Source organism: Gadus morhua, chromosome 21 (assembly GCF_902167405.1).
Source record: "Gadus morhua chromosome 21, gadMor3.0, whole genome shotgun sequence".
Lineage (NCBI taxonomy): Eukaryota > Metazoa > Chordata > Actinopteri > Gadiformes > Gadidae > Gadus > Gadus morhua.
In genome coordinates this window covers 916,339-988,427 of record NC_044068.1, presented here as the reverse complement: position 1 = coordinate 988,427, position 72,089 = coordinate 916,339, and the positions used below count along the sequence as shown (strand labels likewise).

At 45.6% G+C, this 72,089-nt stretch overlaps 2 protein-coding genes across 2 annotated transcripts in view; both read right to left on the bottom strand.

Moving 5' to 3' along the window:
• Positions 1-12,195: 12,195 nt before the first annotated feature.
• Positions 12,196-53,934, bottom strand: LOC115534838 (mucin-2-like). Its single transcript, XM_030346118.1, has 42 exons — positions 53,808-53,934; positions 52,211-52,259; positions 51,302-51,439; positions 50,994-51,158; positions 47,396-47,548; positions 46,766-46,933; positions 46,276-46,467; positions 46,015-46,167; positions 45,168-45,335; positions 44,679-44,870; positions 44,418-44,570; positions 43,569-43,736; positions 43,122-43,250; positions 42,861-43,013; positions 41,989-42,156; positions 41,542-41,670; positions 41,281-41,433; positions 40,409-40,576; positions 39,961-40,089; positions 39,700-39,852; positions 38,824-38,991; positions 38,314-38,505; positions 38,053-38,205; positions 37,177-37,344; positions 36,688-36,858; positions 36,427-36,579; positions 32,726-32,902; positions 32,504-32,628; positions 30,967-31,006; positions 30,580-30,689; positions 30,448-30,506; positions 28,625-28,764; positions 24,675-24,890; positions 24,368-24,571; positions 23,525-23,677; positions 20,720-20,910; positions 20,186-20,350; positions 18,599-19,996; positions 15,055-15,096; positions 14,809-14,868; positions 13,011-13,077; positions 12,196-12,709 (listed from the first exon to the last, which is right to left on the bottom strand). Exons 1-42 carry the CDS (start codon positions 53,910-53,912, stop codon positions 12,636-12,638), a joined length of 7,212 nt encoding a protein of 2,403 aa, XP_030201978.1. The 5' UTR covers positions 53,913-53,934; the 3' UTR covers positions 12,196-12,635.
• Positions 53,935-66,941: 13,007 nt separating this feature from the next.
• Positions 66,942-72,089, bottom strand: part of LOC115534835 (mucin-2) — a 42,402-nt gene continuing 37,254 nt past the window's right edge. The window contains exons 38-43 of the mRNA XM_030346117.1: positions 70,409-70,576; positions 68,888-70,273; positions 68,266-68,307; positions 68,018-68,077; positions 67,639-67,705; positions 66,942-67,192 (exon numbers count right to left, since the gene is read on the bottom strand). Coding sequence (XP_030201977.1) covers positions 67,119-67,192; positions 67,639-67,705; positions 68,018-68,077; positions 68,266-68,307; positions 68,888-70,273; positions 70,409-70,576 — 1,797 coding nt within the window. The 3' untranslated portion in view covers positions 66,942-67,118. The remainder of the gene's footprint in view (positions 67,193-67,638; positions 67,706-68,017; positions 68,078-68,265; positions 68,308-68,887; positions 70,274-70,408; positions 70,577-72,089) is intronic.

Below are 72,089 nucleotides of genomic sequence, written 5' to 3'. Positions count from 1 at the left end.
ATTTATGCATTAGCACTTTGTATTGATTGTATTTATTGCATTGTCATTTTATTCTGTGTCCTTCAACTGCTGCTGGGCTGTTTTTGCAACAAACAAATTTCTCCTACGGGGGATTAATAAAGTTGTATCTTATCTTATCTTATTTAGAGTAGTTACACTCTTGTGGGAGATCATTAATGTATAAAAGAAAAAGCAAAGGCCCAAGGATACTTCCTTCTGGAACACCCATGTCACACCTTAAGGGCTGAGATGTTGCATGGTCAATTTTGACAACTTGTGATCTGTCTGTTAAATAAGAGGAAATCATATCTAAAACAGAGGGTGATAGGTTAAAAGAGGGAAGTTTGGATAATAAAATCAGGTGGTCTACTGTGTCAAATGCTTTACGAAAATCAATAAAAAATTGCTCCAGTGGTGTGTCTTCTATTTAAAGAGTTTCGAATTTCCTCAGTGAAGAGCAGTAAAGCTGACGTGGTGGACCGCTTTGCACGGAAACCATGTTGGCAGTTACTTAGCTCTCTTGTTGCTTTAAAGATAGAAGCTTAATTGATTGGATAAGGTGTTTTCAAGCAGCTTAGATATTGTTGGGAGTATGGCTATAGGTCTATAGTTAGAGGCCAGACAAGGGTTGTCAGCTTTGACATTTTTTTGAGAATGTGCTGTTTTCCAGTTGGAGGGGAAAATAGAGAGCCTAATACAAAGGTTGATTAAGTGGTGGAGAAGAGGTATAAGGCTGTTAGCATGAGTCTTCAAAAAAATAGTGTTTAAGCAGTGGCGGGCCGTCAGGGCCAGCAAAGCCTTCTCTGCTGGCCTAGACACTTTCAGAACAATACATTATTTTTATAAAATATATAATTTATACCTTTTAATATATATATTTTATCATTCATTGTATCTATTTTAATAAGTTTGTTCACATAAGTCTAAATTCGTATTTATTTGTTTTTTTCCTTCAGTTGCTTTGCCTCCAGCGCGATAATATATTTATTAGAGCCCTTATCCATTCAGATTATTTCCCTGCGCTGTCCGGGTAAAAATAATTTATCTGAGGCCTTGAGAATCCTGAGAGAATCCCCTCGCTGTTGACGCTAATGGGGACTATGTTGTTGATTGACATGTTCTTCAACCAATCAGATTTCGAGTATGCCGAGTTGGGTGTATCCATTTACACGTCTAGGCCATCTAGCTGGCCTTGTTGTTTGGCGCCATCAGGAGGAAAACAAAAGGAATCACAACTAGCTAGCAGCAAAATTATATATATGATTAGGTTAGATTTGATTTGATTAAATTCACTTTAATTACAATGGATGACAGAGGAGAAGGACTGGATATTGCGGCCGACTTGTTGAAAAAGTCTTTTTCGAGAAGGATTTTCTCAGAAAAGCTATAAATTGTGAAACAGGGACGACCAACACCGCAGCTAGCTGCTCTGACCCAGCCGGGCAAAGGATTTGTGCGGCACTTTCAATCCAGCAACTACGAGAGGTATAGTTGGCTGACAGCGTCAAGTGGTCATTGTAATCTGTATTGCTGGGAATGCTTGCTATTTGCAACGGATCGATGTGGTGTTAGGAGCCACGGTGGGTTTTCCAACCTGAGTTGTCTTACAAAGTCGGCATTGAGACACCAAAGTACGGCGGGCCACTTGCATGCAACAGTCTTGTTGAAGACGTTCGGAGACACCCGAGTAGATTTCAACTCAATGAGCAAGTAAGAAGGGAAACAGAGCTCCACAACGAAATCGCACTTTGGTTGATTTGTAAAGCCTATATTAATATTCTTTTGGTTTAAAAAAACAACCTGTGTTCGTTAAAGTAACATGGGATTGTTTTGGATTGGTTCTTGTTTGGTAGTATTGAATGTGGATGAATTTATTGCAAAAGTCCTCAAAATCAAGCACAGGTTCTAGGAAAGAAGCACGTACTTTACAGCGTTTTTACTAAATGACGGAAGATTTACTGCGGTCAAGCCAGCCGACTCATCAAGATCGGCGGTCAAGCCAGCCGACTCAGTTTTTTTTACCTGCAGTGGCGTTTCTACATTAGGGACCCACGAGATGGCGCTGTTGAGAAGAAGGCTCAATCCATTCCTACTTCGTGGCAAACTATATATATATTTTTTAGAGCTGTCAAGCGATTAAAATATTTAATCGTGATTAATCGCATTAATGTCATAGTTAACTCTAATTAATCGCGATTAATCGCAAATTATTTTTCTATGCTAAATATCCCTTGATTTTTTTGTCCCATAATTCTTCTCATTTTAATTCTCTTATCAACATGGTGAAGTGCATCGGCTTGCCTTGTGCAAATGATTTTTTATTGATAACAACATTGGCATATACACTGATCAAAACAGGACGATACAAAAAAAGAGCCTATAGTGCAATTAAACGACTGCTTTGAACAAATGTCATTTGAACATAGCAGTCAGGCTACTGCTTCTTTGTTTTGAGCCAAAGAGAAAAAAAATTTTTTTATTTTTTTTTATTTTTTTTTTATAAAGTAATTGCGTTAATCGCGCGATAATTTTTTTAATGCCATTAAATTTGGTTTGCGTTAACGCCGTTAATAACGCGTTTAACTGACAGCTCTAATATTTTTATGTGCAAAGTAGCGTACATATTTGTGTGAATAAACTTGACTCACAAGCATTATTGCCTTGTTTTGGAGTAATTTGATTCGTGTGTTCTACTGCCTGTGTGCTTGCTTGAATGAACGTTATGTCTATATTTCCGTTTCCTGTTTCCGGAGGGGCAAAGACCCACGCTGCCCCACCGTTACCATAGAAACACCAATGAGCGCGAACCACACCGGCCAAAGTTAACATTGAGGCTAGGGGCAATTTCAAATTTGCCCCTAGACGTTAACTGCGTAATCTACGTATTCTACGTAATGTAGACTGGGATAATGCGAAACCCGCGAGAACTCTACCCCGAGACTAAGCAAAAAAAACATACAGTGAGAGTGAGATCAGGAGTTACAGGGGACTTACAGAAGAGTTCGCTATCGGTAGATTTTACACAATTTTGAAAGAGTTTTTTAATTAATGAATAACGATGAATAACGTAGATTATTTGCTGAGGGTGCAATTCAGCACATTGCCGCAGGAAGAAAAATTAGAAATAAAACGTTTGGGACCACACAGACCAGACGACTTCACTCTGAACCAGCCTGGTGAGAAAACGAACCGAAATTTCAAGATGGAGTGGTTTGAAAGAAAGACATGGCTAACTGCGAGCACAACAAAAAGAGCACTGTTTTGCTTTCCATGCCTTCTTTTTGGAAATACCACTAACGCAGACTCAGTTTGGACCACTGATGGCTTTTAAGACCTGAAGCAAGTGAGGAGCCGGGCACATCAAAGCGCAGGAAAACAAATACGCCTGCCGTGATGAAGGAGGCCTGTGATACGTTGATTGCGCAAGTGGAGGACCGGTTCTCACAGAGTGACCATCTTATTGCCGCACAACTGGTGGACTGCACACTGTTCCCAAAGTTTGTTAAGTCATTCCCGGAGGCCCAACTCGCCTGTGCTATCAAGCTCTGGCCCACAGCTCTGATGAACGAGGGGAAGCTGCAAACTGAGCTGACTCTTTTTTACGGACACACTGAGCTGCACACAGGGAAATCTGCACTGTTGCTGTTCAAGGCCATTCACGACAACAACCTGCAAGAGGCCTTGTCTGAAACCTGCACTCTACTCAGCATCATCATCACAACCCCCATGACGTCTGCGGAGTCTGAGAGGAACTTTTCAACGCTGAAAAGGATAAAGACTTTCACTAGGAACACGATGGGACAGAAGAGACTGAACGCCCTCTCCATGCTTTCTATTGAAAACACCTTCATTAATGGACTGCTGGATTTTAACGACAAAGTAATCGAGAGGTTTGCTCAAGCAAAGAACCGTCGAGCCAACTTCCTTTTTAAGTGATCGGCATTGGTGAGTCAAAACCTTTTTTTTTCTTTTTTTTTTTGAGCTGAAGGAGATCGTCTTTTTTGTTTAAAAAATTATGGAAGTTATTGAAGCTATGTGTCTGTCTAATTGTTTTACTTTAATGCTATATTATGAGGCCATGACTCTTAGCAGGAAACCGGTGGATTGCTTACTCCGGGTAGGAAATGAGTCCTTAGCCCAAGTGAAGGAGTTCAAGTACCTCGGGGTCTTGTTCGCGAGTGAGGGTACTATGGAGCGTGAGATTGGCCGGAGAATCGGAGCAGCGGGGGCGGTATTGCGTTCGCTTTACCGCACCGTTGTAACGAAAAGAGAGCTGAGCCGCAAGGCAAAGCTCTCGATCTACCGGTCGATCTTCGTTCCTATCCTCACCTATGGTCATGAGGGCTGGGTGATGACCGAAAGGACGAGATCGCGGGTACAAGCGGCCGAGATGAGTTTTCTCAGAAGGGTGGCTGGCGTCTCCCTTAGGGATAGGGTGAGAAGCTCAGCCATCCGTGAGGAACTCGGATTAGAGCCGCTGCTCCTTTACTTAGAAAGGAGTCAGTTGAGGTGGTTCGGGCATCTGGTAAGGATTCAGGCACGTCCAGTGGGGAGGAGACCTCGGGGAAGACCCAGGACTAGGTGGAGAGATTATATCTCAACACTGGCCTGGGAACGCCTCGGGATCCCCCCGTCAGAGCTGGTCAATGTGGCCCGGGAAAGGGAAGTCTGGGGCCCCCTGCTTGAGCTGCTCCCCCCGCGACCCGACCCCGGATAAGCGGATGACGATGAGATTAGATGAGAGATGAGATATTATAGTGCGTACCATGTTGGCGCTCTGAGATTCTTTGGAACGAATAGTGCGTTTCAAATATAATGCAATATTATTATTATTATTATAGGCAACATCTTTGTGTCGTACTGAGCGCTAAAGCATGTGAAATGTATTTGAAATAGGATGTCTGCTCCCTGCTGGTACTCAAAATGCAGCCCATAGTATACCTGACTGGTCTATATACGTAGGCCTACTGTTATAATAATCAGCTACCTCTATTTTTGTGACGTAATATGACGTCATATAAATTTGCCCCACCAGAAATTTCAGGCTAAAATCGCCACTGCGTACCTGTATATACTAGCCATTACGGTAATGGCGTCTCAGAACTAGTTTCAAATAAAAGCATTCGTCGGGTACATCAAAGGAAGTGTACGGCCGTTGTGGTATTTACTTTCAAAATAAAAGCCCACCAAACATTCCAATACGAGACATATTACATATGATTTTGGATACGATTTAAAAGAAAATGCCCTGTTATTCCAGGCTCATTTCACTTCAGGGTTATAGTTCACGACCCCATGGGGTCAGGCAAGAAGTTTCAGAACATTCTGATGTGGAGTTTCAAAGTAAAAGCCAACCAAAGTTTCCAATATGAGACATATTACATATGATTTTGGATTCAATTGAAAAGAAAATGCCCTGTTATTTCAGGCTCATTTCACTTCAGGATTATAGTTCAAGACCCCATGGGTTCACGCAAAAAGTTTCAGAACATTCTGATGTGGAGTTTCAAAATAAAAGCCAACCAAAGTTTCCAATATGAGACATATTACATATGATTTCGGATTCAATTTAAAAGAAAATGCCCTGTTATTTCAGGCTCATTTCACTGCAGGGTTATAGTTCAAGACCCCATAGGGTTCGGAAACTTTGGTTGGCTTTTTTTGAAACTCCACATCAGAATGTTCTGAAACTTATTGGGTGACCCCCTGGGGTCTTGAACTATAACCCTGACGTGAATGAGCCTGAAATATCAGGGCATTTTCTTTGAAATTTAATCCAAAATCATATGTAATATGTCTCATATTGGAAATTTTGCTTGGCTTTTATTTTGAAACTCCACATCAGAATGTTCTGAAACCTTTTGCTTGACCCCATGGGGTCGTGAACTATAACCCTGAAGAGAAAAGAGCCTGAAATAACGGCATTTTCTTTTAAATTGAATCCAAAATCATATGTAATATGTCTCATATTGGAGATTTTGGTTGGCTTTTACTTTGAAACTCCACATCAGAATGTTCTGAAACTTCTTGCGTGACCTCATGGGGTCTTGAACTATAACCCTGAAGTGAAATGAGCCTGAAATAACAGGGCATTTTCTTTTAAATTGAATCCAAAATCACATGTAATATGTCTCATATTGGATATTTTGGTTGGCTTTTATTTTGAAACTCCTCATCAGAATGTTCTGAACCTTCTAGGGTGACCCTATGGGGTCGTGAACTATAACATCAGGGGTTTTTCTAGAAAAAATTGGTGCGGAGCTTTTGAAAATTTGAGGTAGAAATGGATCATTCTGAGGCTTGTGAAGGACCAGTATGTTGACTCGTATAGTAAGGGCAAATTACTCAAAATGGCTAAGTTACCATAGATGCAGAACATTACATACAGTAATGTATATAGAAAAAAAAACACGTACTTCGGGAACCTGCTGGAACACTTTCTTTATTATTTAAATTAGTATTTTAAAACACTGTAAACTAAGTCACCAAACGCTATATTTTCTTTCTTCTCAGACACTCTCAGATTCACTGAACTGATAAATTTGGTTCGGGAGAAGAGATAAAAGCCCGCCTACACTGTAAACTGATTGGTTGACTTACCGATCCAGGCCAATCAGGAGGCGCCTGAGGCTCACGTGCACACTGCCTCATGCACAGTTTCTAGATCCCTCTCTGTTGTGCTGCGCGCTCGCTACACAGATGCGAACGCGGTTAGGAGCACGTCTGTCTCCTGTGCGCGGTCTTGCTCGCTCGCTCTCCATTCCGGGAGATTTTAAGTAATTTAAAATTTTCGACAAGGAGGCGCTGGGTTGAAACAAGGAGGCGCAGCGCCCCTCTTTCCCGGTTTAGATTAACCCCAGATAACCATGAAGGGAAATGAGCCTGAAATAACAGGGCATTTTCTTTTAAATTGAATCCAAAATCATATGTAATATGTCTCATATTGGAAACTTTGGTTGGCTTTTATTTTGAAACTCCACATCAGAATGTTCTGAAACCTTTTGCTTGACCCCATGGGGTCGTGAACTATAACCCTGAAGAGAAATGAGCCTGAAATAACACGGTATTTTCTTTTAAATTGAATCCAAAGTCATATGTAATATGTCTCATATTGGAGATTTTGGTTGGCTTTTACTTTGAAAATCCACATCAGAATGTGAAATAACGGGGCATTTTCTTTTAAATTGAATCCAAAATCATATGTAATATGTCTCATATTGGAGATTTTGGTTGGCTTTTACTTTGAAAATCCACATCAGAATGTTCTGAAACTTCTTGGGTGACCCTATGGGGTCGTGAACTATAACCATGAAGTGAAATGATCCTGAAATAACAGGGCATTTTCTTTTAAATTGAATCCAAAATCATATTTAATATGTCTCATATTGGAATTCTTGGTTGGCTTTTATTTTGAAACTCCATATCAGAATGTTCTGGAACTTCTTGGGTGACCCTACGGGGTTGTGAACTATAACCCTGAAGTGAAATGAGCATGGAATAACAGGGCATTTTCTTTTAAATCGAATCCAAAATCATTTGTAATATGTCTCAGATTGGAATGTTTGGTTGGCTTTTATTTTGAAATTAAATACCACAACGGCCGTACACTTCCTTTGATAGTATTTGCTTTTTTTGACTGTCTTTTTGTATGTACCCGACGAATGCTTTTACTTTAAACTAGTTCTGAGACGCTATTACCGTAATGGCTAGTATATACAGGTACGGCAAAAAACTGGGTCGGCTGGCTTGACCGCCGATCTCGATGAGTCGGCTGGCATGACCGCAGTGAAGATTTTTGGCTGCATTCACGGACAGTCAGAAATTGGGGAATCTGATGAATATTACGGTATTTTCAATTTATGACTAGGGTAGGCTACGTGCGTTTTGTTGTGGTTGTTTCGGCTTAAAAAAACCCCCAAAACATTATTCTTAAAGCCCGTTCAGTTGTCAGGGTTATATTGGTGTTACATCAACATGGCAATAACCCTGACGTCATTATTAAGTCATTTGAAAAGCGGTTTACTTCAAGATGATTGCATTGAAGGCCTCATGGTAAATGTCACTGCCCGCCACTGTGTTTAAGCCATAACTATCACGACTGTGGGAGTTTTTTAGAGCGTTTACATTCTTTATCAGATAGTCTTGTGTGATTTCAAAGAAAGAAAACAAAGCACTTGTTGAGGATGGGGGAGATATGGAATGTGAGGTAGTGGGAAAGACAGATGCTTATTCTTGAACTGATATTATGAAGTATTTGTTGAAGGCATTTGCAATCTTTTCAGAGTCTGAGGTAAGACTGACATGTAGAGAAATCTGCAAATTTGGGCTTTTTTTTTTTCATTTTCTCCAGTGATGCGCTACATGCCCACTGCACCGTCAGTCAACGGACGTGGGAAGGCGTGGCTGACGGATGGGGGAGTAGTCTTTGCAGAGGCATCCGTCAGCCAATCAAATCGCTTCGCCGGGTTCTTCCCGCTTCTTCCTGCTTGTTGCGAGGCAAGATTACCCGCTTTCCCGCTTTCCAGTATCGTCAGAGCCCGAGTCGCGTCACAGTGCTTAAATTTGCATACGCGTTCTGATTGGATGACGGATCCGTCGCTGCCGAAAAAGTTGAACATTTTTCAACTTCTTGACGGACCCGAAGGCTCCAACGGAACGGACGGATCCACAATGCATTGCGCGTCCGTCCCCATTCAAAGTCAATGGGGATCAGTCAAGGGACGGAGGTAGTGGGCACGGGGCGTAAGAGTCTGCCCTAGAGACCTTGGGTTTGAAGCGGATTGGGTGATTTTCTGTTGGAAATATGTTGTCTTAGCAGGGCTGTACGCTTACTTTTTAAAATGGTAGCACTGGTGCTAGCAAGCGAAAAAAAAACAAAAAAAACAATTATTTTGGTAGCACCAGTGCTTAATTTGTCAAGTGGGAGCTCCCGGAGCGCTGACGACGAGTAGAAAAAAAGCGGCGGGGGGGGGGGGGGGGGGGGTTCAACATCGCAAGAAATTAGCCTACTAAAGCCTCGTGAATGGGGATATACGCAGAAAAAATAGTAAACATATGTTAGGTTGGAGAGACACACAGCCACACGTTATAAAGTTTACCGTTGTTTACTAATAGTTGAGGAATATGTCATGCACTCGCAGGTGCGTCATTGAGTCATTGTATTCTCAACACAACAAAATACACCAAGTCCTTGAAAATGGATCTCCGTCGCATCAAAAGATGAAAACAAATAGATAGGCTACCTCATAGATTATAGTAGGCCTAGTTAGAACAACAATCTGGCATGACAACTTGGCCACGTTAACAAATAGATACATATTATTAACCAGAACAATACCAGAATACCACAAAAAACATAATAATAATAAAGTTCACTACTTTCGCTAACTCCTCGCAGATTTATCACACATCACTCAACCGACTCGCGTCACTCCAAGTCCAACCTCTCTTGCTGCACATCTGAACAAAACACACACATGCACACAGTATTAGCCCCTCACACACACACACACACACACACACTCAAGATCCAGCTGGCGGAGCGCGCGTCAGAGCTTCCGGAACGCGCGTCAGAGCTTCCGGAGCGCGCTCCCCCTTGCTCCCCCTTGCTCCCCCTCAAATTAAGCACTGGGTAGCACGTATACTACAGTCAAAAAAATAAAAATACTATATGAACAGAATAGGACGTATATACAAAAGTAACACTATATGAACCAATTTAACAACAGTAAAGTGACAATGAACATATTAAATAGCAAAGTAACTATGTGATCAGCAGCCAGAAGTGGTGAACACATTCAACAAAATTAAGTAATTATTACAAATTTAACAAACACTTATTTATTAACCTCTGATGTCCTTTCCCCTACCTCGAGGCAATATTTACAAAACATAGACTTCTTGGATTGGTCGTAGACCAGCCAATTGAACGTTTTTAACCACTGGGGGTTAAACCTGTACGTTTTCCCGTTGGCCGAGACGGAGTCATGGGTGGAGTCGGCTTCGTCCGAAGGCGCCGGTCCCGTGCTTGTGGTCGCCGAGTCAATCTCTTCCATACGTGGATTCTTTTTACAAGTTTCCATCTTTATTTGATGAAGAAGAACTTCCGAATACGGGGAAATACCTTTTCATTTTTCTGTTTTGCTTAAAAAGTGAATTTCCCGCGACCGTTACAAAGCCTCTTCCTCAACGTGTGAATGTTCGGGAAATGTAGTTTTTTAGTAGTCGAGCGGAACTGGCGAGCCTATAACTGGAAATACATTTCCCAACATTCAACGCTCCCATCATGCTCCCACACACTCGCGCTTAGCAGTGCCATTGAAAGTCGTACAGAAAGACGTATTTTTTTTCGGCACGGGTCCTTCTCACCCTTTCGCACCAGTGCGAGTGGACTTGTATTTATCTTCGCACGCTAAATATTTCAATAGCAAATGCGATCAAAACTGTCGCACTGTACAGCCCTGCTTAGCCTTGCGTAGTTCAGTAGTGCATAGGGCTGTCAAAATTGCTCAAAAATGACATTCGAATGTTCGTTTGGAAAAAAATCACGAATTCGAACTATTCGAATATCTGGTTGCCTATTTTACGCAGTTGCCGTCAATATGTCAATAATGCGACAAAACCATGGTTCAAATTTGTGGGATATATATATATCATATAAACAGCCCAGTAACGTGGAGGCCTAATCATGAAAAGCCACAACTTTGTATCGCTTGCATTTCACCACCACACCTGCAAGCGCGCAAACTATAGTAATCTGAAGAAGACGCCCGCTTCTGAATGTTACAAAGTATGCTAGTGGTAACGTTCCTTGCTTTGCTTACCATTTATCGAGAAGGCCTATTAAAATCGATAAAGAAAAAAATGCATGTCGCCTACGTCTTCCACCATGCCAGCGAAAGGGCCAGCACTACGCACCGTTCGGATTCATGAAAAAAAAGCTGTCTCGGACTTTGCCGAGAACATTGCGTTATAGCAGCTTTCACCAGCCAGACTACTAGCTCCCTGAGCTCTACTTTGGATGCTTATTGAATGGCATAGCCGAGCTGGAATACCTATATCCAAGTACGGAAACCCCGAGGGGATAAAATACATTCGCTCTTCACAATACTAGTCTGTTACACTTGTACCGCGGGAGTGTTTTTTCACATTCGAATATTATGAGGGACATCGCGAACAGACAGAGGCTCATTCACAAAGCAGATAGAGGCGCTTGTACCGCGGGAGTGTTTTTTCACATTCGAATATTAATTTTCACGTTCGAATTCGCGTTTTTGGATACATTTCGAACGAATATTCGAACTTCGAATATTCGTTGACAGCCCTAGTAGTGCATTGATTTCTTATTTTTATGAAGTCGTTTTTGCTATCAGGTGTTCGATGTAATCTAAATTGTTTGAGAGATGAAGCCTTCTGTTTAAGGAGTTTGAGTATCTGAGTTTAACCATGGTAATTTAACCTGCCGAGGGCGTACCTTACCAACAGAGTTATATTTGTTTTGTATTATGTTACATTTAGTGTGAAATTGAGCCAGAATATCATCTGGATTTCCTAGTGATAGCTGATCACTCCAGTCAAATTAATTATAATGAATTAGGAGTGAAATTCAAAATGCAATAAAAAGCAGTCAGGGTAAAGGCAGACTGACCAATGTAGTGTATGCAAGGCAATGTGAATGTAAAAAATATCAATATCTGTGTGGGATTAAAACCCTGAAAGAGGACTGTTTTGCATAGCTTCTTTCTCGTGCTTCCTTTCTGAAGTTCAAAAGAGGAGAGTTTGGCAATGTGGTGCTGCCTTATCTTATGAAACACACACACAACCAATGATAACGCGTCTGAATGGTGGTTGTCGATGCCAAACTGTGTTCCCCAAGCAGAAATACATCCTCTGTTCCAATCTCCCCTCGGGCTCTATGCTGCTCCCTGGCTCCCCATCCACACTTCAAGATGGCGGCCGCATTTCTCGCGTCCCAGCAGCCAATGCTGCGTCCATGTATAGGATGTCTATGGGAGACATTAGATGCTCAAGATGAGCTGTGACTATTTTGTCTCTAGCAAACGCACCCTGCACGTTTTATTTTTGCAAATAGTTCATATTTTTTCATGAATAAAATGTCAAATTCATGTCTGTTGTTGTGATTTGTTTACTAACCCAAGTGCTGTTATACTAAAGTAGGCCTACTGTATAAGACAAACACTTATTTCAACTGGGGAGAAAAGGTTGAGTACAAATACTTGATATGCTGAGCTACTGTAATTAGCAAATGTTTTTATGCTGTACAGTAATATACAAATCATGCGTTTGAAAAAAGAGGGCAGGAGTCTAAACTAGTCAACGTATCACAGGGATATGTTTACACAAAGTTTGCTCGCCCACCACTCGCGCTAGGACCATGGGTCCTTCCCCCTACAAACGGACACAGGGGGGCGGTGCAGCGAGCGCAATGCACTGTGGGAGTTGGAGGATTTCTTACTTTTGAGCCGGAGAGACACTTTCTGCCTTTTCTCAGGCTAGGATGAACCGATTTCAATTTTATTTGCACATTTATGATACATATAATTATGTACTTCATATAACCTCCATATCTTCACCGGTGAAGTATCCCTTTAAGATTGAATAACAAACGTTCAAAATCAAATGTTGAGGTAGGATTCCGATGCGGTGTTGGAGCTGCTGGTGTTAGCCGCACTCATCACGTGGTACGCACCTGGGAGCGGAGAGAAAAACATGCTGCGTGTCAAGGTGAGCGGTGATATCGTCTGTCTGTCAGTCGTCAGTCCCTCCCTCCTTCCCTCTGTCGCTCTGTCTGTCTGTTCCTCTGTCTATCTGTTTGTTCATCCCTTTGTCTGTCAGTCTGTCCCTCCCTCTTTCTGTCCGTCTGTCCGTCCCTCTTTCTGTCTTGTCTGTCTGTCTCTCTGTCTGTCCGTCCCTCTTTCTGTCCATCTGTCTGTCTGCCTGTCTGTCTCTCTGTCCGTCCCTCTGTCTGTCTGCCTGTCTGTCTGCCTCACCGCGTCGTCCTCGTATCCTGTTGAGGAGCGCCCATCTGCCAGTCGACGATCCTCCTCCACTGGTAGTCTGGAGAACACATGGTTAAGTTAAGGGTCTGGTGTGGTTAAGGTAAGGGTGTGGTTAAGGTAAGGGTCTGATGTGGTTAAGGTAAGGGTCTGGTGTGGTTAAGGTAAGGGTCTAGTGTGGTTAAGGTAAGGGTTTGGGGTGGTTAAGGTAGGGGTTTGGTGTTGTTAAGGTATGGTTTGGTGTGGTTAAGGTAAGGGTCTTGTGTGGTTAAGGTAAGGGTCTGGGGCCTCATGTACTAAGACTTGCGTGGATTTCATACGGAAACTTGGCGTACGCCAAAACCCAGAAACTGTCTTGCGCACAAATAAATTCAGATGTATCAAAGTGTGCGAACGCATGGATCCAAGCACGTTTCTTTTGTACATCTCGATCAACGTGGAATTGAGCGCACATGCCGAGGTGCCAAACTCCTCCCTGTCCACGCCCTCATTTAAATATGCAATTTCATTTAAATAGGCCTCTGGACCTGAGATTCACCTCTTAATCCGATCACCTGGCACCATGAACAGAGGCAAAAAACGAAACTTCACGGAGTCTGAGCTCGAGATTTTGCTCCACGAGGTAGAAATGAGCAAGCATATGCTATTGGAACCCTGTCAACAGGGATAAATGCAAAACAAAAGAGAAGTGAGTGGGAGTGTGTTTGCGAGGCCGTCAATGCAGTGGGGTCTCAGCAGCGCACACACTCTGAAATTAAAAAAAAGTGGTCAGACCTCAAGGTGGAGGTGAAGCGGTAGGTTTCTGCCCACCGCCGAAGCGTGACCGCAACAGGTGGGGGGACGGGAGTGGGGGAACTCTCCCCCTTCGATTTGAGAGTGGCTTTGATCGGTGACACAGCTCTCACCGGAGTGGTGGGAGCCCATGAAGGGGACGCCGATCATCCCCAAGGTAAATATGCTGAAGTCATAAATGCTGTAATTATACTGGTCATACAATTGGCTGCTTGCAATACACATAAGTCTCACGCTAAGATGCCAGGATATTAAAGACTTTGACTCGTGTTTATTAACTTAAATTTTTTATTTTTGAATAGACAAGCAAGGAGAGGGCACGGATTCGGATTTGACCATTTGCGATGTCCTCTAACAACGCTAACGCAGCCATTTTTAAAACAATTTTCTTCATCCATTGCGCTTGCTTTTATAGCAACCCATATAATTGCAAGGTGTGTTAATTGTTCATTAGTGTGTCTCTGATGTGCAAATCACTCTGAGTCATTGTTTTCACCTTTTTTTCCCAGTTTCCCAGCGTCACCTCTAAGTGTCGCCAAAGGAACAATAGCTGTAGAAACGTGCGTACGACAGCTCTGGAGCTGGCGTGGGGACCGCACATTTTTACGGTCATTTCACGTTTTGTACATCTGAACGTGAGCGTGGAAAAGGAAGTACGCCACGTTTTTGTGCGTACGTAACCTTAGTACATGAGGCCCCTGGTGTGGTTAAGGTAAGGGTTTGGTGTGGTTAAGGTAAGGTTCTGGTGTGGTTAAGGTAAGGGTTTGGGGTGGGTGAGTGCAACATATGCTTAATAATATAAGCTCAAGTTAAACCGAGAACAGGTGGAGGTAGATGGAGAACAGGTTGAGGTAGGTAGATGGAGAACAGGTGGAGGTAGGTAGATGGAGAACAGGTGGAGGTAGGTAGATGGAGAACAGATGGAGGTAGATGGAGAACAGATGGAGGTAGATGGAGAACAGGTGGAGGTAGATGGAGGTAGATGGAGGTGATTACGAACCCGGGTCTGGTTGGAGGAGGAGCTGAGGGCTGGGATGGTTCTGGACAGAGCAGCTCGGATCTGAAGGAGCAACAAGCAGGTCACAAATCCTTATTTTGTATTTTAACGTTAAAACCACGACTGTATACTCCATTCTGTAAGGAAATACTTGATTTATTACAGGGGTCATCAATACATAGTAGTCTTTCAGATATTCAGAAATGTGAAAGTAAACAATTTGTTCCATTTTGCCCAAAGATAGCATACCTTGGGGTCCATGAGAGTCCCAAACACAAGAATGAAGAACCCCTGAAAAAAAAATTATAGGTGAAGAGAACACTTTATCCTCGCATATCAACATTACATAAAACGCATCTCAACTCTTGAGCTTTAAAATCTAGCCTGGGGCCCAGCGCCCCCCTGTGGTTCAGCGCTGCTAGTGGACCTAACGCTTTCTGAACCTTCAAGCCCAAGCTGGAGCGTGTGACGTCATCACGCTCTAGCGTCAACGGAAGACCAACTGAAAATATGCTAAGCGGGTAAGAAATTAAACTGTTGCCATTCAAGTTTGTTGGTTTGTTAAATGTTTAAGCGAAGTTTAAAGGCCATGATGCAGGGTTCATTTTCCAACAAATTTGTGCAATTTGCTTGTTGGTAATAAAGATTAAACTTTTAGCCATTGTATTTTATGTTGTTAGGTATCACAAAACGGAATGTAATGCGAAAAGGTAGGTACTATTTTAGCGATTTGCGATTGATTTTTCATTTCCCCAAGAATGCATGTCACGTTTGGGAGACACGGACCAAAGCCGCATTGAGACCCTTGAGAGTAGATACTAAAAAGAGAGTGTTCAGCAGATTATACAGATACATAGATATATATAGGTATATGCTACACGTGAACCTCCTTAAAGGGCGCAATTTGATTGGTTCGCTATCTCGGGATATTGGGCAATACCCCATGATTGAGATTTCAAACTTGGGATATTGTTTTCATAGCAAAATGTCCGCTAATAAAAATAAATAAACTGCCAAAAAAAACAAATAAATCCTGCCCCGGCAAAAAGTGTTATCTTGATTATTTTTGGAGTGTTCACGTAGTATATACTCAACAATTATTCACCTCAGGCTCCGTGAATAGTGGGGAATAGCCCACTATTAGATAGCCTAGTCAAGTCTTTATTAATACCAAACGACACAAATCTTCGGGAATTCATTTAGGGGATTCGGCTCACACAGGAGAGTTGGCCTTCAAGACCACACAGAACAAGGGAGACAACAAGTCTGACTGGAAATACACAAAATACATTGCATTAAAACTAGACACATGCATTGATAGATAGATAGATATATAGATAGATAGACAGAGATAGATAACTATGTTATAATCTTTTGAAAGCGGAGCCAGCCAGTCCTGTGCGCGTCTGCAAATTAGCCATGTGCGCCAAACAGAAGAAAGACGTAATGTTGAGAAGTCATACTAAAAACGGATAGCAAGCGGAAGCTAAACCAGAGTGTATCACTCACACACTTGTTTTGCATAAGATGAGTGTGTGTGACTGTGCGTGTGTCCTTTCCGGCTTCGGCATACTGCATGGTTATGAAGGCCTTGTGGTTAGGTGTGGTCTTAGTGAAGCAGCCTAGCCTTGGAGTTGGACAAGTTGGAGTGATTGTGTACGGGTGTGCGAGAGAGAGCACACCCGCCGTGGTGATGTTTGGCTTGTTGTGGGCTGTCTGTCAGCATCGCCGGGTTGGACGAATGTGCTTTGTGTATGTGTTCAATGTAAATCTTCTGATCGTGTTCGCGGTAGATTGATGGTTAAATAATGTCACACCACGATCGGTCATACTTGCAGGCACTCATTTGCAAGTGCACTGATTGTGTGTCCGATAGGCTATACCTGGCATTTATTCAGTTGATTGCTCTTCATGCGCCAGATTGGTGCCAATTATTATCGTGTTTGCATTGTAATGCACCACTTTGCCTCTCCTTGTTATAAATCAACGTGCATCCAAACAACTTTAGCAAAGGCAGACTCCTATGTCAGTGTTGCTTTACAATAGGCTACTATAGCATATTGGATTATCAAAGTTGTAAAGTGTGTGTGTGTCATCATGTAGGCTAAAGACTAATTGTCGGTGTAATCTCTGTACCTAACTACTAACAGGCATATATATTTGGACATGACTACACGTGAGTTCTCAGTGTTCGGTTTAATCCAGAACTGCCACACAGAACAATGCAATGCATTAATCGACTACTTGGCAAAGAACAATGCCCCTAGGCTATAACACTGTCCTCCTGAGGATTAAATCAGGGATTATCTGGGGGGGATTTCACAGGTGGGACTGGCAAGTTAGCCCATAGCTAGCATTATGCCGTCTACTTCTAGATCTTCTCACTAAGTTTACCGGTACTTATCTGAACGACATAATCGCTGTCGCTAGATATAAAGAAAGGTTGACTTTCACTCTGTGCTATTCACTGCTGTTCATTGACTAGCTCCAGCGCCCGTTGCTGCGTTGATAAATTATAGCAACTCTCCACTCATTCTCCTCTGACCATGCATTTAATTGGCTTTCTTCTCGGCAATTCCTCATTCGTCCTCTCACGTCTGACAGGTTCAAAATTATACCGCTGTGGGCCATCATATATGTTATTTGTGGTTCTTGCCACCTTAGACGCCATAGTTCTAGTACTAGGCTGAGGCTACCTTCCACCACGTCTCCCCAACGTGACGTCATCGCCGAATGGCAGGTGCGTTCACCCCAAAAGACACATTTGTCGCCCGTTTGCGTTGTCGCCCAAGTTTTGTCGCGCGACAAATCATAAACTGTAAATAAAAACAAAGTTTTGTCAGGCGAATTTGTTGCGCCACATCTTTTGCCTGCCAACGGTGCTTCATGCCAATTCATTCTCAGCCATGGCCGAGATAACCACTATTGCATGTCTTTGCCTGTTGTGGAAGAGGGAGAGACTTCGGGAACCCGACGCCGTCTATTCATAATATTGTAATGACCACGGAAGAGGCAGTGAATGAAGTATTGATTAGACAGCGATTTATTAGATACCTAATAAACCGTTGGAACACACAAGACCGAAAACCATAGCCACGCCGGTAAACAAACTCAGAGAAGCCCAATCCCTACGAGAGCTCCCCGCGCTACGGCCATCCGGAGGAGCACAGAAATCTTTGGCAGTGATATCATATATAAAATTATATTATATTGTATAATATTATATATAGAGCTCCGGGAGTCGCAAACGGCAACAATCACTTACTCCTCCATGCTGCGGTTCACCCCGGACTGCACTGCAGGGAATGGTTGGCTGGTTGAACGCTGATTGGCTGTTACGTTACGCCTGTCACTCAATGGCCACGTTGTTGAACGCTGGTTGGCTGTCATCACGCGAATGTCACGGGAAAGTTGAAATATTTCAACTCGAGTGAATTTGTCACGCTGCAAATCCTTGTCAGCGCGCTCGCCTGTGCAGGGCGAAAGTGTTGGGCGACAAATCAAAACTTGTCGCAGGTTTTCTCTAGCGAAAAATTCGCCCGAATCGCGTCTCTACGTTGACTTTGAATGGAGTCATGTCGCCCCTTCACATTTGGTGTAAACGCACCCGTTGCTGCCAAAAACGACCATAACTGGACACTATTTTGGAGACATTTTATGAATGAATTACATATTTTGAGTGCTTTATGTACCCATTAATCAAGACTTCCGGTTAACCCGCAACAAGTCGTTTAGTCGCTTTGGATAAAAGCGTCTGCCCTGAATGTAAATGTACGATATGACGTCCACATACCTGTAAGGAGTTGAATAGCGCAAAGGTGACATGGAGCCCCAAATTCCTCGGAGCCACCATCACCCCAACACCGAGAGCCCAGGTGAGCCCGAAGGTGGGGAACAAGATGGCCACGCTTCTTAAGATGACCAGCAGCGTGTTCTTCTCCTCGGAGTGGCTGCTCTCAACGCCGCGGCGCAGCATCTTCGTCAGCACCACGATCAGGATGACAAAGTTGATGAAGACGATGACCCCGGCGGGGATGATGAAGGCCAGCAGGGCGAAGGTGTCTTCCCACCTCAGCCAGCAGCCGTTGTTGTCCCGGATGTACCCCTGGGGAACCTGCGGCGCCGTGGCCGCCTCCGTCACCACGGCGATGACCAGGGGCGCGCCGTAGCCCAGCGAGAAGCCGATGGCCAGCATGGTGGCCTTGGACATGTGGGAGAAGACCATGACCATCCGGTAGAAGAGCAGCAACGCCGACACCAGCATCCAGAAGAAGAGCGCCAGGTAGAAGAGGTGGATGAAGAAGGTGGCCGCGCTGCAGGCCGCCAGGGGCACCATCTCCGTGGGGTCCGTCTCCGAGGTGATGGCGGCGCCGATGATGAACCAGATGTCGGCGATGAGCAGGGACACGGCGATGTTGACCAGCGACACGTGGCGCAGGTAGGAGGTGGTGTTCCCGGTCATGGCCTTCCAGGTGAGCGCCTCGATGATCAGACAGATGACCAGGCTCACGATGGAGATGGCCACGCCGATGTAGGTGATGATGTCCAGGGCCTCCGCGGCTCCCGGCGGGAGGCCCGTGGACATGAGAATGGAGAAGGAGGTCAGGTGGTCGCAGTTGCATTCCACCACGTCGTCCACGTCCGAGACGAAGGTGCATCCCTCGTCGTCCCAGCCGCCCTGAAAGTCGAGCAGCTGGAAGTTCCAGAAGACGCACTGCGGGTCCTCGGTGAGCGAGGTGTTCCGCTTGCGGTAGGACAGCGTCAGGTTGGGCCGCAGCGCCCTGGACCCGTTCAGCTGGATCAGCACCACCGCCGCGTTGATCAGGATCTCCGGCCCGGTGGCGTTGGCGTCCTGGCTGGCGTTGAAGCTGGCGTTGGTGCGGGGGGGCAGGACGTTGCTCAGGGTGGAGAAGGTGATGGTAGTGATGAAGGTGTCGGTGAGGTTGGTGTTCTGGAGATTGATGACCAGGCTGGAGTTGATGTTGGCCATGAAAGGGTCGCTTAACCGGGTTCTGTTCAGCAGGATGCTGGACGTGTTGACGGAGAAGTCGTCCCCGCTCAGGAACTGGGTGATGGTCTCCATGGAGCTCAGGAGCAAGGAGCTGGTGTTGAGGGATCGGTTGGCGTTCAGATCAGCCCACGATTCGACGGTGACGTCGCCAACGATCACATCCACCGTGTTCAGGATGCTCTGCAGAGAGAGGACGTGGGTTGAGCACATGGTTCCTCCTGTGTGCACCCGGAGGGCGTGTCAGTGTGTCAGTGTGTCACTGTGTCAGTGTGTCAGTTTGTCACTGTCTCAGTGTGTCAATGTCTCACTGTGTCAGTGTCTCTGTGTCAGTGTGTCAGTGTGTCACTGTGGGGGGGGGACCCCACTCACCTGCATGGTGTCCTCCTTGATGATCGTGCTCACGTTGCCCACGTTGGTCAGGATGTCAACGATGGCTGAAATGGTGACCGGGGAATCCGTTATTTGGGTTTGATTGTCGCTGACCAAGCCGCTGAGGTTTGCCACGAACGTTGGAACATCACCCTGAATCAAAATCTGAAAAGAGATAAAAGGAAATATCCACAACTTATTAAGATGAAGCATATTGTGTTATATTATTATTGTACAGTGGATAATCTTACCCCCTACCCCCCTCTCTCTTTCTTACGCACTTATTATATGGTGTACATCCTGGCACTTAATGTATGTTGTACATCCTTGCACTTGTGTAGCATCTTATCCTAGCTATCTTTGTTGTATGCAGGGAATGGGTTAGCCTAGCGATTGTTAGTGCTTGGCACTTGTTTTTATTAACTTCCTTACTGTACCGAGTCATACAGCAATATAATGTTTCTCTTTATTCTGACAAATATACTTACTGTAAGTGGCTTTGGATAAAAGCGTCTGCTAAATGCCCCTGTGTACCTCGGACTTGGTCAGGAAGTCGTTGATGTTGGTGAAGATGTAGGTGTTGATGCAGGTGTTGGTCTGGGTCAGCCACACCCCGCTGGCCTGGCACACAGCGAGGCGCTCCCCCTCCAAACCGGGCCCACACCCGGGACGGGACTCGTCCCCCACCCCGCCCTCGCCGTACCGCGTGTTGTTGCAGATGACTGCTACACACGACAAACAAACAAAAGGAGAGTGGACGGCATTTTTATGGGCTGCATTTATACTGCGCGTTCCTAACTAGTGGCCTCTCAAAGCGCTTTACAATTATGCCTAACATTCACCCATTGAATCACATTCAACAGCCAGCTCATCAGGAGCAGTTAGGTTGAGGCGTCTGGCTCGGGGACACCTCGACACTCGGCTAGGAGGAGCCAGGGATCGAACTAGCAACCTTCAGGTTACCAGCCGACTCGCTCTACCTTCTGAGTTTCATGCCACCCAAGAAGCATCCCTCGACTGGTTGTAGAGCTATAACTATAGAACTATACATGTGGCGATAGTAACACTAGTGTGACTTTGAGACATGATGCAGGCAGGATACTTACTATTATGATATCTATAATACTAAGAGCTATAACTTGAAAAGCTATGATTTATACATTTCTGTCAAATGAAATGCGCTCATTTCGGACCAATGAGGGCATCCCTGATGAGTTCGGGGTCAACCACATCGGTGCCCAAAACATCATCATAGCTCCACCACCAGCGGCGAGGCAGGGCTCCAGACTGCGACCAAATGGTCGCATTTTGTGACCAGAATTTGAGAGTGTGCGACCGAACTTTCCATCTGGTTGCGCATGTGCGACCAGTAAATTTGCCCCTTTTTTTTTTTACACGTTAAACACTTTTTTTTTTTTACACTCTTCCCTCTTTACAAATGTAACCTACAGCAGCTTTCAACACGAGTGTTACTATTCTAGACTTAGGGCCCTATTTTAACGGTCTGAAACGCAAGTGGGAAGCGCAAAGCGCAAGTAGCTTTGTGGGCGGTTCTACGGCGCTATCGCTATTTTACAGGCGGATAAATGACGCTTGCGCCGCGGCGCAAGTGTCAAAAGGGTTGGTCTGAAGCAGCCTAATTACCCGTAGGTGTGGTTTGGGCGTAACGTGCAACAAACCAATGAGAGTGCCAGCTCCCATCCCCTTTAAGAGCCATGAGCGCATTTGAATCGGACGAGTTGATATTTTGACAGCGTGTCTGCAGTCTCCGATGAGACAGATGCACATGAATTTCAAACTGCAAATGGCTTAGTTTATTGCCAAATAATATGGCCTAAATCACACATGGAATAAGGGGTTTTCTTCCACAACTTCAGAAATACTGAGTCCTCAAATAAATTTCGGCAAAGAAAACGTATGATAGGCTATAACATATGATATGCGGTAACTGTGGTTCTATTTAATGATATACGCAATACATCAACGTTGTTTCTTATCAGTATTGTATGCTATCCTAATATGCATGTGTCCCCGCGGTAATAGACATTGCCATTGATTGTATTATGCGTTACGTGTTTAGTTTGCCCAAGTGAAGGAGTTCAAGTACCTCGGGGTCTTGTTCGCGAGTGAGGGAACTATGGAGCGTGAGATTGGCCGGAGAATCGGAGCAGCGGGGGCGGTATTGCGTTCGCTTTACCGCACCGTTGTTACGAAAAGAGAGCTGAGCCGCAAGGCAAAGCTCTCGATCTACCGGTCGATCTTCGTTCCTATCCTCACCTATGGTCATGAGGGTTGGGTGATGACCGAAAGGACGAGATCGGTGGCTGGCGTCTCCCTTAGGGATAGGGTGAGAAGCTCAGCCATCCGTGAGGAACTCGGATTAGAGCCGCTGCTCCTTTACTTAAAAAGGAGTCAGCTGAGGTGGTTCGGGCATCTGGTAACGATGCCCACTGGGCGCCTTCCTTGGGAGGTGTTTCAGGCATGTCCAGTGGGGAGGAGACCTCGGGGAAGACCCAGGACTAGGTGGAGAGATTATCTCAACACTGGCTTGGGAACGCCTCGGGATCCCCCCGTCAGAGCTGGTCAATGTGGCCCGGGAAAGGGAAGTCTGGGGCCCCCTGCTTGAGCTGCTCCCCCCGCGACCCGACCCCGGATAAGCGGACGAAGATGAGATGATGATGAGAGTGTTTAGTTTGCGTGTGTTTAAACAGAGCACACACGCGCGCCCGCATTCATTCATTCTTTTTAACACTCACTCGCGGTAAAACAATGTTTTTCACGATCAAATAGGCCAACTCATCAATCCTAAAAGTTATGGGCATGTAGGCCTACACGATGTCTGTGTCAAGAAAATATGTGTTTGCTGTACGGTGTTTGCGGATGCATTGATTTAAAAGTACAACTTATTACCGCTGCATCAGCTGTTCTTTCCCAAATAATTTACCAAGAATGTGCGGCTAGGTAGATGAGAGAAGCAAAGTGTATGCGCGAGGTGCACAAGCAATCCGTATGCATCGCATGCGCATGTATGCTTGCGCCCTTAAAATAGCATCTGAACAGCGCGCCACTGACTTTAAACCAGGTATTTCCTGGTCAGTAGCGCAATGGTATTCAGAGACGGCAAAATACCGTTTGCGCCAGAACACGCCTCCTCCTTCCGCCGAACCGCCCCTTGGGGCGCATGATCAATCCCTAATTTACCGGCGAGTGGCGCTGGTGGGAAAAGAACGCTCTGCGCCAGTTGTAAACTAGCAACGACACATGCGCCAGTGACTAAGTCACTTGCGCCGGATGCAAGATAGGGCCCTTAGTCTCTCTAGGCCTCTCGACCCCTCTGACCTGCTGCTGTGATGATGTTGAGCCGGCTGCTGGCCTGGAAGCCGGGGATGCCTATGACGCGGCAGATGTTGGTAACCGTGGTGGGCGTGCAGTCGAACCTGTAGTCATATTGCACACAGTTGTTTCCCTGCTCCACGCTCTCCTGCACTGTTCCTGGTGGACAAAGGGCGGGAACATTCACATCCTGTGTGTTCCTATTTTTTTACTTTTTATGATACAAAACTTCATGTACATAAAAGCTTTTTCTGAAGCTAGGACGTTACCTGATGGTAGGACTGTAGTAAATAATACATTTCCTACTGAGAATGTGTTGTGAGTGCTGTAGTTCAAAGTGAGCCTGAGAAAATGTTTATGTAAAGCCGCATAGTTTAAGACGTAAAGAGTTCAAAAGTCAAGTCAACAAAGTAAACATGCACACCATTTTTAAAATTTAAAATGGTTAAACAAGTTAAACAAATAGCTGAAGTGATGAAGTTTGAAAACATTTGTGATAAAATGTAAATCATTTTATTTAAAAAAGTATACATATTTAAAATCTGTTTATATAAATATTTGAATATCAAATTGTGTTGATTTGTTAAGTGTTTGAATGAAGGTTAAAGGCTTCCATCATAAAAAATAATATTTCAAAAGTAGAATATCTTAAAGAGTTAGAAATATTTAAAACATCTGAATAGTAGCGCGCGATTCCAAACTAATATGAACATTTAAAAAGTGGAATGGTAGTCTCTAGGGTGGAAAAATTGTGGAAGGAGTAGGGCCCCAAATAGTTGAGCGCTGCTTGCAGCACTCACCACATTAACTGGGATGTCCTTGGAGCTGTGACTGTAGGGTGGTGCTTACCTGGTGTCACACCGACCCACTGGGGCCTGTAGGGCGGCTGGACACAGCATCTCCGCGGCGTATCTGTATTGCCGCCGCCCCTACAGACGGCGTTGCTCTCTCTGTTGACCAGGAGGACGGGAGCTGCCAGGAGGGTCGTCGTGGTGAAGCGCCCACGCTGGATGAACCTCAGAGCTCCGCTCACCAGCGTGCAGGTGAATGCACCTGAGACCAACCAATGACAAGAGGCACAGAGGCGGACGTGACCACTCAACACATGGGCCATGCTGACGGCGTGGAGGTGAGTGCTGGGGGCCCGGGGACTCACCCCTGTCCGAGGGGATCAGGTTGCTGATGGTCAGCCTGGAGCCTGTGGCGTTACTGATTATCTGGAAGCGGCCTCGGTTCTGGACGGGATTGGTGTCCAGAGTCCAGGAGACGCCGGTCACGACCCCGATGCCCGCCTGGGGAGGCGGGGGTCCACAGGTCAGTGTCCGGGCCTGGCCCGTGTACACCGGGCTGGGGAAGGTGATGGGGTCAGGGCCTGTCAGGGGAGGGCAGAGTGGAGGCGTTCACAAACATGAATATCACAGGATTATGTGCAGGGGCATCTATCATACGAGTACAAGTATCTATCGTACGAGTACAAGTATCTATCGTACGAGTACAAGTATCTATCGTACGAGTACAAGTATCTATCGTACGAGTACAAGTATCTATCGTACGAGTACAAGTATCTATCGTACGAGTACAATAATCTATCGTATCTATCGTACGAGTACAAGTATCTATCGTACGAGTACAAGTATCTATCGTACGAGTACAAGTATCTATCGTACGAGTACAAGTATCTATCGTACGAGTACAAGTATCTATCGTATCTATCGTACAAGTATCTATCGTACGAGTACAAGTATCTATCGTATCTATCGTACGAGTACAAGTATCTATCGTACGAGTACAAGTATCTATCGTACGAGTACAAGTATCTATCGTACGAGTACAAGTATCTATCGTACGAGTACAAGTATCTATCGTACGAGTACAAGTATCTATCGTACTAGTACAAGTATCTATCGTACGAGTATAAGTTTCTATCACACGAGTATAAGTTTCTATCACACGAGTATAAGTATCTATCACACGAGTTTAAGTATCTATCATACGAGTATAAGTATCATGAGTATCAGTATCATATGAGTATAAGTATCATGAGTATGAGTATACGTATCTATCATATAGTATTATCCTCATATGATACTTAAACTCATCTGATAGATACTTATACTCCTATGATAGATACTAATACTATAAACATCTATCATAGGTTTATAAATATCATACCAGTATAAGTATCATGAGTATAAGTATCAATCATATGAGTATAAGTGTCATATGAGTATAAATATCTTAGGAAAATAAATATAGGAGTATAAGGATCATATGAGTATAAGTATGTAATATATGGGTATCATTATCATTTGAGTATAAGTATCATATGAGTAATTATCATGAGTATAATTATCATATAAGTAACTATAATATGAGTATCAGTATCATATGAGTATAAGTATCATATGAGTATAAGTACCATATTAGTATAACTATCTATAATATAAGTATCATGAGTATAAGGGCCCTATCTTGCATCCGGCATAATCGACTTAATCACTGGCGCATGTGTCGTTGCTAGTTTGCAACTGGCGCAGAGCGTTCCTTTCCCTCCTGCGCCACGTGTCTGTAAATTAGGGACTGATCTTGCGCCCCAAGGGGCGGTTTGGCAAAAGGGGGAGGCGTGTTCTGGCGCAAACGTTCCCTGGTGCTATTTTACAGGTTCAGAAACCACTTGCGCCACAAACCAGGAAATACCTGGTTTAAAGTCAGTGGCGCGTTGTTCAGATGCTATTTTAAGGGCGCATGCATAATGTTGCTTGTGCACCTCGCGCATACACTCCTCTCATCTACCTAGCCACACATTCTTGGTAAATTATTTTGGAAAGTACAGCTGATACAGCGGTAATAAGTTGTACTTTTAAATCAATGCATCTGTAAACACGTACAGTAAACACATATTTTCTTGACACAGACATCGTGTACATGCCCATAACTTTTAGGATTGATGAGTATTTGATCGTGAGAAAACAAAAGAATGAATGAATGCGGGCGCGAGTGTGTGCGTCCATCTGTTTAAACACACGCAAACTAAACACGTAACGCATAATACAGTCCATAGCAATGTATATTAACGGCGGGACACATGCATATTGGGAACACAAGTCGACAACAATAATGCATACAATACTGATACACGATGTTTATAATGTATTGCGTATATATCATTAAATAGAACCACAGTTACAGCATATCATATATGTTATATCATATAAGTTTTCTTTGCCGAAATTTATTTGAGGACTCAGTATTTCTGAAGTTGTGGAATAAAACCTTATTCCATGCGTGAATTTGGCCTTATTATTTGGCCATAAAATGAGCCATTTGAAGTTTGAAATTCAAAACAAATTCAGGTCAGCTTAGCTCAGGAGGTAGAGCAGTTGTCTTATAACTGAAAGGTTGCTAGTTCGATCCCCAGCTCCTCCTAGCTAGAGTGTTGATGTGTCCCTGAGCAAGACACTTAACTGCTCCTGACGAGCTGGCGGTCCCCTTGCATGGTTGACTCTGCCGTCGGTCTGTCAATGTGTGTATTAACGGATGTAAGTCGCTTTGGATAAAAGCGACTATGCCCTAATTGTTATTGTAATGTGCATCTGTCTCATGGGAGACTGCAGACGCGCTGTCAAAATATCAACTCGTCAGATTCAAATGGGCTCATGGCTCTTATAGGGGATGGGAGCTGGCACTCTCATTGTTTTATTGCACGTTACGCCCAAAACACACCTACGGGTAATTAGTCTACTTCAGACCAACCCTTTTTAGATTTGCGCCGGGCGCAAAAGTCATTTTTCGCGCCGGTAAACTAGCGACATCGCCATAGAACCCCCCACAAAGCTACTTTCGCTTGGCGCTTCTCACTTGCGTTTCAGACTGTTAAAATAGGGCCCTTAGTATCATATGAGTATAAGTATCTATAATATGAGTATCAGTATCATATGAGTGTAAGTATCTATAATAAGAGTATAAGTATCTATAATAAGAGTATCAGTATCATATGAGTATAACTATATATAATATTAGTATCAGTATCATATGAGTATATGTATCTATAATATGAGTATCAGTATCATTTGAGTATAAGTATCTATAATATGAGTATCAGTATCAGATGAGTATCACTATCTATAATATGAGTATCAGTATCATATGAGTATCAGTATCTATCATATGAGTATAAGTATCATATGAGTATCAGTATCTATCATATGAGTATAAGTATCATATGAGTATAAGTATCTATAATATGAGTATCAGTACCATATGAGTATCATATGAGTATAAGTATCATATGAGTATTTATACTCATATGATACTTATACTCATGATACTGATAGTCATATTATAGATACTTATGCTCATATGATACTGATACTCATAAGATACTTATAAGTATCATATGAGTATCAGTATCTATAATATGAGTATAAGTATCATATGAGTATAAGTATCTATAATAAGAGTATCAGTATCATATGAGTATAAGTATCATATGAGTATAAGTATCTATAATCAGAGTATCAGTATCATATGAGTATCAGTATCTATAATCAGAGTATCAGTATCATATGAGTATGAGTATCTATAATCAGAGTATCAGTATCATATGAGTATGAGTATCTATAATCAGAGTATCAGTATCATATGAGTATCAGTATCTATAATCAGAGTATCAGTATCATATGAGTATCAGTATCTATAATCAGAGTATCAGTATCATATGAGTATCAGTATCTATAATCAGAGTATCAGTATCATATGAGTATCAGTATCTATAATCAGAGTATCAGTATCATATGAGTATGAGTATCTATAATCAGAGTATCAGTATCATATGAGTATCAGTATCTATAATCAGAGTATCAGTATCATATGAGTATCAGTATCTATAATCAGAGTATCAGTATCTATAATATGAGTATCAGTATCTATAATCAGAGTATCAGTATCATATGAGTATGAGTATCTATAATCAGAGTATCAGTATCATATGAGTATCAGTATCTATAATCAGAGTATCAGTATCATATGAGTATCAGTATCTATAATCAGAGTATCATATGAGTATCAGTATCATGAGTATGAGTCTCCATCCTCTCTTTGACTGACTGATGAAGGGTTCGGTGGTTAAGCCCAGCACCGCGGCGATGGGCTCAAAGCTCTGCGTCAGGTTGAGGTTGGCGGCCGTCAGCTCTCCATCAACCACCTCGGTCGTCCTGATAGTGAAGTCGACGACGACACTTCCCGCGCTGGCAAACAGAACAGTCCGTTAGCATCCAGCCCCATCATGTAGGATGTAATTTACGATCTGAATATATATATATATATATATATATATATATATATATATACAGTATATATATATATAAGTGCTGTCAGTTAAACACGTTATTAACGGCGCTAACGCAAACCAATTTTAACGGCGTTAATCTTTTTATCGCACGTTTTTTCTTTTATTTATTTTTTCTTCTTTGGCTCAAAACAAAGAAGCAGTAGCCTGACTGCTATGTTCAAGGCAGTATGTTTGTATGTTCATCGTTTAATTGCACTATAGGCTTTTTTTTTGTATCGTCCTGTTTTGATCAGTATAGGCAAGGCAAGGCAACTTTATTTATATAGCACTTTTCATACACAAGGCAGACTCAATGTGCTTCACATATAAACATTGTCATACAATAAAATAAAATAATAGATAAGTAAAAGAAAACATATGCAAGAAATTAGTAAAATAGAAAGTGCAATGTATTTAAGAGAAAATTAAATTGAAAGTTAAAAAGGCTTTTTAGTAAGTAAAATTGAAAGTGCAATGTATTTAAGATCAGATCAACAGTCTCTCTGGAACCCAAGTCGGGACTACAACCCGACCTGAAGGACAATATTCTAGGACTCTAACCCAGCTTCTAGGACTCTAGCCCAGACCAAAGGCCTTATTCAACAAAACTCAGGACTAACCCTTATACAAACTCAGGACTCTAACCCTTACAAACTCAGGACTCTAACCCTTATACAACCTTTCTCTCTGGTATCAGATCATGTATTTTTCTGGTAAAAATAGAAAATAAAGGGAAAGTTAAAAAGGCATTTTAGTAAAATAAAGGTAAAGTATTTAAGATTTATGCAGATTTTGTAACTGATTTGATGTGACTTTCGAAATGTAAATCAGAATCCATGATAACCCCTGGATTTCTGGCTTTGATTGAGGTTTTCAGGGACAGAGAGTGAAGGTGTTGGGTTACTTTAAGCCTTTCCGTTTTAGCACTAAATACCATTATCTCTGTTTTATCCTCATTTAGCTGAAGGAAATTTCGGCACATCCAGTCTTTCACTTGCTCAATGCACTGGCACAGCAGATCTATGGGCCGATAGTCATTTGGTGATAGCGATACATCGATTTGCGTGTCATCAGAATAGCAATGATGGTCAATATTATTATTATGCGTGATTTGCCCTAGTGGGAGCATGTAGATGTTGAATAAAGAGGGTCCTAAGATCGAACCTTGTGGGACTCCACACATCACGTTGGTTGATTCTGATACAAAGTCGCCAATGGAAACAAAGTAGTTCCTATTTTGTAGGTAGGATCTGAACCAATTTAAGACAGTGCCTGAAAGCCCCACCCAGTTTTCTAACCTGTCCAAAAGTATTGTATGGTCTACAATGTTGCCAATGTTGTTATCAATAAAATGACATTTGCACAAGGCAAGCCGATGCACTTCTCCATGTTGATAAGAGCATTAAAATGATAAAAATTAATGGGCAAAAGAAATCAAGGGATATTTAGCATAGAATTTTTTTTTAGTTAACTATGACATTAATGCGATTAATCGCAATTAAATATTTGAATCGCTTGACAGCACTTATGTATATATATATACTATAATACCTATGAAAATGGTATTGATATGGTTATGCATGATATAATAACATGGTACCTGAATCCTCGCACATTAATCGACCTGAATCCTGTGAGCGATTGATAGTTTGCCTCCAGCTGTGAGAGAAGCAGACTGTGAGTTCAGGTCTGTCACGTCTACAGAACAGAATGTGGCCGAACATAGACCCACCACTGGCTGTACTCTTTCTCTCAGGGCTATGAACTGGCTGCTCGTTGGATTACTCAGTTCCGGAGTGAAGGTCAGGTCTAGGGTCATTAACATGACCACCTCGATCTCATCTGAAAGGCACAAGAGAACACGCGTTATATCCTTCACATGATTGCAGTGATTGTCATCTATCACATCCTCCGTCCTCCATCATCATCTTTGACCTACTTTGGCTCATCTACAACATCTTTCTGTTGCTACCACAACCGTTTAACCAATGCCTCGTGTGTGAATCTGAGCTTGTGATACTTTAGTAATTAATAATGAAATGTTTCCTCCAGATTCTCACACTACAAAGCTAGTCGTGCATCCGGTTTGGATTTGAGTTAACCACCTTCTCAGTCTTACCTGGTGGAGGAGAGGTGGTGGTGGTGGGTGGAGGAGAGGTGGTGGAGGTGGGTGGAGGAGAGGGGGTGGAGGTGGGTGGAGGAGAGGAGATGGAGGTGGGTGGAGGAGAGGGGATGGAGGAGGGTGGAGGAGAGGTGGTGGAGGTGGGTGGAGGAGAGGTGGTGGAGGTGGGTGGAGGAGAGGGGGTGGAGGTGGGTGGAGGAGAGGGGGTGGAGGTGGGTGGAGGTGAGGTGGTGGAGGTGGTTGGTGGAGAGGTGGTGGAGGTGGGTGGAGGAGAGGTGGGTGGAGGAGAGGTGGTGGAGGTGGTTGGAGGAGAGAGGGTGGAGGTGGGTGGAGGAGAGGGGGTGGAGGTGGTTGGAGGAGAGGTGGTGGAGGTGGGTGGAGGAGAGGGGGTGGAGGTGGGTGGAGGAGAGGTGGTGGAGGCAGGAGGAGCGGTGGAGGAGGTGGGTGGAGGAGAGGTGGTGGAGGTGGTTGGGGGAGAGGTGGTGGAGGTGGGTGGAGGAGAGGGGGTGGAGGTGGGTGGAGGAGAGGTGGTGGAGGTGGGTGGAGGAGAGGTGGTGGAGGTGGTTGGAGGAGAGATGGTGGTCGTGGGTGGAGGAGAGGGGGTGGAGGTGGGTGGAGGAGAGGTGGTGGAGGTGGTTTGAGGAGAGGGGGTGGAGGTGGGTGGAGGAGAGGGGGTGGAGGTGGGTGGAGGAGAGGTGGTGGAGGTGGGTGGAGGAGAGGTGGTGGAGGTGGTTGGAGGAGAGGGGGTGGAGGTGGGTGGAGGAGAGGTGGTGGAGGTGGGTGGAGGAGAGGTAGTGGAGGTGGTTGGAGGAGAGGGGGTGGAGGTGGGTGGAGGAGAGGTGGTGGAGGTGTTTGGAGTGGAGGTGGGTGGAGGAGAGGGGGTGGAGGTGGGTGGAGGAGAGGGGGTGGAGGTGGGTGGAGGAGAGGGGGTGGAGGTGGGTGGAGGAGAGGGGGTGGTGGAGGCAGGAGGAGCGGTGGAGGAGGTGGGTGGAGGAGAGGTGGGTGGAGGAGAGGGGGTGGTGGAGGCAGGAGGAGCGGTGGAGGAGGTGGGTGGAGGAGAGGTGGTGGAGGTGGTTGGAGGAGAGATGGTGGTCGTGGGTGGAGGAGAGGGGGTGGAGGTGGTGGGAGGAGAGGGGGTGGAGGTGGGTGGAGGAGAGGGGGTGGAGGTGGGTGGAGGAGAGGGGGTGGAGGTGGGTGGAGGAGAGGTGGTGGAGGTGGTTGGAGGAGAGGGGGTGGAGGTGGGTGGAGGAGAGGGGGTGGAGGTTGCTGGAGGAGTGGTTGTGGGTGGTGGCAATGAGGTGGGTGGAGGAGAGGTTGCGGAGGTGGAGGATATGGGTGGAGGAGAGGGGTTGGAGGTGGGAGGAGAAGGGGTGGAGGTGGGTGGAGGAGAGGGGGTGGAGGTGGTTGGAGGAGAGGGGGTGGAGGTGGGTGGAGGAGAGGAGGTGGAGGAGATGGGTGGAGGAGAGGGGTTGGAGGTGGGTGGAGGAGAGGGGGTGGAGGTGGGTGGAGGAGAGGGGGTGGAGGAGGGTGGAGGAGAGGGGTTGGAGGTGGGTGGAGGAGAGGGGGTGGAGGAGGGTGGAGGGGAGGGGGTGGAGGTGGGTGGAGGAGAGGGGGTGGAGGTGGGTGGAGGAGAGGGGGGTAAAGGACAAAAAGTGCGATCTGTTTTGGAAAAAAGTGAAAATGATAAGTATTTGTTTTTAGTAAAGAATGCACTTTGAATTGTTGGGAGGGGAATTGTTGAGCTATTAGAACGTACTGAGTGGGATTGGTTGGGAGAGCTGGCAGTATTCTTCATCAGGAGGAAGGGCATTGATGCATCCACACGTCTCATCAGTGATGTTGTCACATGACCCATGCAGAAGACACTTGTCACATGGCCAGCGATACGGATCCTCACATGTGCATTGGAACCCAGCCCCGAATGGAGAGCAAACTGAGGACAGAAAAACACAAAGTTTTCAAATTCAAAGGGATACATTTTGTGATGGAAAACAATCAGTCTATCCAGGAATGTACAGTTATTCAAAACGAAAAATTAACCAAACTATGTCGTTCAGCTGGAGCTTCCATATATATCTATTCAAAGCAACCTTTTAGCCAATTTGACAGATTGTCTAACTTTCTCATGGATTTTTCCGAACATTTCACTTCTCCATGCTCAATTTCACGTCTATTTACATATTCACTTACATGTTTATGGAGTTTAGGAATAATAATAATAATAATAATATCTTTATTTTATATTGCGCTTTTCAGATACCCAAAGTCGCAGATTACAAAGTCATAGAGGGGGGGGGGGGGGGGTATTACAGACAGGGGGGACAACACAAGCATACACAGCACAGGCAGAAAAAAAAAAAACAGAGTTATTGAGATATAACAGGGGGTAGAAGTGTAGGCAGTTGGGTAATGGTGGCTAGGGATAGGGAAGATCATAGGCTTGGGTGAAGAGGTATGTTTTGAGGCGGGACTTGAATGTTGTGAGTGAGGGAGAGTGGCGAACAGATTGGGGGAGGGAATTCCAGAGTCGGGGTGCTGTGCGAGAGAATGCTCTGTCGCCAAAAGTTTTTAATCGGGATGTTGGTGTAGTCAGGGTGAGAGTGGAGGAGGAGCGGGTGGCTCGGGAGGGGCGGTGGGGGAGGAGGAGGTCAGACAGGTAGGGGGGGCTAGGTGGTGAAGAGCTTTGAAGGTGAGGAGGAGTATTTTGAAGTTGATGCGCTGCTTGATGGGGAGCCAGTGGAGAGAGTGGAGAACGGGAGTGATGTGTTCACGGGACCAGGTGTGGGTGAGGAGGCGGGCAGCAGAGTTTTGGACCATTTGGAGTCTATGGAGGGAATGGGAGGAGATGCCAGTAAGGAGGGAGTTGCAGTAGTCGAGGCGAGAGGAGATGAAGGCATGGATGAGGGATTCAGCAGCAGGGGGGGGGAGGCAGTGTCTGATTTTGGCGATGCGGCGGAGGTGGAAATATGAGGTCTTGACGATGTGGCTGACATGGGGAGTGAAGGTAAGGGTGGGGTCCATGATGACACCGAGATTGCGTACCAGGGTGGAGGGGGTGATGGTTGAGGAGTCGATGGGGAGTGAAATGGGACCAGTTTTATTGAGAGTGGATTTGGTGCCAATGAGGAGGAGCTCAGTTTTGTCACTGTTCAGTTTGAGGAAGTTGTGAGTTAGCCAAGTTTTTATTGTGGAGATGCAAGTTTTGATGTGGGTGAGAGGAGGATTTTGGGGGGATTTGGTGGTGACGTATATCTGGGTGTCATCGGCGTAGCAGTGGAAGTCCAGGGTGAGTTGGCGGAGGATGTGACAAAGGGGGAAGAGGTAGCAGATGAAGAGGAGGGGGCCGAGGACTGATCCCTGGGGGACCCCCTGCGTAACTGGGGAGAGGGTGGATGAGTGACCGGAGAGGGAGATGAACTGTTGCCTGTTTGTGAGGTATGATGTGAGCCAGTCAAGTGCAGAGCCCTCAACACCCAGTTGGTGCAGCCTTTGTAGGAGGATGGAATGGTTTATAGTGTCAAAGGCTGCGCTGAGGTCTAGTAGTAACAGGATGTTGAGGGCACCGGAGTCTGCAGAGGTGAGGAGATCATTGAGTACTTTGACCAGGGCTGTTTCGGTGCTGTGAAGTGGACGGAAACCAGATTGGAGGGGTTCGTAGAGGTTGTTTGACTGGAGGTGGGTGTGGAGTTGGGCGGCGACAATGCGTTCGAGTGTTTTGGAGAGGAACGGCAGGTTGGAGATGGGGCGGTAATTGGAGAGGTTGGCGGGGTCGAGGGTGGGTTTTTTGAGGATGGGGGTGATGGAGGCCAGTTTGTAAATGGAAGGAACATGGCCAAGGGATAGAGACTGATTGAAGAGGGTGGTGAGATGGGGGATGAGAGCAGGGAGGAAGGCCTTGGTTAGGGTCGTTGGGAGGGGGTCAAGAGAGCAGGTGGTGGTTTTAGAGGCAGTGATGATGTCTAAGATGTGAGAGGAGTCAACAGGGGAAAAGGCGGTGAGGGGAGGGTGGGTGGTCAGAGAGAGGGGGGGGGTCAGGGGTGGGGGAGGTGATAGAGTTGATGGCGACGGCAGTCAGGGAGCTGTTGATTTTGGAGATTTTGTCATTGAAGGCAAGAAGGAAAGAGTTGCAGAGGTCAGGGGAGGAGGTTGGTGTGGTGTCCAGTGGCTGGAGCAGCTTGTTGACGGTGGCGAACAGGGTGCGGGGGTTCCGGTGAGAGCTGTTGATGAGGGTGGAAAGGTGGGCAGATTTGGCGGCTTGGGAAGCATCACGGTAGGAGGAGATGTGTTGCTTGTAGGCTTCGGCGTGGACAGTGAGGCGGGTTTTTTTGAGGAGTCGTTCCAGTTGGCGGCCCGTCTGCTTCATGGTGCGGAGTTCAGGGGTGTACCAGGGGGCAGGGTTGGTGTATGAGACAGAGGAAGTTTTCCAGGGGGCAAGAGAATCGAGGGAGTCGGAGAGGGTGGTGTTTAGCATGGCAGCATAGTAGGGGTGCAACGGATCAAAAAACTCACGGATCGGATCGTTCCTCGGATCAGAGTCACGGATCGGATCATTTTTCGGATCAGCAAAAAAAATAAAAAAATAGCGTTTGTGATTGCTGTAGCCCGGTCTGATTGTGGAGGAAGGGGCTGCTTAAATGCCGCGGTGATGAGCGGTTGTTGAGCCGCTTTCGGTTTCACTCCTGTCAGTGAAACACCGGGGTGATGTCGCTGTAAATGCGTGGCCATGCTCTATGTGTTTTTCTTTATGTTAGCAATCGCTATGTCAGCTACGTGTTACGTCTGTGTGGTAACCTAGGCGACAGGTTTGTGTGGCAGCGCGAGTATATGGAAACAGACGTAGCACTGGAGGCAGCAGTTATCGCGTTACAGTAGTCACCGAAGTCTAGCCTACTTTTATTTTCCATGCCCACTGTTCTTCATGTTGTACGCTGAGGACAATAAATCACAACGAGCCATAGGACTGTTTGCTTATTGAAAAGGGAACTGTTGCAGACTTTTACCCAGAGCGTGTTAGCTCTGTCCCTGGAACTAGCAGGAATAATTACGGCTGTGTGTGGACTGAACATGCGCACAATTTTTTTTTTCATAAATCAATCCGCGGATCATGCGTGTGCCGAACCGAAATAGATGATCCGAACGGATCACGGATCAATGATGATCCGTTGCACCCCTACAGCATAGTCATCGGGGGAAGAGGGGGCGGAGTCAGGGGGGAAAGCAGAGGATATGAGCTGGGAGAGCGTGAGGGGGTTGACTGACTTGATGTTGCGGTAGGTAATGGTGCGTTTTATGGGGTTGTGGGGCGAGGGTAGGGGGGCGGAGAAAAGGATGCAGAGATGATCAGAGAGTGAGAAGGGGAGGGGGTGGGGGTTGGAATATGGCACTTACTTGCAAAGCAACAAGCAAATACATGATACTTGAAACCTGTGATGCGATAACACAGAACTTTGTGTTCACCTGTGGTGATGTTGACCTCCGAGATCAGTATGTTGCTGTCGATGGGGAAGGGGTAGCTGATGTTATCCAGGATGCTCCTCAGTTCCTCTATCACTGTAACATTTGTGGTTTGCAACTCGATAGTAGTCAGGTACACATAGACCAGTGGAGGACCTGCAGTGAGAACAGGTGCATCATGGGAAAGTATCCATTTCAAATACATTAGGTTAGAACGGGTGTACTTGATGTTTGCCAGGAAGCCAACTCTTTTCGAAGCCCTACTTGTTGATGGAGTTTGAGAAGTGGTGGATGGATTTGGAGTAGTGGTTGATGGAGGTGGAGAAGTAGTGGATGGAGGTGGAGAAGTGGTTGATGGAGGTGGAGAAGTGGTTGATGGAGGTGGAGAAGTGGTGGACGGAGGTGCAGAAGTTGTGATAGGACAAGTTGTATTGACTGTTTGGAGACAAAAGTCAAGTTCATAGTTTGAATAAACGTTTAACACAAAGCTATTCACCTCATAACCTGCTGACATTAAGAAGCAAATCACCATAACACATTATAAAGTTCTTCTAAAATAATGACTTCTAAAAATGGGAGGGAGTCCTTAGAGTTAGCGATTTAACCATGTCTATTGTTTGATCAATCCCAGTATGGGTCAATACTCTTACATTAAGTACTCAGGAGAATTGAGGCCTTGTTGAGTGTCACAGCTTCAGATTCTTGGCTGTGTCTATAGCTTTATGTCAACTGTGACCAGATATGAGAACGTACTGAGTTGGGAGAGCTGGCAGTATTCTTCATCAGGGGGAAGGGCATTGATGCATCCACACGTCTCATCAGTGATGTTGTCACATGACCCATGCAGAAGACACTTGTCACAAGGCCAGCGATACGGATCCTCACATGTGCATTGGAACCCAGCCCCGAATGGAGAGCAAACTGAGGACAGAAAAACACAAACAATGTCCCGGAAAACTTGGTCCAAATGATACACTTTGTGGATGACAGTTAACATTTGTGATAGAAAGGTGGGATCAGTCTTTCCAAGAATTTGTCATTTTGCATTCTTACAATTCAAAGGGATTTGACCAATCTATGTGGATTAGTGGTACCTTCTAAATATGTTCACTCAATGCCACATTTGAGCAGATTTGACCAATTGTTGAACTTTCCCGCCAGTTTGACTAACCATCACACTTCTACAAAATTAAGGTGATCTATGTTTACCTTCTCCTTTACTTGTTTATGGGGTTTAGGAATATTGCACTTATATTTCAAGTGATACACTTTTTAAAATTTGTTTCATTCTTACTGGAAGTCTTGTCTATAGCTTGAATGACATTTTATCCATTATTCCATCTCAAAGGTTCATGCATATGTTCCTGATTCCCACAACCTTAGGGCTAGAAACATTTAAAAAAATATCCACAAATTGGGCAGCATTTTCTTCAGAAGAGCTGCCTTAAAATCTTGAAGTTTTGGTCACATCAGTCACAAAACTTCACAGCAAAATCCAGCAGAAACTGTTCAATGCAGTCATAACAAATCGTCAAACATTATAGACAAGCAAATACAGGATACATCAAACCTGTGACCCAGTCTTCTGCAAAGAGCAATAAAACAACATTGGCAGAACTTTGTGTGCACCTGCGGTGATGTTGACTTCGGAGATCAGTATGTTGCTGTCGATGGGGAAGGGGTAGCTGATGTTATCCAGGATGCTCCTTAGTTCCTCTATCACTGTAACATTTGTGGTTTGCAACTCGATAGTAGTCAGGTACTCATAGACCACTGGAGGACCTGCAGTGAGAACAGGTGCATCGTGGGAAAGGATCCATTTCAAATACATTAGGTTAGTACGGGTGTATTTGATGTTTGCCAGGAAGCCAACTCTTTTCAAAGCCCTACTTGTTGATGGAGGTGGAGAAGTGGTTGATGGATTTGGAGAGGTGGTTGATGGAGGTGGAGAAGTGGTTGATGGAGGTGGAGAAGTGGTTGATGGAGGTGGAGAAGTTGTAGTTGGAGGTGGAGAAGTGGTAGATGGAGGTGTAGAAGTGGTGAACGGAGGTGCAGAAGTCGTGACGGGACAATTTGTATTGACTGTATGGAGACAAAAGTCAAGTTCATAGTTTACGTAAACATTTATCACAAAGTTATTCACCTCATAACTTGCTGACATTAGGAGGCAAATCATCACAACACATTATAAAGTGCTTCTTAAATAATGACTTCCATAAATGGGAGGGAGTCTTTAAAGTTAATGATTTAACCATGTCTATTGTTTGATCAATCCCAGTATGGGTCAATACTCTTACATTAAGTACTCTGGAGAATTGAAGCCTTGTAGAGTGTCACAGCTTCAGATTCTTGGCTGTATCCACAGCTTTATGTATACTCTGACCAGATATGAGAACGTACTGAGTTGGGAGAGCTGGCAGTATTCTTCATCAGGGGGAAGGGCATTGATGCATCCACACGTCTCATCAGTGATGTTGTCACATGACCCATGCAGAAGACACTTGTCACATGGCCAGCGATACGGATCCTCACATGTGCATTGAAACCCAGCCCCGAATGGAGAGCAAACTGAGGACAGATAAACACAAACAATGTTCCGGAAAACTTTGTCCAAATGATACACTTTGTGGATGACGGTTAACATTTGTGATAGAAAGGCAGGATCAGTCTTTCCAAGAATTTGTCATTTTGCATTCTTACAATTCAGAGGGAATTGACCAATCTATGTGGATTAGTGGTACCTTCTAAATATTTTCACTCAATGCAACATTTGAGCAGATTTGACCAATTGTTGAACTTTCCCGCCAGTTTGACTAATCCTCACACTTCTACAAAATTAAGGTGATCTATGTTTACCTTCTCCTTTACTTGTTTATGGGGTTTAGGAATATTGCGCTTATATTTCAAATGATACACTTTTTAAAATGTGTTTCATTCTAACTGGAAGTCTTGTCTATAGCTTGAATGACATTTTATCCATTATTCCATCTCAAAGGTTCATGCATATGTTCCTGGTTCCCACAACCTTAGGGCTAGAAACATTTAAAAAAACATCCACAAATTGGGCAGCATTTTCTTCAGAAGAGCTGCCTTAAAATCGTGCAATTTTGGTCACATCAGTCACAAAACTTCACATCAAAATCCAGCAGAAAATGTTCAATGCAGTCATAACAAATCGTCAAACATTATAGACAAGCAAATACAGGATACTTCAAACCTGTGACCCAGTCACCTGCAAAGAGCAATAAAACAACATCGGCAGAACTTTGTGTTCACCTGTGGTGATGTTGACCTCAGAGATCAGTATGTTGTTGTCGATGGGGAAGGGGTAGCTGATGTTATCCAGGATGCTCCTCAGTTCCTCTATCACTGTAACATTTGTGGTTTGCAACTCGATAGTAGTCAGGTACTCATAGACCACTGGAGGACCTGCAGTGAGAACAGGTGCATCATGGGAAAGTATCCATTTCAAATACATTAGGTTAGAACGTGTGTATTTGATGTTTGCCAGGAAGCCAACTCTTTTCAAAGCCCTACTTGTTGATGGAGGTGGAGAAGTGGTTGATGGAGGTGGAGAAGTTGTAGATGGAGGTGGAGAAGTGGTAGATGGAGGTGTAGAAGTGGTGAACGGAGGTGCGGAAGTCGTGACGGGACAATTTGTATTGACTGTATGGAGACAAAAGTCAAGTTCATAGTTTACATAAACGTTTAACACAAAGCTATTCACCTCATCACTTGCTGACATTAGGAAGCAAATCATCACAACACATTATAAAGTGCTTCTTAAATAATGACTTCCATAAATGGGAGGGAGTCTTTAAAGTTAGTGATTTAACCATGTCTATTGTTTGATCAATCCCAGTATGGGTCAATACTCTTACATTAAGTACTCTGGAGAATTGAAGCCTTTGTAAAGTGTCACAGCTTCAGATTCTTGGCTGTATCCACAGCTTTATGTATACTCTGACCAGATATGAGAACGTACTGAGTTGGGAGAGCTGGCAGTATTCTTCATCAGGGGGAAGGGCATTGATGCATCCACACGTCTCATCAGTGATGTTGTCACATGACCCATGCAGAAGACACTTGTCACATGGCCAGCGATACGGATCCTCACATTTGAATTGGAACCCAGCCCCGAATGGAGAGCAAACTGAGGACAGAAAAACACAAACAATGTTCCGGAAAACTTGGTCCAAATGATGCACTTTGGATGACGGTTAACATTTGTGATAGAAAGGTGGGATCAGTCTTTCCAAGAATTTGTCATTTTGCATTCTTACAATTCAGAGGGAATTGACCAATCTATGTGGATTAGTGGTACCTTCTAAATATGTTCACTCAATGCAACATTTGAGCAAATTTTACCAATTGTTGAACTTTCCCGCCAGTTTGATGAATCCTCGCACTTCTACCTAATTAAGGTGATGGATGTTTTCCTTCTCCTTTACTTGTTTATGGGCTTTAGGAATATTGCACTTATATTTCAAGTGATACACTTTTTAAAATTTGTTTCATTCTTACTGGAAGACTTGTCTGTAGCTTGATTGACATTTTATCCATTATTCCATCTCAAAGGTTTATGCATATGTTCCTGATTCCCAAAACCTTAGGGCTAAAAACATAAAAAAATATCCACAAATTGGGCAGCATCTTCTTCAGAAGAGCTGCCTTTACATCGTGCATTTTTGGTCACAACAGTCACAAAAGATCTCAGCAAAATCCAGCAGAAACGGTTCAATGCAGTCATAACACATCATCAAACATGATGGACAAGCGAATACAGGATACTTCAAACCTTTGACCCAGTCATCTGCAAAGAGCGATAACACAACATTGGCAGAACTTTGTGTTCACCTGTGGTGATGTTGACCTCAGAGATCAGTATGTTGCTGTCGATGGGGAAGGGGTAGATGATCTTATCCAGGATGCTCCTCAGGTCCTCTATCACTGTAACATTTGTGGTTTGCAGCTCGATAGTAATCAGGTACTCGTAGTTCACTGGAGGACCTGCAGTGAGAACAGATGCATCATGGAGAAGTATCCATTTCAAATACATTATGTTAGAACAGGTGTATTTGATGTTTGCCAGGAAGCCAACTCTTTTCAAAGCCCTACTTGTTGATGGAGGTTGAGAAGTGGCGGATGGATTTGGAGAAGTGGTTGATGGAGGTGGAGAAGTTGTAGATGGAGGTGTAGAAGTGGTGAACGGAGGAGCAGAAGTCGTGATAGGACAAGTTGTATTGACTGTTTGGAGACAAAAGTCAAGTTCATAGTTTACTTAAACGTTTAACACAAAGTTATTCACCTCATAACTTGCTGACATTAGGAAGCAAATCATCACAACACATTATAAAGTGCTTCTTAAATAATGACTTCCATAAATGGGAGGGAGTCTTTAAAGTTAGTGATTTAACCATGTCTATTGTTTGATCAATCCCAGTATGGGTCAATACTCTTACATTAAGTACTCTGGAGAATTGAAGCCTTGTAAAGTGTCACAGCTTCAGATTCTTGGCTGTATCCACAGCTTTATGTATACTCTGACCAGATATGAGAACGTACTGAGTTGGGAGAGCTGGCAGTATTCTTCATCAGGGGGAAGGGCATTGATGCATCCACACGTCTCATCAGTGATGTTGTCACATGACCCATGCAGAAGACACTTGTCACATGGCCAGCGATACGGATCCTCACATTTGAATTGGAACCCAGCCCCGAATGGAGAGCAAACTGAGGACAGAAAAACACAAACAATGTTCCGGAAAACTTGGTCCAAATGATGCACTTTGGATGACGGTTAACATTTGTGATAGAAAGGTGGGATCAGTCTTTCCAAGAATTTGTCATTTTGCATTCTTACAATTCAGAGGGAATTGACCAATCTATGTGGATTAGTGGTACCTTCTAAATATGTTCACTCAATGCAACATTTGAGCAAATTTTACCAATTGTTGAACTTTCCCGCCAGTTTGATGAATCCTCGCACTTCTACCTAATTAAGGTGATGGATGTTTTCCTTCTCCTTTACTTGTTTATGGGCTTTAGGAATATTGCACTTATATTTCAAGTGATACACTTTTTAAAATTTGTTTCATTCTTACTGGAAGACTTGTCTGTAGCTTGATTGACATTTTATCCATTATTCCATCTCAAAGGTTTATGCATATGTTCCTGATTCCCAAAACCTTAGGGCTAAAAACATAAAAAAATATCCACAAATTGGGCAGCATCTTCTTCAGAAGAGCTGCCTTTACATCGTGCATTTTTGGTCACAACAGTCACAAAAGATCTCAGCAAAATCCAGCAGAAACGGTTCAATGCAGTCATAACACATCATCAAACATGATGGACAAGCGAATACAGGATACTTCAAACCTGTGACCCAGTCATCTGCAAAGAGCGATAACACAACATTGGCAGAACTTTGTGTTCACCTGTGGTGATGTTGACCTCAGAGATCAGTATGTTGCTGTCGATGGGGAAGGGGTAGATGATCTTATCCAGGATGCTCCTCAGGTCCTCTATCACTGTAACATTTGTGGTTTGCAGCTCGATAGTAATCAGGTACTCGTAGACCACTGGAGGACCTGCAGTGAGAACAGATGCATCATGGAAAAGTATCCATTTCAAATACATTATGTTAGAACAGGTGTATTTGATGTTTGCCAGGAAGCCAACTCTTTTCAAAGCCCTACTTGTTGATGGAGGTTGAGAAGTAGCGGATGGATTTGGAGAAGTGGTTGATGGAGGTGGAGAAGTTGTAGATGGAGGTGTAGAAGTGGTGAACGGAGGAGCAGAAGTCGTGATAGGACAAGTTGTATTGACTGTTTGGAGACAAAAGTCAAGTTCATAGTTTACTTAAACGTTTAACACAAAGTTATTCACCTCATAACTTGCTGACATTAGGAAGCAAATCATCACAACACATTATAAAGTGCTTCTTAAATAATGACTTCCATAACTGGGATGGAGTCTTTAAAGTTAGTGATTTAACCATGTCTATTGTTTGATCAATCCCAGTATGGGTCAATACTCTTACATTAAGTACTCAGGAGAATTGAGGCCTTGTAGAGTGTCACAGCTTCAGATTCTTGGCTGTATCCACAGTTTTATGTCAACTGTGACCAGACATGAGAACGTACTGAGTTGGGAGAGCTGGCAGTATTCTTCATCAGGGGGAAGGGCATTGATGCATCCACACGTCTCATCAGTGATGTTGTCACATGACCCATGCAGAAGACACTTGTCACATGGCCAGCGATACGGATCCTCACATGTGCATTGGAACCCAGCCCCGAATGGAGAGCAAACTGAGGAAAGATAAACACAAACAATGTTCCGGAAAATTTGGTCCAAATTATACACTTTTGTGGATGACGGTTAACATTTGTGATGGAAAGGCGGGATCAGTCTTTCCAAGAATTTGTACATTTGAATTCTTTCAATTCAGAGAGAATTGACCAATTCACGTGGATCAGTGGTAGCTTCTAATTATGTCCATTCAATGCAACATTTGAGCAAATTTGAACAATTGTTGAACTTTCCCGCCAGTTTGACCAATCATCGCACTTCTACATATTTGAGGTGAAGTATATTTACCTTCTCCGTTGCTGGTTTATAGAGTTTAAGAATATGGCACTTATATTTCAATTGTTGCACTTTTTTAAATTATTTTCATTCTTACTGGAAAACTTGTCTATAGCTTGAATGCGATTTTATCCATCATTCCATCTCAAATGTTTATGCATATGTTCCTTATTCCCACAACTTTACAGCTAATAACATAAAAAAATAACGACAGATTGCGCAGCATCTTCTGCAGAAGAGCTGCCTTTAAATCGTGCATTTTTGGTCACAAGAGACTGTTAAATGCAGTCAAAACAAATTGTCAAACATGATAGCAAGCAAATACGGGTTACTTCAAACCTGGGACCCTGTCAGTGTCAACTGCAAAGAGCGATAACACAACATTGGCAGAACTTTGTGTTCACCTGTGGTGATTTTGACCTCAGAGATCAGTATGTTTTTGTCGATGGGGAAGGGGTAGCTGATGTTATTCAGGATGCTCCTCAGTTCCTCTATCCCTGTAACATTTCTGGTTTGCAACTCGATAGTAGTCAGGTACTCATAGACCACTGGAGGACCTGCAGTGAGAACAGGTGCATCATGGGAAAGTATCCATTTCAAATACATTAGGTTACAACGGGTTTATTTGATGTTTGCCAGGAAGCCAACTCTTTTCAAAGCCCTACTTGTTGATGGAGGTCGAGAAGTGGCGGATGGATTTGGAGTAGTGGTTGATGGAGGTGGAGAAGTGGTTGATTGAGGTGGAGAAGTGGTGGATGGAGGTGGAGAAGTTGTAGATGGAGGTGGAGAAGTGGTGGACGGAGGTGCCGAAGTTGTGGATGGAGGTGCAGAAGTCGTGATAGGACAAGTTGTATTGACTGTTTGGCGAAAAAAGTCAAGTTCATAGTTTGAATAAACATTTAACACAAATCTATTCAACTCATAACCTGCTGACGAAGCAAATCATAAAAAAAATAATTAATGACTTGTATAAATTGGAGGGAATCTTTAAATTTAGTGATTTAACCATGTCTATTGTTTGATCAATCCCAGTATGGGTCAATACTCTTACATTAAGGACTCAGGAGAATTGAGGCCTTGTATAGTGTCACAGCTTCAGATTCTTGGCTGTGTCCACAGCTTTATGTCAACTGTGACCAGACATGAGAACGTACTGAGTTGGGAGAGCTGGCAGTATTCTTCATCAGGGGGAAGGGCATTGATGCATCCACACGTCTCATCAGTGATGTTGTCACATGACCCATGCAGAAGACACTTGTCACATGGCCAGCGATATGGATCCTCACATGTGCATTGGAACCCAGCCCCGAATGGAGAGCAAACTGAGGACAGAAAAACACACAATGTTCCGGAAAATTTGGTCCAAATTATACACTTTTGTGGATGACGGTTAACATTTGTGATGGAAAGGCGGGATCAGTCTTTCCAAGAATTTGTACATTTGAATTCTTTCAATTCAGAGAGAATTGACCAATTCACGTGGATCAGTGGTAGCTTCTAATTATGTCCATTCAATGCAACATTTGAGCAAATTTGAACAATTGTTGAACTTTCCCGCCAGTTTGACCAATCATCGCACTTCTACATATTTGAGGTGAAGTATATTTACCTTCTCCGTTGCTGGTTTATAGAGTTTAAGAATATGGCACTTATATTTCAATTGTTGCACTTTTTTAAATTATTTTCATTCTTACTGGAAAACTTGTCTATAGCTTGAATGCGATTTTATCCATCATTCCATCTCAAATGTTTATGCATATGTTCCTTATTCCCACAACTTTACAGCTAATAACATAAAAAAATAACGACAGATTGCGCAGCATCTTCTGCAGAAGAGCTGCCTTTAAATCGTGCATTTTTGGTCACAAGAGACTGTTAAATGCAGTCAAAACAAATTGTCAAACATGATAGCAAGCAAATACGGGTTACTTCAATCCTGGGACCCTGTCAGTGTCAACTGCAAAGAGCGATAACACAACATTGGCAGAACTTTGTGTTCACCTGTGGTGATTTTGACCTCAGAGATCAGTATGTTTTTGTCGATGGGGAAGGGGTAGCTGATGTTATTCAGGATGCTCCTCAGTTCCTCTATCCCTGTAACATTTCTGGTTTGCAACTCGATAGTAGTCAGGTACTCATAGACCACTGGAGGACCTGCAGTGAGAACAGGTGCATCATGGGAAAGTATCCATTTCAAATACATTAGGTTACGACGGGTTTATTTGATGTTTGCCAGGAAGCCAACTCTTTTCAAAGTCCTACTTGTTGATGGAGGTCGAGAAGTGGCGGATGGATTTGGAGTAGTGGTTGATGGAGGTGGAGAAGTGGTTGATTGAGGTGGAGAAGTGGTGGATGGAGGTGGAGAAGTTGTAGATGGAGGTGGAGAAGTGGTGGACGGAGGTGCCGAAGTTGTGGATGGAGGTGCAGAAGTCGTGATAGGACAAGCTGTATTGACTGTTTGGCGAAAAAAGTCAAGTTCATAGTTTTGAATAAACATTTAACACAAATCTATTCAACTCATAACCTGCTGACGAAGCAAATCATAAAAAAAATAATTAATGACTTGTATAAATTGGAGGGAATCTTTAAATTTAGTGATTTAACCATGTCTATTGTTTGATCAATCCCAGTATGGGTCAATACTCTTACATTAAGGACTCAGGAGAATTGAGGCCTTGTATAGTGTCACAGCTTCAGATTCTTGGCTGTGTCCACAGCTTTATGTCAACTGTGACCAGACATGAGAACGTACTGAGTTGGGAGAGCTGGCAGTATTCTTCATCAGGGGGAAGGGCATTGATGCATCCACACGTCTCATCAGTGATGTTGTCACATGACCCATGCAGAAGACACTTGTCACATGGCCAGCGATATGGATCCTCACATGTGCATTGGAACCCAGCCCCGAATGGAGAGCAAACTGAGGACAGAAAAACACAATGTCTCCATTTATGTTGGGAAGCCGTTATGTAATTGTAACATCTGGCAATCAAACATCTTGCTTAAAATATTAACAGTTCCCTCTTAACTCAGTCACAAGACACAGAGTCACTAACTCAACCACTCAGTCTCAGTAACTCAACCACTCAGTCTCAGTAACTCAACCACTCAGTCTCAGTAACTCAACCTCTCAGTAACTCAACCACTCAGTCTCAGTAACTCAACCACTCAGTCTCAGTAACTCAACCACTCAGTCTCAGTAACTCAACCACTCAGTCTCAGTAACTCAACCTAGGGGACGTTGTCACAGGGGGGAGGGTGGAGGTCTGGCCGCTTGGGGGAGGGTGGAGGCCTGGGGGAGGGTGGAGGCCCGGGGGGAGGGTGGCGGCCTGACCCTGGGGGGAGGGTGGATGCCTGGCCCCTGGGGGGAGGGTGGAGGTACCTGTGGTGAGGTTGATGTCCGTGATCTCGACAGCAGGACTGAGGGCCAGAGGGAAGCTGCTGTTCTCCAGCCGGGCGCGGAGAGTCTCCAGGGTGGCCAGGTCTATGAGGTGGAGCTCCACCACCACCTCCAACACCACCTCCGCCTGCAGTGCTGCAGCCACAACACACACTCAGAACGGGTTCTGTGTCCTCGGCCACACCCTCCTACGCCCCGTACAATGGACCATCACCCTCAGCGTACGGAACCAGGAGGAAGGAGACAGGAACCAGGGGGAAGGAGACAGGAACCAGGAGGGAGGAATCAGGAAGAAGGAGACAGGAACCAGGGGACAGGAACCAGGAGGAAGGAGACAGGAACCAGGGGACAGGAACCAGGAGGAAGGAGACAGGAACCAGGGGAAGGAGACAGGAACCAGGAGGAAGGAGACGGGAACCAGGGGACAGGAACCAGGAGGAAGGAGACAGGAACCAGGAGGAAGGAGACAGGAACCAGGAGGAAGGAGACAGGAACCAGGAGGAAGGAGACGGGAACCAGGGGACAGGAACCAGGAGGAAGGAGACAGGAACCAGGGGACAGGAACCAGGAGGAAGAAGACAGGAACCAGGGGGAAGGAGACAGGAACCAGGGGACAGGAACCAGGGGACAGGAACCAGGAGGAAGGAGACAGGAACCAGGAGGGAGGAGACAGGAACCAGGAGGAAGGAGACAGGAACCAGGGGGAAGGAGACAGGAACCAGGAGGGAGGAGACAGGAACCAGGGGGAAGGAGACAGGAACCAGGGGACAGGAACCAGGAGGGAGGAGACAGGAACCAGGGGGAAGGAGATAGGAACCAGGGGACAGGAACCAGGAGGGAGGAGACAGGAACCAGGGGAAGGAGACAGGAACCAGGGGACAGGAACCAGGAGGAAGGAGACAGGAACCAGGGGACAGGAACCAGGAGGAAGGAGACAGGAACCAGGGGGAAGGAGACAAGAACCAGGAGGGAGGAGACAGGAACCAGGGGGAAGGAGACAGGAACCAGGGGAAAGGAACCAGGAGGGAGGAGACAGGAACCAGGGGGAAGGAGACAGGAACCAGGGGACAGGAACCAGGAGGGAGGAGACAGGAACCAGGAGGGAGGAGACAGGAACCAGCGGGATGGAGACAGGAACCAGGGGGGAGGAGACAGGAACCAGGAGGAAGGAGACAGGAACCAGTAGGAAGGGGACGGGAACCAGGAGGAAGGAGACGGGAACCAAAGGAAGGAGACAGGAACCAAAGGAAGGAGACAGTAACCAGGAGGGAGGAGACAGGAACCAGGAGGAAGGAGACAGGAACCAGGAGGGAGGAGACAGGAGCTAGCACATTGGAACGAGGAGGTAGGTGATCTGAACTGGATTAGATGAGGCAGAAAACAATCAGATCTCATCTTTGGGCGTAAGTGATCCCCATTGTAAATGGACAAGCAAAATACATTGACTCCTCTGTTTACATTCCTAGAGGCCTTGGCTGAACACGCCCTCTCTCTAACTGGAAGCACATGATTAACCTCTGGCACTTCCTCAAGACCTCAGCTCTTATTGTGTTTGAAGAGACATTCTTAGTTAGAGACTAATGGGTTACTTTGGTTTCATACATTGGTTTATTTATTTCAGTCTCCATTCCAGGGGTCGGCAACCCTAGGCCGCTGGCACCACTGGCACGCAGCAGCAGCATAATTATTGGCACACTGGCAAAAAAAAACAGTGTGAAAAAATGTCCAGTTCGGATCTCAATGAGGTGAGGGCTGCTGTGGCGAAGGTGATCAACTTTATAGTGAAGCGATCTGCACTGACGCACAGACAGTTCCAGTCCCTGCTCGAGGAGATGGACAGCGCGTACAGCAATCTCGCTCTCCACTCAGCCCGTGAGGTGGCTAAGCTGCGGAAAGGTTTCCGAGCGGTTTGTCGGCTACTTCGATGCATCAAGGCCTTTTTGTCCACAGCTGGAGGACGAGCAGTGGGTGGTGAAACTCATGTTTCTGACGGACATAACAGACTCAATGAGCTCCATCTCCGACTGCAAGGTGCAGGGCCTACTGTTTTGGACATGTGCGACACATGGACGGCTTTTGTTAGCAGTATTTTCAAGTGATATTGCTACCTCCACTTTCCGCTACTTCCGCCACTTAAGAGAGCTGTCCTCCCAGCGCAACATCAGCAACGCTGAAATATGTGCATATATGCGCAAGCTTGAATCGGAGTTCACGACAAGATTTGGGGACTTTAAAGGTCCCATGACATGCTATTTTATGTATTCTTTAATATAGGTATTAGTGGGCAACTAACACAGTATTCAAAGACGTTCCCGAAATTCAGCCGTGGTGCAGAGTTACAGCCACTCCAAGCCAGTCGCACATTGAGCTTCCCCCAAATGCGCTGTTTTGGCGTCTGTAGCTATAATGCAAATGAGGAGGAGCGAGGCGGGCCGAGGAGGAGGGTGGGCGCACACAGCCTTTAGCCGTGTTCTGTAAATATTCTAGAACACACGGGAGTCCTGGAGCTCTATATCTAAATATTATCATATAGCCTACATAGGTATCTATATCATATAATATATATTATCACGGCCAAAAGCTGTGTGAGCCGATATTATGAATCTCAAATGACCGCGTTGGGTTCTCCGACGTTCCTGGTTCTTCCACGTCCACATCAATGTGAAGTAGACTGAACCGCGACAAGGAGGAGAGAAAAGCTGTGTGCGCCTCCAGACGATATTATGAATCACAAACGACTTTGTCGGGTTCTGCGACGTCTCTGGTTCTTCCACTTTCACATCAACCTGAAGTCGACTGAACCGAACGCTGCTGGCTGCCCGCTGCCGGGCGATGGTGCCTTGCGGCAGCTGGCGGCATGTCGCAGTTTATGTACTTCAGCGAGTCAAAGCCAAAGTTCCTTTCCCCCAATTCCTTCTCAACCATGGCTCAGATAATCCCCACTACAGTCTCGTTGTGGAAATACAAGAGACGTCAAAGAACCGACAAGAAACACTTGCGTTACAGTGTGTGTATTCACACACACACATGTGGCGCTCGCACGGTCGTGTCTCATTGGCGGGCCAAAGTCTCTGGGCGGGCCAGGCAGAGTAAGGGGAGGAGCTTAGATGCTTTATGACGTCATAAATAAAGACATTCCAAATCAGCGCGCTTGAGCCTCCGTTTTTTCAAAGGCAAGCAGAACAGCTAGTGCTCGTTTTACACCAAACGCAAGTTTTAGCCACTGGGGGACCATAGGCAGGCTAGGGGAACTCATATTTATGTTAGAAAACCTCATAAAGTGAGATTTTCATGTCATGGGACCTTTAAGAGGTTCAGACCCATGTTCTCTTTCCTGATCAAGCCCGAAAGCTTTGATGGGCATGAACTGGATACATCCCTGACAGACTGGTTGGATGCACAGGACATGGAAATGCAGCTGATTGAGCTGAAGAGCTCAACACTCTGGTTGTCTAAGTTTGCAGAGCTATGGGAACAACTGGAAACCACAGCAGCCAAAGATCACGGAGCCTGCACCCTCGCCTGCTGGGCGTCTGCCCCAGAGAAGTTCAGCTGTCTCCGGAGTCTTCGGGAAGCTCACATTTGATTGGTTGACAGGACTGCCCGTCGGCGGGGCGGCCGTTGATGCAGCTGCAGACACCCTTGGCGATGACATCACAGGCGCCGTGGGCCAGGCAGCTCTCGATTGGCCAGGCGAACCCTTCCTGGCAGCGGCACTGCTCACCCGCGCCCACCGGCGTGCATGCTGCGGACAGTAAACAAACCGCGTTGTCATGGCAGCTGCCAGGTGAGGTAGGGGCTTTCAATAAGAGCAAGAACGACATGAAGAATGATGTCAATACTGGTGTACTGTTCTTCTGATCAGTGGTCTCACATGGGTCGCCCTACCTGTGGTGACCTGAATCTCGCTGATCTGGGTAATGTTGTTGAGTTGGACCGGGAGGCTGATGTTGTTCAGTGCGGCTATGAGGCCGGAGGAACCGTTCACTTCGATGTCGATCACGTGCGTCCAGTTAAACGTCGCCTCTGCAGGGAGGCGACAAGTAGGAGCCTCTCGTTATGCTGTTGTAGTTCAGCCTCTAATGAGGCTGTATTGGACCGCAGAACAGCATCGTTAGAGGCTGTACTAGAACAGCCTCATTAGAGGTCGTAGCAGAACAGCCTCATTAGAGGCTGAACTAGAACAGCCTCATTAGAGGCTGAAGTAGAACAGCCTCATTAGAGGCTGAACTAGAACAGCGTCATTAGAGGCTGAACTAGAACAGCCTCATTAGAGGCTGAACTAGAACAGCCTCATTAGAGGTCGTAGCAGAACAGCCTCATTAGAGGCTGAACTAGAACAGCCTCATTAGAGGCTGAACTAGAACAGCCTCATTAGAGGCTGAACTAGAACCGCCTCATTAGAGGTTGATCTAGAACCGCCTCATTAGAGGCTGAACTAGAACAGCCTCATTAGAGGCTGAACTAGAACAGCCTCATTAGAGGCTGAACTAGAACAGCGTCATTAGAGGCTGAACTAGAACAGCGTCATTAGAGGTTGATCTAGAACCGCCTCATTAGAGGCTGAACTAGAACAGCCTCATTAGAGGCTGAACTAGAACAGCGTCATTAGAGGCTGAACTAGAACAGCCTCATTAGAGGCTGAACTAGAACAGCTTCATTAGAGGCTGAACTAGAACAGCGTCATTAGAGGTTGATCTAGTACAGCCTCATTAGAGGCTGAACTAGACCATATCAGGTAGGGATAACCAGTTTAATTGCTAACTTAATTTTTGTTATAGTTCTTTGAAGACCAACCATCTGCTGTCGCTCTTTTCTGGCGTAACATCTCTTTCGGAGGAATGTCCTGAGACACATAACACACAGACACAAAGAGGACAGTCCAGTTTAATACCTGGCTAACAACATTCAACACAGACATATGAAATCGGAGACAGTTCAGTTCTGTACTTTTTGGCTGGTGTTAACAGAAGGAATTCGCATGGAGGTGCAGCATTATCAACAATTTGAAATGGGAAAGGTTTAATAGTTTAACAGTTGGCAGCATAGTGTACACTCTACCTTTGATTTCATGAACTCTCACTCAGATTTTAAAACATACAACACTATCTCTGATCTCAGGTACACTGTAGCTCTGATATTACATTCCCTATGTCTGATTTTACAAACACTACCTCTGATTTAAAAGAAACACTGTTCCTCTTATCTCCTGAACACAACCCCTGATTTCATAAACACTAAATAATTTAATAAACTCTGTATCTCTGATTTCATAAACACTAAACCTGTGATCTCATAAAGACTATACGTCTGATCTCATAAAGACTGTACCTCTGATCTCATGAACACTAAATCTGATTTCATAAACACCACCAATGACTTCCAATGGAGATGAATCATTGAACCCTTTGCCTCTGATTTCATAATCACTTGTACCTCTGATCTCATAATCACTTGTACCTCTGATCTCATAATCACTTGTACCTCTGATCTCATAATCACTTGTACCTCTGACTCATAATCACTTGTACCTCTGGTCTCATAATCACTTGTACCTCTGGTCTCATAATCACTTGTACCTTTGATCTCATAATCACTTGTGCCTCTGATCTCATAATCACTTGTGCCTCTGATCTCATAATCACTTGTACCTCTGATCTCATAATCACTTGTACCTCTGGTCTCATAATCACTTGTACCTCTGGTCTCATAATCACTTGTACCTCTGGTCTCACAATCACTTGTACCTCTGACTCATAATCACTTGTACCTCTGGTCTCATAATCACTTGTACCTCTGGTCCCATAATCACTTGTGCCTCTGATCTCATAATCACTTGTGCCTCTGATCTCATAATCACTTGTACTTCTGGTCTCATAATCACTTGTACCTCTGATCTCATAATCACTTGTACCTCTGATCTCATATTCACTTGTACCTCTGATGTCATAATCACTTGTACCTATGATCTCATAATCACTTGTGCCTCTGGTCTCATAATCACTTGTACCTCTGGTCTCATAATCACTTGTACCTCTGGTCTCATAATCACTTGTGCCTCTGATCTCATAATCACTTGTGCCTCTGATCTCATAATCACTTGTGCCTCTGATCTCATAATCACTTGTACTTCTGCTCTCATAATCACTTGTACCTCTGATCTCATAATCACTTGTACCTCTGATCTCATATTCACTTGTACCTCTGATGTCATAATCACTTGTACCTATGATCTCATAATCATTTGTACCTCTGGTCTCATAATCACTTGTACCTCTGGTCTCATAATCACTTGTACCTCTGGTCTCATAATCACTTGTACCTCTGATCTCATAATCACTTGTACCTCTGATCTCATAATCACTTGTACCTCTGATCAAAAAATCACTTGTACCTCTGGTCTCCAGCCAGCCAAAGCAGTAAAGGACTCCTTAGACTCCAGGATGAGGTAGAGCAGGAGGAGGCTGCATGCCGACAGCCCCAGGGTCAACCTCGCCATCTCTGTCTGAGGGGGGATGCAGGAAAAACATACCTTTGGTAGCATTTTGATTGTATATTTAACATATTGTAATATGATTCTTTAAAACCATAAAACAATAGAATACACCTGTGGGAGTGTGTGTGGAGGTTGGGTGGTTTAGACAGCCTCACCTGGCCGAGTCTGATTGGGAACAGCTCTCAGATAGCCAGCCCGCCACACACACTCACTCACTCACTCACACACCCACTCGCACACACACACGCTCGCACACACACTCACTCGATCACTCACACACTCACTCACTCACTCACACACTCACTCACTCACTCACACACTCACTCGATCACTCACACACTCACTCGATCACTCACACACTCACTCACACACACACACCCACTCGATCACTCACACACTCACTCACTCATATTCATACACATACATGCACAAATTCTTACACACAGATTCACACCATTATGAGCATGGTATCAATGAATGAGTGATTCTTCATGTCATCATAGCAGGTGATTGCCATTCTGACCTTTAATGGAGGTTTCTTGGCTGAGGCTTGATCACACCACCATAAGAAGGACAACACAGAATCAAGAAGCGTCTGCTGGTGGATCTTCTATAGAGAGAGACATAATGTTCATATCAATCATGAGTTGGATTGAAAGTGATCCGAACATTAACTAACGACATACAAATAAAAGTATCGGCAACAATAACTAGCTACTCTCAATAACCAGTCCCTGGTATAAACCAGTTAATCATTAGTACCAGTCCCTAATAATAATCGTACTACTATAATAGCTGGCCTGTCGCACCAGTTCCTCAAGTTAGTCATATGCGCATGTGCCAAGCAGCCTGCAGCTCAAACACACACAGCATGTGCGATGGCATACATACGCTGCATGCACGCACATACACGCCGCATACACACACCACACGCACACACACCGCACGTCAAGTCAAAGGCAGCGACACGCTCACCGAGGTAAAACATGATGCAGAGGAGAATTGTTGTTCTGATCCTATGATAGAGAGCGGATTCATTTTTGTCCTTCTGAGGAAATGACTCAGAGGAGATCAGGTGTTGCTACCTGGAGGAAATACTTGTTAGAAATAACTCGTTAAATGCACCGATTGATCAGGTGGACCGGGAGGCCGATGTTGTTCAGTGCGGCTATGAGGCCGGAGGAACCGTTCACGTCGATGTCGTTCACGTACGTCCAGTTAAACGTCGCCTCTGCAGAGGTTAGAGGTCAAGTAGGAGCCTCTCGTGATGCTGTTCTAGCACAGCTGCTCGTGATGCTTTACATCACACATCTACCATCAAATATCTATAGCGGGTTGGAAGTTATTAAGAACAACAGAAACTGTTGTTAACCATGAAGGGCCCGAGTCACAGGTGAGGAGAAAGCTGCCATTGTTAACGTCTCCAAGCCTAGTCTGAGGTTTGGGATTAAGAAGAGAGAACAAATCACTCTCTCTGTCTCTCTCTGTCTGTCTCTCTCCGACTCTATGTCTCTCTCTATGTCTCTCTTTGTTTCGCTATTTCTCTCTCTCTCTCTCTCTCTCTCTCTCTCTCTCTCTCTCTCGCGCTGTATATCTCTACCTCTCTCTGTCGCTCTAACTCTCTCACTCTTTGACAATGTCTCTCTCTCTCTCTCTCGATGTATATCTCGCTGTATATCTCTACCTCTCTCTCTCTCTCTCTCTCTCTCTCTCTCACACCTCGTACCTGTAAACATGTGCCTGACATTGAAAGCTTCTAGCTAGGCAGGGATATAATAATAATAAATTAAATGTATATGGTACTCAAAGACGCTTAGATATGAACTCCTAATCTTGGTACTTCTATCAGACTGATGTCAAACACTTTTATTATATCATGATAACCATCATATTATGATAACAATTATTAACTGCTAATTACTTCCAAATTACAGTTTTTCTCAATCGTTTAAACACGTTTTCTGAAACTAAAGTTAGTTGCTAATTAGTTGTTGCATTTTAGATACTTTTGTAGGTAGTGTTTCCAGGTGAACCAAGTTTGCTAAATGATGAGATTTGTGCTTTTTTTCAAAAAAAATATTTTTGAAAAGAGTTTTGCAAAAAATGTGATTTAGAATTTCTATAGAATTTCTTCTGTGAAAACAGTGGAATTGTGCTTAGAATTTAGCAGTCTGCAGTCTTTTAGTTCATACATGAGCTTCATGTTTTCAGAATTTTGTGCATAGTTCAATACTTTTGTGTGTGTACAAAAAATAAACGGTAACAATTACAATAATCACAATTTCTCTCTCTCGCTCTTACACAAACGCACGTGCACACACACATGCACACACTTGAATGGCGATAATCAGTTGAGAATTGTTAATGGCTACTACGTGTTGAATAAATATTAAATGCTACTACATTAACAATCAATAAACAAATGGCTCTACAACAGCCCCACACATAATTAACAAATGATTCTGTAATGTTCAAAGTTATTTACTTGTTAACTTAAATCAAAACTATAATAAGTCACATGTTGTCCTGAGATGACCACAACCACCGTCGTAATGACGATGTACACCTGGATGGGGGTCTCTCTGCGACCCCCACTGACCAGTGAACACACTGCACACTTTAAATCAGCAGAACACAGTACTAACAGTCCTGTGATCTCCCATCACAGGAGAGCGCCAGCGAGGAGAACAAAGCATAACTTACCGGCTCCTCGAAGCTGCATGGAGGACTGGATGGTGTGTGGCGGCACACCGTCCACTGAGAGAAACGCCTCCTGAGATACTCTATGCTACGGTTCACACCTTGGTTTAGCTGCTCCACTGCGCTGGAACAGTCCTTCACCTGCCAGTATGGCAGTGTGTGCAGGACCCTGGATATTCCCCTCGCTGGCAGGAATTCAAACCTTTCCAGCACTTCCTGGAGTTAATGTTTTATTGAACTAATCTCTATCATCCGATTGGGGAGATTCCTTTATCCAAAAGAACCCACTCCAACAAAGGATTGTAGTACGACACCACCAGGGGGGGGGGGGCAATATTTATTCATAACGTTCGATTATAACACTTTAAATAAGAATGATAAGTCAAAGTTAGATCAAACTAATAGTGCATATATTTCAGCTTGCTTTAGACCGTTCCCGTTAAGGGGGGGCAACCTCTGCCCAGGGGGGCCGTGGACGTGGCCCCCCTGGGCAGAGGCTAAAGAGCATGTAGCAGAGAGGCTAAAGAGCATGTAGCAGAGACGCTAAAGAGCATGTAGCAGAGAGGCTAAAGAGCATGTAGCAGAGAGGCCAAAGAGCATGTAGCAGAGAGGCCAAAGAGCATGTTGCAGAGAGGCTAAAGAGCATGTAGCAGAGAGGCTAAAGAGCATGTAGCAGAGAGGCTAAAGAGCATGTAGCAGAGAGGCTAAAGAGCATGTAGCGGAGAGGCTAAAGAGCATGTAGCGGAGAGGCCAAAGAGCATGTAGCAGAGAGGCCAAAGAGCATGTAGCAGAGAGGCCAAAGAGCATGTAGCAGAGAGGCCAAAGAGCATGTAGCAGAGAGGCCAAAGAGCATGTAGCAGAGAGGCTAAAGAGCATGTAGCAGAGAGGCTAAAGAGCATGTAGCAGAGAGGCTAAAGAGCATGTAGCATAGAGGCTAAAGAGCATGTAGCAGAGAGGCCAAAGAGCATGTAGCAGAGAGGCTAGCATGATTTATAACTGTTTCAGGTCAACTTGTGCATAGGACGGATGTCCGTCAATCAAAAAGGCGTTTAAAGCATCATGGTGGATGTTCAGCTGTAATTGATTGAACATTGGAGTCCAGCGGTGTCTATGAATGAGAACACACAGTCAGCCAGTGTTTAGCTCTGTAATTATAAGGAGAACATTTGCATGGTAGTAAACATTCTGGCAACACACTTGGCAGGCACGGCGTTATGGGTGGGCCTGACGGACCTAGGACCTCCCACTGTTCAACAGGCCCACCCAAAACCTTTCTTCAAAAAAATAAAATAAAGGTTAATATTTTATTATTATTATTACTTTTTTTTAAAGGCTTCTGAAATGCTTTATTTTTGCAATGCAGCAAACTTTGTTACATTGATGCTTTTGTAATAATTATTATTGTATTAATTATTATCTCGTTGTAGCCTAGGCTACATTTGAATTAGGGTTGCCGCGGTGTGGACATTTTCACACCGAGTAATACGCTCGTGTCAACACCGGTATTACCGGTATAAACGGTATTAACTTTGAAACTATAGGTCAACCGCCATCTTCTCCGTCAACTCTCCTCTCACACTCGGTGACAGCGTCTGGCAGCGCGCCAATTCTCGGCGTCTTATAACGTTCTATATATAATAGGATAATATAATTTTATATAACATAATATCACGGCCAAAAGCTCTGTGCGCCTCCGGATGGCCGTAGCGCGGGGAGCTCACGTAGGGATTGGGCTCCGCGGGGTTTGTTTACCGGCGTTGCTATGGTTACCGGTTTTGGGGGGCCGTGTCCACCAAAAGCCTTTTTAAAAGGCGGAGCGCCTGTCTGCAGTGCATTCTCTATGGCTTAAAAAGCTGCCCGGGGCGGTTAAACGCTCTGCGCGCCTCGCGCTTTAAGACGCGCGCCCCCGTTGAAAACAGTTCAACTTTTGAAGAAAAGTACTCCATGTCATCGGCGCTTTTTTCGAACGACCAATCAAAATCGAGGAGGAGGCAAGGCTAAAAGTATCAACAGAACACAAACTGAAACAAACTGAAACATGTCGGACGAAAGTTTAATAACAGCTGTGAGTGAGTGTCCGGTCCTGTACGACCTCACGTTAAAGGTGGTATTCCCCGTACTGCCTCCTGCCACGATTAATGCTGTGGACCCACACTCTCCTCCGGGCAACCACGACAGGCGCAGGGGGATCGTCCGCAGCCTCCGCCGCACGGCAAGAAGCGCTATTAATCTCGGATTCATGATGATGGAGCCAACAGATAGAAGCTGTATATCTATGGATACAAGCGATGACGCGTGTTAATGACGTAAACGAAAAACGCTCCGTGTGCCTTTTTTGAGCGGCGCACACAAACGCGTTGAAAGCAGTGCACGGAGCGCTCCGCCTTTTAAAAAGGTTTTTTTTGGTGGACACGGCCCCTAAGGAAGCACGACAATTCTCAGCGCGACAATTCTCCCGCACAGAGCAGAACTGTGGCCTATTCTACACATTTTAATTTTCTTAATTATAATTATATTATTCATTTTTACTGAATTTGTTTTTTATTACAAAAAAACAAAACAAAAAAAAAACTCGGTGTTGCCGGTGTGCAACACCGAGTAAACGGTGTTGGCCTCAACACCGGTAATACCGTATACCGCGGCAACCCTAATTTGAATGCATCTTCTTTGTATAGTTCGCCAAGCTCAGTATGTTGCTATTGATATCGAAATATTGTTGAAAACTTAAAACAATTAAACAGAATTATGAAATTGTCGGCCTCAAGTTATACGAGCATAACTAAACTATGTGGGAAATATTCGATTCCTGACCGCTTTTACAGCCTCCAGGCCTTAAATCTATAGAGCGACGCGCTAAAGCACAGCCAGGTATGGTGCGTAATGGAGATTCCAAAGCGCTCTTCTTTGGTCAGAACCAAGAGACGTTTTCACACTCCCGGACCCTACACGCAGTGGCGGTCGGTCATTTGTATTAGGTTAAACAGGGATTTGATAACGTTTTTAACTTAAGGACCACCCACAATTGGTCTGGCCCATCCGCAACTGGACTCCTGGCGCAGGGCCGCCGTGTCTTCTACAACACATCCATTAAAGTCTGTGGGCCCCCCAGGCAGAGCTGCTTGAGGATGAAGGGTTAGTATGCCTGAATGATGGAGGAATAACTAGAATAGATGTGTCAAGAGGGTTAGAATCATCTATTGACCTCACGTTGGTTTCTGCACAACTAGCAACAACAGCTAAGTGGGATGTCATTCAAGACAGTACAGTAGGGAGCGACCACTACCCAATAATAGGTGAAGTAGGAGTGGGCCCAGTTTGGCTTGAGGCGGGAAGCTTCCCCAGGTGGAAACTAAGAAAGGCGAATTGGGGGGCATACAACATGATGTGTAGTGTGAGGTTAGAGGGACTGCACCTAAACAATGAAGGGGTAGATGGTTTTAATGCAAGGATAACAGAAGCCGTGCATTCAACTGCAGTAGAAATAATAGGGAAAGGAAGTGGATCAGGACAACGTCACATGGTTCCCTGGTGGACAGATGAATGTAGAACGGCTGTACAGGCAAGAAACAAAGCTTTTAAGAAGGTTACAACTTAATTTTCCTTTAATGACTTAATAGAATGCAAGAAAACACAAGCAGTAGTTAGTAGGGCTGGGTATTGCCAGGTACCTCACAATTCAAATCAATTCGATTATTTAGGTCTTGATTCGATTTCGATTTGATATTGATCCAATTGATTCGATATTGATTCAATAATACGTGCAGATGACAAAAATACCTAAATATTATTTAGAATTACCATTTTAAAATGAATTATAACCTCAGTCAGGGATTAACGGGGTCCGAAGCAAAATGAAAAGTCTGAAGATATATAAATATATAATTATGAAAGAGGAAAGATGTTGATAGCTCCCCTTAATGCCATACTGTGCCTCGGCTATTCAGGTGACTGGGCTGCAGAGCAATGGCCGAATGTCCAGCTTGTTGATAATTGTCTGATCGGGATGTAATGTAGCCTCATTCACATGGTGAAAAATGTCTATTGATATGCACACAAGATCCAGAAAACTCCAAGCAAACTTTCTCGCTTTAAAGAGATGGTCAAAACACTCCGATCCCAGGTACGCGTTACTTGTCCGCACACACTTCAGCCAAATTGAGAATGCCAAAACTATACGGCAAGGTCCGCAAGCAAGTGGAGAAACAAATCCATACTATTAAACATCAGTGTATTTCAGAGATGGAAGTAACTTATGCATGAAAAAATGCATGCAGTTTTGCCTGCCTTACCAGTATTTTACCCCTTCAGAAGCATTTATATCAAAATTAGAAGATACAATTAACATAGGTACCGTGATATAATAACCGTTAGTCTATGCCTCAAATCATACCGTGATATAACATTTTTGAAGGAACCATCTTAATGTTATATTCGAGGGAAGTCAATCTTTTTGGAGCAAAAACAACAGCTATTTGTTTGCTTGATTCAACTAACGTTAGCTACCGCTTTTATTGAATGTGATATACTACTATATACTTGGCTGCATGGGTAGCTGTGGCTGAAGACTCTGTCTCCATCCTCCACTTTGCAATCTATACCGCCTTTATGGGTGGGACTTGATTGTATCTCCCAGGCACAGCATCCTAGCACTAAGCCAGTATGGAAGGCTGGTTAGCCAACGACGGGTAAGATCCCACCTTGACTACCCGGGACAACCTAAGACAGGCACAGTCACGATTACTTGGCAGAGTCCACTGTGGGCAACTGGCTCACTTGATCATGAAGTGACGAGCTGCAACCATCATAGGGGAGAGCCGGGTGGGGTGTACGGTGGAGGAGGGAACAGGAGTCAGATATGCCAGCTCAGGCAGTGGAAGTGGTGGACTTAGAACGGGACAAGTCGGGTTCTCGTTTATTTAACCTTTGCGGTTGTATACTGACTGGTGTATCGGTTTTCGGTTTAGTACATGACTTTGTTAAACTTCCGGAACAGCGTGTTTCATAGGCGGCTGATGTAAACACTCAATATTGACATTTGGTTTTGGATATACTGGCTTTGATTTCCCTTCCCAATAGATTGGTTTTATTTAAAGATAGTTAAGTTTAGGGACTTCAAACTTGGTTTCACCAGCGGCGTTGATAGGTTTTGCTTATCATTTAGTGTGGCATGGCATTGGCCATGCACAATGAGGGAAGAAGTGAGAAATTAAATCAAAGTGTGGATACTGTGATCGACTTTGACTAAATTGAATTGTGCGTAATTAACTACCACTAGCACTAAATTAATGAGTTATCACATGCAAGCTAACAGAAGGACTCATCTTACTCTGCATGAATTGCTTTCCCATGCCTTCACCTACATTTCGAGGGCCCCATAAGGGACTTCCATTAGAGCAATTCGAAATAGAATTAAGAAAATATGTTTGTGACCGTGCTAGTAACCTCTCCATGTGAGCCTGCCTCGTGGTCTCCAGGGCGCACCAATACATGAAGATCACCTGACTCGTTCAGTATCTATGCATATCTGGTGGAAAACTTTTGATTTTAAAATGTATTCTTATGTCACTTATTTTTGTGGTGTTAGCTTTCAATGCTTCGTTCATGCTATCGTTATGTATTATGTTGGCCAACACTCTTACACGATCGTTCTGTTCAACAACCAAATATGAAACAATTCTAATCAAGGATATAACATCTCCCCGTCAACTATAAAAAAAGGATGGGTTCATTGTAACACATACACCCTTTCAAAATGTATAACCTTGTCTACTCTTTATGAACATCTACCTCGGACATGGCTCCACGCATTCGCCGGCTTCTTTGAAAACAAATGCACATGGCTAGCGTAGAAGTGGATGGGGAAGGGTCGTCAACAAGTTGTTACGACAGTGTTTAAAATATCTCCTCGGAAGCTGTAGGGGGAGCTCAAGGCAAGCGCAAACCAAGAAAACAGCGAAGAAGTGGCCAAAGTTGCATAGTTCCCCTTTAAAGTAAATCTGAAGTTAAAACAATAATTAAATCAGAAATCATGCTACTGGAACAGAGGGGTATTCCACGAACGGAGGTTTAACAAACACAGAGTTAACGCTGAACTCTAGGTTGATTGGGCCCTGTGCCAACTAAACCAGAGCTGTCGGTTCCACCGCACAGGTTATGCATTAGTTCAATCAACTCGGGGTTGGTTAACACAGGGTTGTGCGCTTCCACGCCAAACCTATAAAGACGTGATGTATGGATCATGGAAACCCTGATTGAAATGGCGAAACGGGCCGCTTATTTCAATGAAATGGAACTCCAGGTTCTCCTGGAGAGCTATGACGAGGAGAAGGACATTATCACAAGAAAGGGAACGCTAAAACCTCTGCAACCCGGAGAACCAAAGCCTGGCAGCGGATCGCTGACCGCGTAAATGCGTTAGTTACACTTCAAAAGCATGATCCTTAATATTTGAGCCAAGTCAAGCATTCTTAACGTTCCTACCACATAACCCTTTTCTTATAAAAATTATGTACTCCGATGGCTACCAAGGCGGTCAGCGGATCAAGTAAAAATGAAGTATAAAAACATCATACAAAAACTTTTCCCACCATCGTATTGGTATATGTTGTCAGTCCAGGCGCTTAAATTGTCACACCCATATTTGTCACTACTGCATTTAAATATGCCCTTTTTTTTTAAGCCAATCGTAAAAAGGCAGACAGTCGGCAGACGGGACCTGGCCCTCAAATGGTCTTGACCCCGGTGGAGGAGCTGGCAATAGACATAAATTCAGGGCGCCCTGGCATGGAGGGGGGTACCTGGAGGTACCTCCTCAGACAGTCAGGGTTAGGGTACCCCACTGGTTGAATGTAGGTTTTTCTGTTTTCCTTGTATTTTAGATATTGTTTGTCTTCGAAGTAAACACATGCAAACCGTATGCGTGCCACAGCGCATATGTTCCAAATGTTTTTTTTTGGTATCTGGGGAGAAAACCTAAAAAGTGACAATTCATCAACTTCACAGATCAAGATGGATCAGTGCTTGTAATGGAGCCGCCGGCTACGATCGAACATTCTCCAGTGGATGCAAGTCCGTTCGGACTATTTTACACTTTCTGTTGTAAGCGCCTCTCGGCATTCTCAGCCAATATTTCTCTTTGAATGATACGAGGCCGAAGAAAGTCTTGGTCCGGACATGCAGAGCCGGTGCTGGCCGTTTCGGTTTCGGGCCGCCCTGGCGATTGCTCCCGCGCCCCCTCCCTTCTCCGTTCGCGTAGTATATTTTAATTGACTAATTAAGGGCACCACCAGAGGGCGCCCCCAACGCATTTGTCGCCCCTAGGCGGTCGCCTAGCTCGCCTATGCCGAGCGCCGGCCCTGCGGACATGGATGGGTCATCTGAAAGGACTGAGATGCGCTCAGCATCTCCAACATTATAGAGAATACTACCATTTGCAAAAAACAGAGGGCTACGCAAATACAGGGCTCTCAAGTTTTGAACTGAGTTCAGAATGAGATTATGTCGGCGGCGGCGGGGGGTATATTAATATGTGACTGCATACAAATGTGTCAACAGACATGGTGACTAATGTATGATAGTAAGCATGTCCCGATAAAACAATATGGTAAAAAAATAAATACAAAACATGACGGAAACTCTAAAGTCAAACCGTCCAATCTGAAGGCTCTACTTAACCACTCCCCCTACTCACTTCCACCAATGCAAAGCGACGGGAGTTTGAGTAGGGCGAGGGCGTAGCATAACTAGTTTGTGACCGACCGAGAGAACGCAATGCAATTCAATGTGAACATGTTTTGAGGCTTTAAAAAAGATCCCGGTCTATTTTGAAATTCCGCCCGGACACATTTTTTTTAAAGTGTCCTCAAAAAGAGGGCATGTCTGGGCAAAAAGAGGACGTCTGGTCACCCTACGTACGGGGAACCCATTTGATTCCTACCTGTTTCCACGGTTAAATAGCGGCACAAGTTGGTGGGTGCTATCCTGGTCATTTCTCTGAGTGAGAAATACGTAAGTGTGGCATGAGAGCTTGTGCATGGGTTGAATTGCGTGTGTCTCACGCCGAATGGCGTGAGACACACGCAAAAGACACACGCAATCCCCGGTGGATTGCACGAATAATTTGCACTCCGATATCGCCTCTCATCAAAAGGGCATGCCAATGTGAACACATGAAATCTGTGGTGAATGCGGGTTCAAATACTCAAAACCGGGTTATGTTCCAAACGTACCCGTTTATGTGATAAAACCGGCTTTGTGGAATACCCCACGGAAGATGTGAGGTTATCATCAAAACACTACACATAGGGCACACATGTCTTAACCACAGTATGAACATCATAGGCAAACATGAAACAGGGGTCTGTCCAAAATGTAATGGAAGAGAAACAGTGGAGCACGAGGGAGGGGGAGAGACGGAGAGGGGGGGAGGGAGGGGGAGAGACGGAGAGGGGGGGGAGGGGGAGAGACGGGGAGGGGGAGAGGGGGGGGAGGGGGAGAGACAGAGAGGGGGGGGAGGGGGAGAGACGGAGAGGGGGGGAGGGGGAGAGACGGAGAGGGAGGGAGGGGGGAGAGAACGGAGAGGGAGGGGGGGGAGGGGGAGAGAGAGGGAGAGGGGGGGGGAGAGACGGAGAGGGAGGGAGGGAGGGGGAGAGAGGGAGAGGGGGGGGGGGGGGGGGAGGGGGGGGGAGGGGAGAGAGGGAGAAGGGGGGGGAGGGGGAGAGAGGGAGAGGGAGGGGGAGAGGGAGGGAGGGAGGGGGAGAGGCAGGGAGGGAGAGAGGGATGGGGAGGGAGCAGGCCCCCAGGATAGGCGCATCTTCCGCATCCACCAGTGCTCAGAGGGCCAAGCCTGGTATTGCAGCTGTTTAAGCGGGCTGTGGACGGGGGTCCGTCATTTCAGGCGGCCCAGAAGTAGATATCGCCGTCCACCGTCCAATACAAGTGGGGAACAGGGATTGTGTCTCCCGCAAAAAATGTCTGGACATCAACCAAAGGCTCATATTACCTTCATGCCATGTCCTAAAAAAAATGTACGTTTTTTCTTTCCAAAACGCCACCTCAAGCGTTTATTAGCCGTTATCCTCGAAAGGAGTCCTAGTGAAACAAATGGCATCCGAGAGGGCCTAGTTCAGTGCTCCGTTAACGTGTCCGATTTTTGGACTGCCTTCATCTGCTGCTCAATAACTCTCACGGTCCTCTGCTTGCGATCATTGTGATTCATCATGTATTGATCCATTTATTCAAAAGATCCAAAGACCATCCGTATGTCACGGACTAGGGCCACGTGTCTTTTGGCCGCATAACGTGGAAGCAAAATCGCTCCTGTATGTTACCCCGCGCCACTGAGCAGTTTGTATAGGAATGAATGGGCGGCCATTTTCCAGTCCGTGGTCCATCCTTTATTATGTCCATGGGAGGGAGGGGGGGAGGGAAAGAGAGGGAGGGGGAGAGGCGGAGAGGGAGGGAGGGGGAGGGAGAGAGGGAGGGACAGAGAGAGGGGGAGGGAGGGACGGAGGGAGAGAGGGAGGGACAGAGAGAGAGGGAGGGGGAGAGACGGAGAGGGAGGGAGGGGGAGGGAGAGAGGGAGGGACAGAGAGAGGGGGAGGGAGGCACGGAGGGAGAGAGGGAGGGACAGAGAGAGAGGGAGGGGGGAGAGAGAGAGGGAGGGGGAGAGACGGAGAGGGAGGGAGGGGGAGGGAGAGAGGGAGGGACAGAGAGAGAGGGAGGGGGAGAGACGGAGAGGGAGGGAGGGGGAGGGAGAGAGGGAGGGGGAGAGATGGAGAGGGACGGAGGGAAGGAGGGGGAGAGAGGGAGGGGGAGAGAGAGAGGGAGGGGGAGAGACGGAGAGGGAGGGAGGGACGGAGGGGGAGGAAGGGAGGGGGAGAGATGGAGAGGGAGGGAGGGACGGAGGGGGAGAGAGGGAGGGGGAGAGATGGAGAGGGAGGGATGGGGAGGGAGGGAGGGAGGGACAGAGAGAGGGGGAGGGAGGGACGGAGGGAAGGAGGGGGAGAGGGGGAGGGGGAGAGAATTGATTAATTATCAGGTAATATTTCACATCTTCTGAAACGTTCTTGGATGCCAGGGGTGAAACGGAATTACTATATATATATGTGTGGGCATTAATGCCTACAATGCAACTAATTATTTAGATTTTAGTTTCCAAATTTCCAATGAGGTTGTCCAAAGTAGCATTACAAACATATTGACCTTTTGTCTGTCTCTGCTCCTGTATTACAGCTAAGCTATGTATCCTAATTCGTACTTACTGAAGTCACATATTTTGTTCAATCATTTAAATTGTGAAGACAATGACAAAAACGCACTACATAATCCATACATTGTAAAACATAACATGTACAAGTTTTATTGAGAGTTCAAATACACACAAAACAAATAAAGGTAAAACAGAATCTCGGTGAAAGCAACAATCCCTATATTTAATATTCCCTGCAAGACATGAAAAGTGCTCTGTGTTACGTCACAGCGTTAAGATTGAATAACAAACGTTCAAAATTAAATGTTGAGGTAGGCTTCCGATGCGGTGTTGGAGCTGCTGGTGTTAGCCGCGCCCGTCACGTGGTACACATCTGGGAGCGGAGAGAAAAACATGCTGCGTGTCAAGGTGAGCGCTGATATCTTCTGTCTGTCTGTGTCCCTCGGTCTGTCTATCTGTCTGTCGCTCGGTCCCTTTGTCTATCTGTCTCTTCGTCTGTCTATCAGTCGTCAGTCCCTCTGTCCCTCCCTCCTTCCCTCTGTCATTCTGTCTGTCTATCCCTCTGTCGTTCCCTCAGTCTGTCGGCCCCTCAGTCTGTCGGTCCCTCAGTCTGTCCGTCCCTCTGTCTGTCTGTCTCTCTTTCCGTCCCTCTGTCTGTCTGTCTGTCTGTCTGTCTGTCTGTCTCTCTGTCTCTCCGTCTGTCTGTCTCTCTGTCTCTCCGTCTGTCTGTCTCTCTGTCTGTCCCTCTGTCTGTCTGTCTGTCTGTCTGTCTGTCTGTCTTTCCCTCAGTCTGTCCGTCCCTCTGTCTGTCTGCCTCACCGCGTCGTCCTCGTATCCTGTTGAGGAGCGCCCATCTGCCAGTCGACGATCCTCCTCCACTGGTAGTCTGGAGAACACATGGTTAAGGTAAGGGTCTGGTGTGGTTAAGGTAAGGGTCAGGTGTGGTTAAGGTTTGGTGTGGTTAAGGTAAGGGTTTGGGGTAGTTAAGGTAAGGGTTTGGGTTGGTTAAGGTAAGGGTTTGGGTGGGTGAGTGAGTGCAACCTATGCTTAATATCCTCAATATAAACTCAAGTTAAACCGAGAACAGGTGGAGGTAGATGGAGGTAGATGGAGAACAGGTGGAGGTAGGTGGAGGTAGATGGAGAACAGGTGGAGGTAGATGGAGAACAGGTGGAGGTAGATGGAGGTGATTACGAACCCGGGTCTGGTTGGAGGAGGAGTTGAGGGCTGGGATGGTTCTGGAAAGAGCAGCTCGGATCTGAAGGAGCAACAAGCAGGTCACAAATCCTTATTTTGTATTTTAACGTTAAAACCACGACTGTATACAGTCCATTCTGTAAGGAAATACTTGATTTATGACAGGGGTCATCAATACATAGTAGTTTTTCAGATATTCAGAAATGTAAAAGTAAACCATTTGTTACATTTTGCCCAAAGGTAGCATACCTTTGGGTCCATGAGAGTCCCGAACACAAGAATGAAGAACCCCTGAAAAGAAATCATAGATGAGGAGCACTCTTTATCCTCGCATATCAACATTTAATAAAACACAACATCTCAACTCTAACCTGGGGCCCAGCGCCCCCCTGTGGTTCAGCACTGCTAGTGGACCTATCGCTTTCTGAACCTTCGAACCCGAGCTGGAGCGCGTGACGTCATCACGCTCTAGCGTCAGCGGAAGACCAACGGAAAATATACTAAGCAAAAAATAATATTTGAAAGTAGAATATCTTAAAAATAAGCGCACGATTATTCTAAGGCCCAGTTCACACTCATACATATTCTTAAAGACACGATGAGAGACCTGAAACTGTCCATTCCCAAAGTGACAGGACCCGAGTACGAAACACATTTGTACGATTGTGTAGCATTGTGTAGCATCTTATCCTAGCTATCTTTGCTGTATACAGGGAATGGGTTAACCTAGTGATTGTTAGCGCTTGGCACTTGGTTCTATGAACTTCCTTTCTGTACCCACAGCGATAAATTGTTTTGTCTTTCTTCTGTAAGTGGCTTTGGATAAAAGCGTCTACCCTGAATGTAAATGTACGATATGACGTCCACATACCTGTAAGGAGTTGAATAGCGCAAAGGTGACATGAAGCCCCAAATTCCTCGGAGCCACCATCAACCCAACACCGAGAGCCCAGGTGAGCCCGAAGGTGGGGGACAAGATGGCCACGCTTCTTAAGATGACCAGCAGCGTGTTCTTCTCCTCGGAGTGGCTGCTCTCAACGCCGCGGCGCAGCATCTTCGTCAGCACCACGATCAGGATGACAAAGTTGATGAAGACGATGACTCCGGCGGGGATGATGAAGGCCAGCAGGGCGAAGGTGTCTTCCCACCTCAGCCAGCAGCCGTTGTACTCCCGGATGTACCCCTGGGGCGCCGTGGCCGCCACCGTCACCACGGCGATGACCAGGGGCGCGCCGTAGCCCAGCGAGAAGCCGATGGCCAGCATGGTGGCCTTGGACATGTGGGAGAAGACCATGACCGTCCGGTAGAAGAGCAGCAGCGCCGACACCAGCATCCAGAAGAAGAGCGCCAGGTAGAAGAGGTGGATGAAGAAGGTGGCCGCGCTGCAGGCCGCCTGGGGCACCCTCTCCGTCGGGTCCGTCTCCGAGGTGATGGCGGCGCCGATGATGAACCAGATGTCGGCGATGAGCAGGGACACGGCGATGTTGACCAGCGACACGTGGCGCAGGTAGGAGGTGGTGTTCCTGGTCATGGCCTTCCAGGTGAGCGCCTCGATGATCAGACAGATGACCAGGCTGACGATGGAGATGGCCACGCCGATGTAGGTGATGATGTCCAGGGCCTCCGCGGCTCCTGGCGGGAGGCCCGTGGACATGAGTATGGAGAAGGAGGTCAGGTGGTCGCAGTTGCATTCCACCACGTCGTCCACGTCCGAGACGAAGGTGCATCCCTCGTCGTCCCAGCCGCCCTGAAAGTCGAGCAGCTGGAAGTTCCAGAAGACGCACTGCGGGTCCTCGGTGAGCGAGGTGTTCCGCTTGCGGTAGGACAGCGTCAGGTTGGGCCGCAGCGCCCTGGACCCGTTCAGCTGGATCAGCACCACCGCCGCGTTGATCAGGATCTCCGGCCCGGTGGCGTTGGCGTCCTGGCTGGCGTTGAAGCTGGCGTTGGTGCGGGGGGGCAGGACGTTGCTCAGGGTGGAGAAGGTGATGGTAGTGATGAAGGTGTCGGTGAGGTTGGTGTTCTGGAGATTGATGACCAGGCTCGAGTTGATGTGGGCCATGAAGGAGTCGCTGAACTGGGTTCTGTTCAGCAGGATGCTGGGCGTGGTGACGGAGAAGTCCCCGCTCAGGAACTGGGTGATGGTCTCCATGGAGCTCAGGAACAAGGAGCTGGTGTTGAGGGATCGGTTGGCGTTCAGATCAGCCCACGATTCGATGGTGTTGTCTCCAACGATCACATCCACCGTGTTAAGGATGCTCTGCAGAGAGAGGCCGTGGGTTGAGCACATGGTTCCTCCTGTGTGCACCCGGAGGGCGTGTCAGTGTGTCAGTGTGTCAATGTGTCAGTGTGTCAGTGTGTCACTGTGTCAATGTGGGGGGGGGACCCAACTCACCTGCATGGTGTTCTCCACGATTTCCGTGCTCACGTTGCCCACGTTGGTCAGGATGTCAACGATGGCTGAAATGGTGACCGGGGTAACTGCTGTTTGGCTTTGAACTTCCGAGGTGACCAATTCGCTGAGATTTCCCACGAACGATGGAACATTATTCTGATTCAAACTCTGAAAAGAGAAAAAAGGAAATATCCACAACTTATTAAGATGAAGCATACTGGGCCATATCTTGCATCCGCCGCAATTGACTTTCTACACCGACGCATGTGTCGTTGCTAGTTTGCAACTAGCGCGGAGCGTTCTTTTCCCTCCACAGACACGAGTCGCTAAATTAGGGAATGATCTTGACCCCCCCCCTCAGTGAAAGGAGAAGGCGTGATCTGGCGCAAACGTTCCCTGGTGCTATTTTGCAGTTTCAGAAAACAATTCCGCCACAAACAAAAATACCTGGTTTAAAGTCAGTGGCGCTTTGTTCAGATGCTATTTAAGGGCGCATGCATAATGTTGCTTGTGCACCTCGTGCATACACTTTGCTGCTCTCATCTACCTAGCCACACGTTCTTGTTAAATTATTTGGGAAGAACAGCTGATACAGCAGTAATAAGTTGTGCTTTTAAATCAATGCATTTGGAAACCGTACAGCAAACACATATTTTCTTGACACCGACATCATGTACAAGACCATAACTTTTAGGATTGATGAGTATTTCATCTGAGAACGAAACTGACTGGCTGCCGAGGACGCGAACACAGCTCTCGCTCTGGGAGTACAGAGATTGGATGGCCCTGAGGAGAGACCCCCCTTACCCCATACTCCCGCAGCACCTCCCACAGTTTCTCCCGGGGGACCCGGTCATACGCCTTCTCCAGATCCACAAAACACATGTAGACCGGATGGGCATACTCCCAGGCCCCCTCGAGAGTGAAGAGCTGGTCCGTAGTTCCACGTCCGGGGCGAAAACTTCATTGTTCCTCTTCAATCTGAGGTTCGACGATCGGCCTAACCCTCCTTTCCAGCACCTTGGAGTAGACTTTACCAGGGAGGCTGAGAAGTGTGATACCCCGGTAATTGGCACACACTCTCTGGTCCCACTTTTTGAACAGGGGAACCACCACCCCGGTTTGCCACTCCTTTGGCACTGTACCCGACTCCCACGCGATGTTGAATAGGCGTGTGTCAACCATGACAGCCCCTCAACACACAGAGCCTTTAGCATTTCTGGCTGGATCTCATCAATCCCTGGGGCTTTGCCACTGCAGAGATGTTTGACTACCTCAGTGACCTCCACCAGGGAAATTGACGACGAAACACCATCAACCTCGAGCTCTGCCTCCAACATAGAGGGCGTGTTATTCGGATTCAGGAGTTTCCTCAAAGTGTTCCTTCCAACGTCCGACAACCTCCTCAGTTGAGGTCAACAGAGTCCCATCCTTACTGTACACAGCTTGGATGGTTCCCCGTTTCCCCCTCCTGAGGTGCCGGATAGTCTTCCAGAAACACTTTGGTGCCGACCAAAAGTCCTTCTCCATGGCCTCTCCGAACTTCTCCCACACCCGCTGCTTAGCCTCCGACACGGCAGCAGCTGCAGCCCTTCGAGCCTGTCGGTACCCTGCAACCGATTCAGGAGTCCTCCAGGATATCATATCCCGGAAGGCCTCCTTCTTCAATCGGACGGCTTCC

Bases quoted from the DNA above. Each gene is read 5' to 3' on its own strand.
- LOC115534838 (XM_030346118.1), bottom strand. From the start codon at position 53,912: ATGGCGAGGTTGACCCTGGGGCTGTCGGCATGCAGCCTCCTCCTGCTC. The intron at 38,506-38,823 runs GTACGTTCTCAT...GTCTCCATACAG, and splicing joins CTGCCAGCTCTCCCAACTCA to TCAATACAAATTGTCCCGTC. The intron at 31,007-32,503 runs CCTCCACCCTCC...CCCACCTCCACC, and splicing joins CACCCACCTCCAACCCCTCT to ACCTCTCCTCCACCCACCAC.